Genomic DNA, 72,089 nt, shown 5'->3' on the forward strand with positions numbered 1-72,089 from the left:
GATATTACAGTAATAAACATATAACACATAACAGTTAGTTCCGGACGGTGCCATAATCTGATTGGCTGAGCAGTTATAGAGCAGACGGGGTCTTCAACAGGTGATCCATGGCAGCGTATATAATCTAACCATTATTTTAATTTTAGATTTCAATCTAATTGTTCTGAAAGAAAAAAACATGTTAACGACCAACCAAAGCTATAGTTCACCTCTCTACTAAATGTTACACTGTCGCTCCTTTATTCAAACGTGTTACATACAATTCAAATGTCTCTTATGGTTATTTTAATGGATTTACAATGTAACACATCAGCAGTTATTGTTCAGGACAGATACTTTTTTGCATCACTTTACGAAAGAGCAAAGTCTAAAGTAGCCTAGTGGTTCCTATACTTGGCCACTAGATGTCAGTCGTGTCTTATGTAAAACAACATCAAAGTATTTGATGGAAATAAAATATTTTATTTCTCAGAAATGCTTAATTGATTATTTGTATTATTATTATTCCCTATTATTCCTGATTATTCCCATCATTTTTCATAAAACATCAGTTAAAACATATTGTGACTTTTGCTAACTGGATGGCGTTTCAAATCAAATGTGTGCATATTACAAATGTGAGAACGTGTTAAAGCGGTGACCGTTTGCTCAATCTCACCTATAATAACGGAGAGCAATTCGACACTGCTAGGAAGTGCACTCTCAAGCGAAGGGAGTGGCTTGAGCATTCTCTCTATCTACCTGACTCTGAGAGCTGGACTTTGACTGGGGATCTTAAAGGAAACAAGAAAAGAAAAAGAAAAAAACAACAATAACAACACAACAAGACCACAACTTTGCAAGGTTAGTGAGAAACTTTAATTAACACTGCCTTAACGGCGACGGGCAAAACATCTTACGAGCTGTTGTTTTCCATACTGTCAGGTCAAGTTGTTAATTTAATAGTAACAGACACTCATTAAAATCACAAAACGTGCAATAAATTCCGAAGTGTTGTAATATATGGACATGTTATTAATTCAAATACACAGTTTTACATTACATTTACATGCATTTATATTTAGGCTATGTGTATGTGTGGTGTTTTGGGAGGGCAAGTCTGCGCAGGTACGGTTACGTGCACGCGCATTCCATTGTCTACATGAAGTGCATGCATTCTGGCCACACAACCTGCTGCAATCTAGGAATAGTGCGGTCTGCCTAAACCTAGTGTTTATTTCGTCTTTAGAAGGGTTTATAGTTGTCAGTTTCTTAACTAAGTATTCACCCTTTGATAGGCGTTTACAGCAAGTCAGTACAGTAGCCTACTTCAGTTTTTGGCCTGTTTTGGGTAAGGAGGATTCAGGAAACCACACACAATTATATAATTAAATGCTAAACATAGTGCATATTTTATTATTCCATTAGAGTTGATAGTGAAAATATCAAGACTGTCAGACTTTTAAAATGTTCATTATCAGTGTCAAGTGTAAAATAACAATACCAGAACACAAGAGTGTGTAGCGAAATGTATCATTTAGCCTATAAATTATGTATTTATTCATTCGTTCTTGCTGTCTGCTCTCAGTCAGGGCATGTGCTTCACTATATAAACAAAACATGGAGCTTTATAATTCAGTGACTTATAAAAGTGTAATTGAAAAAAATGTTTGACATAAAACAAACTAAAATCTGTATTTTCTTTATTGTTTTAGAACTTAACATTGAAATACTTTATCCAGGTATTTGAAAATACTGTTTGCACGTAGAACTCCTCCCTTGTGCTAGTTCTGTTGTGTGTGTGTGTGTGTGTGTGTGTGTGTGTGTGTGTGTGTGTGTGTGTGTGTGTGTGTGTGTGTGTGTGCTCTGAGCTAGCGTTAGCTTGTAAAAACTACAGCCTCCAGAGGTCAAATCCCACATACTTGTTATCTGTGTTAGATGAACTATTTCAGAACAACTAGTCAAGTCGTTCTGGTTTCTACACTAATGTTTTATTCTTTTTTTCAACTAACCAGACTTTAAAAACAATGTCCACTTTACTGATGTGACACTGAAACTTTAGCCCTGTGTAAACAAATGATTAGTCACTTAAAATAAAGGCTTAACTGAAACCAAGTAAAGCTGGTACTTTATTTAGCCATTTATGACTCATTTTGCAACAGTAACTACTGCAAGGGATTATAATCTCACACTTAAAGAAACAGAGCACATAAAGGTATTGTCATATGCATGCATTGCACAGGACTGTTTCAGTTGCTTGTGCACAAACACAGGTAGCGTGGCAGTCCTGCTTTGAGCGAGTAAAAAAAAAAAGGTAGCCTTACTTCAAGGAATTCATTGCCTCAGGCAAACAAAACAGCAAGACAGGCCCTAAAAGAGAAAACACAGATGGATACACACGCTCACATACATACAAACATACATTTATAAACCTCCTATAAACTACAAGCTTGCTGTGCCTTTAGATTTTGTCAAACACCCTCTGGTAATCTCAGAACAAATCAATATTGTGTCAGCTCTATATTCCAGAAAATACAATCACATGGGTGTGGGGACAAAGAGATGCGATTATTTGAGCACAGAAACACAACCAGTGTGAGCAAACACAGTGTAAACTTTGGTCTAATGGATTTTTAAGGATGTGGACATATAACATCCATTTTGAATATGCTTTTTTTCAGGTTGTCTAATAACAATGCACAGTATTATATGGCTAGTCTACCATATATCAGTTATCAGCCGATTTTAGAAGAACATTTTGTACCTGTATTTGTTGATATTGTATATTTCATTGTGCATGCTAATTTCCCTTTATTTTACATGTAGATTACATTTTCCATCATTTTGTTGTGGACACAGAAGTGCCTCATCATCCAATGGTTACTTAAATGTAATCTTTAAAAACACTAATAATGTAATAACACTTCTAAATGTAATCTTCAGCAATTCTCAAAATGATATATCCCACTGTAATTATTACAATTCCTGCTGTAAAATGGTAAAAGTGATATAAAAGTATTATATACAATGTCATTAATTGTTAAAGCACACGCCACAAATGATTCATCTAACTATAAACAATGTTCTTGTTTTTCCAAACTGGCCTTACTACCAGATGAGATGATTGTGTAATGGTGTGTGAATATCTTTGAGGACATAACTTGGACATGGCGAGTGATGCAAGCACCCTTTCCTGGAAGGTACCCACACAGGACTGGGATGGGGGCATCAAAAGCCCCGACTTGGGTCCTGTTGGAGATGGTGGCCCTGTGAAGATTATCAAAGTGTGCTTCAGTAGCAGCAGCAACCTCAGCAAAAACTTCAAATTGGTCAAATGTGACAGCTCATGGCAGATCAAGGTATACATACAGTACACTGCTGTTCAAAAGTTTTTTTTTTTTAAATGTTTTTGAAAGAAGTTTCTAAATAGAAATTTAAAATATAAATCTTTTGTTACATTATAAATGTATTTTCTGTCACTTTATCAATTTAATCGATTTAATGCATCCTTGCTGAATGAAAGATTTTTTTTTTTTTTACTGATCCTAAACTTTTTTCTTTTCTTTTTTTCAGAATATATGATTGGCAAAACTAATTCATAGTATTTCTAGTAACACTATTCCAAATGTTGGAATACATTGTCTAAACACTTTGTATTTTGCTTATCCATCAGACTATCATCCAGTCTATTCTGATCAGTGGGCGTTTGGGTCCAAATGTACAGAACGCAGGCTGCTTTGGGCTGAGGCTCAAACACCTCAAATCTGAGGAGCTCCACTGGCTTCACCCAGACCTGACTGTAGGAGAGGTTGAGACACGCTACGAGAGCCATCATGCTGAGGCAGAGTGGAGGTGAGGTACAATGACGCTGGTCAACACTCCCACCCACATCACCAAATAAACTGGCTGTTATTTTAATGTTGCATATATATATATGTGTGTGTGTGTGTGTTTTATTTCAGATATGACCTTAGAATTCGCTACATTCCTGTTGATTTCATGAAGAGGTTAAAAGAAGACAGAACCTTCCTTTTGTATTTCTATCAACAGGTCAGCAAACATCTCCAGATTTGCTTTGTCTCTGTGGTTGTAACTTGTATGTAGTCACCTTTTGTTGCTCAGTCCATGAAAATACTGTTTCTCTTGTGGCAGGTGCGCTGTGACTACATGCAGCATCATGCTAGCAAAGTTAGCGACGGCATGGCACTTCAGCTAGGCTGTTTAGAGATCAGGTAAAGAACAGCAGACTCTGTTAGTCTGTTATCGAGTGCAACTGCAGGGCTTCATGAGCAACAACTGAGAATTTTTTTTTGTTGAACTGTGTTGAATTGGGAGAGGTAATGTCAGAGCATTGAGTGATATATGTGGTTTGTTCTGTCTTTCAGGAGATTTTATAAAGACATGAATGCCAAAGGTCTAGAGAAAAAGACAAATTTTGACTTGCTAGAGTAAGTTTCTATTTTTCATTTGTACAAAAGTCATTTTTAAAAGGTGATTTTGTTTGCTAATATCGTGGCTTTTTTATTTAGAAAAGATGTTGGTCTGGACCTGTTCTTTCCTAAGGGAATTATTGACAGTATGAAGGTTAGATTTGTTTTCTGCTTTTCAAGAGGTGACAATAGTTGATTGAATGGCCATTTCCCAAGTTAATTTTGTCTGTGTTAAATAGTACTAGTAATCATTTCTCCTTAACCAGCTGTTCGGCACAACCTATAATACCAATTGCAAAATGTTTACCGATAAGACATTTAAACTCAGCATAAATTCAGATTGGCAATGTATTTTTGACTGAGTGGATGAAGTGCGGAAAAGTAAACCCTCTCAGGGCGATCAGTAAAATAAAATAAAAATAAAAAAGTGGCAGCTTATGAGAGCTTAACACACTGAAATTCTACATCTAAACTGTACAATTTTGGTTTTAACAGCCTAAGCAACTTCGGAAGCTCATCCAGCAAACGTTTCAGCAGTATGCTACACTAAAAGAGGACGAGTGTATGATCAAGTTCTTTGAGACCTATGGAGAATTCTCCAACTTTGACGAGGAAATATTCCCTTGTGAGCTAGTGGTAAGTTTCCACAAGTTCCCCAATTTAGGTGTTCAAAAAATGTTGGGGATTATGCAAAGAATTGTGGCCATGTTAGAAATTGAACTCAGATTTAATGTACTACTTAATTTACTGAAGTCCTTCTCAATCTACACAGCAAGGCTGGAGTTTAGCAGTGGATTTAGTCATTGGTGTCAAAGGCATTCGTCAACGCACCAAATCAGACTCCACGGTGAGCAACGTCATACTTGGAAAAGCCTACGATCAGTTTATTTTCAGTCTCAGGACAGTTGTCTATGGATGATTAATTCTGCCACACAATAAAAATATATCTTTTTAAAGTTAATTTTGAGTTTTATCTTGACCTTTTTTCATCACAATTGTGAGTTTTGATCTCAGTTCTGACTTTTTAAAAAATCTAAATTGCATATTTATATCCCGCAATTGCTAGTTATATGAAGTAAACTATCGCAGAATTGCAATTGCATCTCGCATTTCTTTTTTCTTCTTCTCAGAATTCTCAGAATTCTGAGTTTACATCTCACAATTCTGTTTTTATGCCCAAATTTTTAGACACCTGACCTGTATGTGACGCATGCAGAAGTAAAAAAGCCAGAATTGCAAGATGTAAACTAAGAATTCTGAGAAAAAAAGTATGAATTGCAAGATGTATAACTTAAAAGTCTGTATTCTACAAAAAAAGTCAACATTGTGATATATAAACTTGCAGTTAGGAGAAAAAAAGTCAGAATTGTCAGATAAAAAGTCGCAATTACCTTTTTAATATTATTCTTTTGTGGTGAAATAAACTTTAGTAGTTGTCAGTGTCCAATGTTTTTTAAAGTTCATTCTCTTTTACTCTCCCCAGGCTGTCTGCCTTGCTGAATTTAAACAGATCCGAAGTATCAAGTATAACGCACAAATTGATGGCAGAACATTGTTACTTATTGATATTGAGGGTGCCAAACAGGTAAGAATGTGCTCACTATGCTCAGTATTAGGTTGTTAAACTTTGTATGCACAATGCCACTCATGTACTAAACTAGCCGTGACGTTTTTTCCATTCATAGCCTCTCTCTGTCAGCGTGGCGTCTCTGGCCATTGCAGAGAACATGGCTGATCTGATCGATGGCTACTGTCGGTTGCTTAACCACACAGACTCATCTTTGATAGCTGGACCAAATAAAAGTAAATCTCAAGGTAAGTCCCAATTAATGTATGTCTGCAAATGTCAATAGTCATTTGGCAAAGTGTCAATTAAAAGAGTTTGTGTTAGGTAGTTTCAGAGGCATTTACCAAGGAGATAAATGACTAATAGTTTTGCAGTTGATCTGAGAATAGAGCTTAGGGCAGCGTTCCTCTGAACGTTTTGAATCATGACTTTTGTGATTAATGTGGGATTGGGTATTGCCATATTTCTCTGTGTTGTAAACTGAGATTTATCTTTGCTATCTTAGGTGTGCAGTTGCGCAACTCTCTTCCTGAAATTCCCTCTGGGTGAGTACATCAACATTCCTCTATCTCTGTTTTGTTCTCCACAGAATTAATATTAATCACTATAACTCTAAAGTGATCTCATATGGAATCATTTACAATAAGTGAAATGGATCTGGACCTGCTGATTAAACGTTGCACATTTTTTAGAGACTTTTTTTTCACTGTCCTCAATGCTGTTCACTCTTTCCCGCTGTTAGGGAGCAGAAAGAAAGCTTCAGAGACAGCAGTGAGTATCAGACCCTCCCATTCAGGAACCCAGCTTGATATTTACTGTATTATTCTAACATCTTCTTGACAATGTGAATAACATCAACTCCATGTTTCAGACTCTGATATATATTGTGAAATCGCAGATGAAAAGCCACCACCACCTGGTATGTAACAGAATTGTTTTTTGTATCACTGTAAAATCATTATTGTTTGTACTGTATTGATGTTCAAGTCCTCTCATAGTTTGTCATGTGTTTCGCAATAGCAAAGGTTGGCCTGTACAGGAAAGATATTATCCTGAAACGTATGCTGGGCGAAGGCTTCTTTGGGGAGGTTCATGAAGGAGTTTATCATAAAAAGGCAAGCAGTACTTCCAGACACTTTAGATGTGTTATGATGCAACAAATACTAAAATGTTTTTTTGTTATTTTTGTGGGTCAAATCTGGATTTTTCCTTTTACATTTAGCATGATATTGATAGATGTCTCACAATAACATCAATACATCTTATCATCAGTGATTTAACTAACATGATTATGAATTTTCTTAATTTAATAATTTTAATTTTCAATAATTGTCGTGGTTAGACTGGGGAGAAGATCAGTGTTGCGGTGAAGACCTGTAAGGAGTGTGCACTTGACGTCAGAGAGAAGTTTGTGGGTGAAGCAGGTATGTGAATGTAAATGTCATGAGATGGGTGTTTCTTCAGCTGTGGGCACTTTTGAACCTGTGGACTTTTAGACAATACATATTTAACTTGTGTATATACAACAAGAGTATCTACATATCAATCACCAGAGAATTCTGTCATTGTCTGTCACAACTATCAACCTCATAGCATATCTCAAATGATACATTGTTTGATAAAAATAGTATTTTAAATATTTTTGGAATTAAATATCAGACTCCTTTGTCTTGCTAAGGCTAATATCATAGCTAGCATTTTATGTATCTTACACACAATTAATAAATATTTTTGCATAATTTTATAAAATTTCAGCTTGATAAGAAATTATGCACAAGGAAAAAAAAAGAAGAAAAAAAAAATATATATTTACCTTGCTTTATTTCCTTGCATTTTTGTTCTACACCAGTTGACACTCATCCAGGGGTCCGGGGGCCCACTAGGGGCCTTCAACAAACTTCCTATGGGGCCTCAAAATGACTTAAAATTATTTAAAATAAGACAAAGAAATATTTGTTTTTGTTTTGATCTGTTTTTTTTTTTATTATTTGAAGAACCACAGATTTTGTTATGTGATATATGAGGAAGCCTAATTTTAAAAGTGAAAAAGTCATGTAAATTAATAAAAAATGATAAAACATGCCATGTAATTAAAAAAAAAAAAAAAATCAATATACATGTTTCTAGTTGTCAAACTTGAAATCTGGTAGAAATAAAAAAAGTCATATAAAAATAGTTTTCACACAAGAGATATTGAAATAATATATAATGGTTTTAATGATGGATTTTCATATTCTCTGGGTCCACCATGACAATTATTAAAAATTCTAATTATATATATATATATATATAAAAAAAAATCATAATCATGTTAGTTAATTCACTGATGATACAGACAATAAACAATAAAGACATGATAAAATGTTAAATAATAATAATAATAAGTAACTGTATTCTTTTTTTGCATTATAACGTCCCACCCATCTAGTTATCATGAAGAACCTTGACCATCCACACATAGTGCGGCTGATTGGTGTCATTGAGGAAGACCCGGTATGGATCGTCATGGAGCTGTGTCAGCACGGAGAGGTAAGCAACAGCTCTGATGCTGGATGATATCACTCTCATTTTTATTATATGTCAAAACACGTCTTTTGGAAAATTGCAGGGCCAATAATGTTGTCACTATGAGGGATTTTTTTGGCAAGGGTGGTAATATATTATATGAGATAGAGGGGTTTACGTAACTTTTAAATTAAATCAATAAAATTCCCTTTCAATCCATAGTGTAATTCCATTTGCCAGGAAGGCAGTGATTGATGTAGCAAACTCAATTAAGTGAATGCCATAGATATGGCTCTATTAACATTTACAGGCTCTGTAAAACTGTCATAAACTGTTTACAAACTCACAGGAAGTTCAGTATTATGTGATTCTTGTCAAGTACAGAATCACTGGCTTGAGAAGTCAAGTAGTGGTAAGGAAACATGGTTACGATTTAATACAGTAACTAAATGCTTTAGAAACCATCATAGGGCCTGAAAAATGCCTTTCAGGGCAGCAGAAAGACTGTATTCCTATATGATGTGTAATGCTCCACTTTAATAAAGTGGAAATTGCCACACTAATCCTTTTCTAAAATACTTTCTTGTGTGCTTACAGCTGGGGAAGTACTTGACAAAAAATCAGCAGAGTCTGACCAGCGTGACTCTGGTTCTCTTCAGCCTACAGATCTGCAAAGCGCTTGTTTACCTACAGGGAATGAACATGGTCCACCGGTGTGACATTCAATTCAGTATTTTTAATTTACTTTGTTCTCCGTGGCTGCATTTATTTGATCAAAAATACAATAATATCAACAATATTGTGAAATATTATTACAATTTAAAATATTTGTTTTAAATTTACTACATACATGTAATTCATTCCTGAGATAGCATAGCTGAATTTTCAGTCTTGTCACATGATCCTTCAGAAATCATTCTAAAATGCTTTTTTTATTATTATTATTATTATCAATGTTGGAAACAATTGTGCTGCTTTATATTTTTTTTTGGAAAACCGTGTAAAATGTTTGAGTAGAAAGATCAGAAGAACAGCATTTATTTGAAATAAATAAACTCAAATTTTACTGACAAAAATACTCAATAAATGCTGGATAATGTGATCGTCAGGTTTTACACAAACTTGTGGAGTTCATGCAGCTCGAGTGCTACTGTCATTAAAGAAAAAGAAACAAACCAAATACTAAGACATTCTGAAATCTATGCATTAATCTTAGATTTTCATTATTGTTGCTGTTTGTCTTATGTGTTTTTGTCATCTGGTTGACAGGGACATAGCTGTACGAAATGTGCTTGTTGCCACTCCTGAGTCTGTGAAGCTGGGTGACTTTGGCCTTTCCAGATACATAGAGGATGAAGAATATTACAAAGGTTACCTCAGCTGTTTTACACACTCATAAAAGTTGTGATTTTTTTAATCATCGCATGATTCATCGTTTCATTCCCTGTTGACACTGCATCTAAACTCCGCTAGTGCCACGTTATATAAATCTTAGAAAATATTCTTAGCTGTGTTGATGTTTATATTTTGTTTAGCAGGCATTGGAAATTTCTCATTACCTTGCATTATGTCTGCAGCATCTGTTACTCGTTTACCGATCAAATGGATGGCTCCTGAATCCATTAACTTCAGACGCTTCACCGCGGCCAGTGATGTGTGGATGTTTGGTGAGTGAATAGAAGAAAATCATCAGATTTTAACACAAGGCCAGTGTACCAACCAATGACACTGTTACAGTAATATAGACAGACAATCGCTTGTAGATTGCCAGTTTAGAAACAAATATTTCTAAAAATCCCTTTCTCTTTATTAGTCATCATAAAGTTCTCGGAGGGCACATCATTATTTTTTATTAATCCAATTTTCTGTTTTGGCATGCTTAACCATCCTCTACTTGAAAACATTATTCAGTGCCCCAGGCCCACTATCAAACTTAATTTAGACAAATTACCATACAATAACTGACTTTCATTTCCTTCACAACAATTTGCCAATTTTTCATTTTAAACTAATTTCCTGGTTTACTAAATAATCATATTGGAATAAAACATATCTGTAATAATTTTTCTGTACTGTATTAGTCTTTGATCAACTGATAGCTTGATAGCTTGAGACGTCAACAGATTTTATTTTATTTCTGACGCCCCTCACTGACACATGGGGTAAATAACACATGACTAGAGAGACAGAGACCCCTCTGTTCGTAGACCTCAGCTGCCATGTTCTGTAAATCATCACCTGTCACTCAGTCTCTCTGATGGATGGCTTCACATAAGAGTGCAGATGCACCATCATCAGTACTGAAGCAGGGGAAAGGTGAACAGATGATCCCAACATTTACTCAAGCTTTGGCCTCACTTTTCAGGAAAGAGGAACTGAAAAAAAAAAAAAAAACTATTCTGAATTAAATGTCTTAAATGTTCAGTTGTATCAATTTATTGCATATTTGCGGAATATAAGTATTCATTTCTTCTGAGAAGAGTAAAATGTGATTCCTCCTCATGTCCATTTTATTCTCTCGTGTTGCTCCCGTCCAGCTGTGTGCGTGTGGGAGATTACGAACCGAGGTAAACAGCCGTTCCACTGGCTGGACAATCGTGATGTGATTAACCAGCTGGAACAGGGCAACAGGCTGCCCAAACCTGAACAGTGCCCTCCTGCCCTGTACTCACTCATGACCCGCTGCTGGAGCTACGACCCCCGCGAGAGACCCACCTTCACTGAATTAGCCTGCAACATCAGGTTTCTTCCCAATAATAATCACTGTTATTGATATAATATCTTGCTTTTTTCTCTCTAAATTATATAAAATGGTTCAGAACATTGCATTAACTGACATTTTATCCATCTTTTTTTAACAGTGATGTCCACCAAATGGAGAAGGAGGCGGAGATGGAGAGAGAGAGAGACAAAGCCCGTAACACCCGGTTCCTGGAGCCCAAGATTAACATTAGTGAACCTCCACCAAAGGTAGCTGTCAGCTTTCATTGGCTTTTTGTTTGCCTTTACACTCAGTTACAGCAGCACATTCCTCTTAACAGTCAGTGTATTTTGTTTACACCTCCAGCCTTCCAGGGTCAATACTAGCCGCTTCGGAAATACCCTTGGAGTCGGCCTACATCTCCAGGTAGTGTGTTCTTTTTGTTTAAATGTCATATATAGGAAATGTATAGTTTTAAGTTTAAAACACTAAGCACTGATTTGTTGTAAATATAGAATATAGAATCAATGAATATTTAATTGAATATATATATACTGTATATGATGTATTACTATAATAATATTGTACATAATAATAATTGTAAATGATTATATTTTATATTTATTTAATTTTATATTAATTTAATGTGTTCTGCTCTTATTTCACTAGCTTAATGAGGCTTTATGTGCCAGTTCACCTGACCTGGCCAGCCCGTGTGATTACCAGTCACCTGTGGACTCAACCAACTTCCTGCCCGTTCCCAAGGCCTCGCCCCGTCGCCTCAGTCTTGGGGTAAAATTAAGCCATGATGTCTATTTTAAATGTATTTTCATTTAATTTCATTATTGTATTTGTTTTTTATTTTTAATAAACAATATAAAAAATAAAATCTAAAAATAATTGTAGACTTTTATTAGAACTTTTATTGTGTGTGTACGGGGTAGGAGGGCGAGTTCAGCTTCGGTCCATCCAGTATGGAAGATGCCCAGAGGCTGTGGCAGGTGGAGAAGGAGCGCATGCAGGATACTATGAAGATGCAGAAAGAGCAGATGGAGGAGGACACCAAATGGTTGAAGAAGGAGGAGAAGCTACTGGTAAGGAGGAAAACATTTTTACCAACCTCTTATGTAATATAGGTCTGTCTTTAATATTTGTTATAATACACATTGCATGGTTCTTTCTAAGGACCCAATGGTTCACGAGGGTGCAGATATTCCTGAGGTGTGTATGTTCTTTAATTTTTAAAACCCATATCACGTTTTATCAATTATACTATATTTTCATTCCAGTTCATAGATCTGAATGATGTACTTTGTAAAAAAATGACTACCACCTGAGTGTAAAATTTGACAACCCCAATAATTATTTTTTTATTAATTATTAGGCACCTGAACCACCACTTAGTTATGGTAAGTCCTCTGCATTCTGGTAAAAAGTCAAGATACGGATGTACATGTATTTATATTTGATGAGAAAACTAATGTAATTCTTGTGCCAGATTAACTTGTTACCTCCTATACTGACTGTTTCCTGTATCCACTTAAAGCTGAACTGCATCATCCTCCTTCGAAACCACCCAGAACTACAGTGCAAGTAAAGACTTGCTTACACTCATGTACAGTATGCATGTTGTATATGTTTAATGTGTAAATAATTGACCCCACTTTCCCAGTACAATGGTAGTAACAATTATTCAGTTTAATGTGTCTTCTGTCTGTCATCCGTCTTTCAGCCTACACCTACAGCAGAGCTGGACCGCTCAGAGGATAATGTGTACCATTGTGTCATGGACGTGGTGAAAGTGGTGGTGCAGCTGAAAAATGACATTAACACACTGCCATCTACTGAATACATCTCTTCTGTCAAAGTGAGATTACCGCCTGGGCGGTATGAGGATATATCAAAGTGACAATATAAAGTGTCTATATAGAGATATTTCTACTTGAGTACTAAAATTTATTGGCACTTATTAGAGTGATAAAGAAATGTGCATGATTGAGAAAATAAAGAACAGGACGTGCATGATGTTAAAAAGAGTTATTAAGTGCAATAAGCTGTGGAAATAAAGAACTAGATGCATTACTCACACTGACTGACAGCCTAATATACCTTGTGCCGTCTGTGTCATTAGTGTTAAAACAACAAAAGACAAAAGAGAAAATTACTCAACAGGAATTTTGTATGTTCTATCTAATAAGAATCAGTTTATATTTAATGCATACAGTGAAAAAAAAATATTTAGGCCTAAATTTAAAATGAATGTATTTGTGTATTAATGTATATAATTCATTTGCAGACTGTCGGACTCTCATTAAGAAATCTGATCAACAGTGTGGATGATATACTACCAACTCTGCATGTTTCCTGTAGAACAGAGGTATCAGACCTGATTTCATGACACTAACAATATAAAGTATAAAAATAAATGTTTGCATTTCCCAAGTGAAATGCCCTCTCTAAGTGTTGCTAAAAGTGAGTTTAATCTTCTCCAATACAGATTAGACTTTAAGAGCACAAAGGTGAACTCAACATTTCTTTGTCTCTGCTCTCAGATCGAAGGCACTCAGAAGTTGTTGAATAAGGACTTGGCCGAGCTCATCAGCAAGATGCGTCTGGCCCAGCAGAACGCCATCACCTCTCTGAAGGAAGAGTGCAAGAAACAGATGCTGACAGCGGCCCACGGTTTGGCCATGGATGCCAAGAACCTGTTAGATTCTGTAGACCAGGCACGGGTGCGCTCGAACCTGGCCAGACCCAAACCTGAGGACGTAGACTCACAGACTGACTAGAGGAGCAGCTCGTGACATGCTCACCCGCAGCTTAAGTACAGGACAGATTGAATCATCTGTTTGCATAAGATTCAGTTCTCAATGTAATAACAGGGCAACACAAACACCAGTATGGGACATGAAACATCCAATAGAAATTCAGGCTACTGTTAATAACAGCTAGCTTGCTGAACCCTCTACATGACCTAACATTGCTCTGGACATCTTGTCTTATTAATTGCATTTTTATGTATTGTAGACCAAAGCTATATAAGAGAATCACATATAAGCAAATGTGCTTTTTATGTTTGCAAACAGCATTAAAATATGTTGTTATTGATAAATGTTGTCTTCCTAAAACACCACAGATCAAAAGTGCAAATATAACCCTTTATATGTGTATCTGTATGAAAGGGGCTATTTGTAGAATTCAGAAACCCTTGTGATTAGCGACACCGGTGGCCGTTAAGTGAACTGCAGCCAGCAACTTAAAAGAACACGCCGACTTTAGCTTATTCACCGTATCCCCCAGAGTTAGATAAGTCCATACATACCCTTTTCATCTCCGTGCGTGTCGTAACTCTGTCTGACGCGCCCACCGCTAGCCTAGCTTAGCACAAAGACTGGAGGTAAACGGCACCAGCTAGCATACTGCTCCCAATAAGTGACAAAATAACGCCTACATTTTCCTATTTATTTTACATGTTGTGATTTGTTTAGTCACAGTGTGTACACATAACAAGGTCACATGAGACACAGCCATCTTCTAACCGTATACATACTGGGAACTATATTCTCAGAAGGCGAAGCACTGCTACTTGGGCGGAGTGTTTTGGGTACTCATCACTACGGTACACCTGTAATAAGTGTTTATATTCTGATTATTTTAGATCGGTCGGGTCGGCACTGCTCCAGAGGAGCCCAGTACGTGTGTGACTCGTCATAGACAGAGAGAAGTAGCTCCTGCTACAATGTTCTTCCACAAGACTCGTGCAGTTTTGTTTATTAACCGCTAGAGCGCCAAAAGTCACGGACTGATGCCACATACCAACAAACCACTTTGTTTCTATATCTTTTTAGTGTGCACTCCTTGATATGAACAGTAATACGATATGAGAAATACCAACCGCAGTGATTTTATTTGTGTAGGCTAACTGATTAAAGTAAGTCACCGTGTATCTTGTCCAGTTGGCACTTTTAATTTGGACAATAATATTCAAGGTTATACAGTACATTCAAATACAAGCTTTCTCATATACAAGCTTATGTCCTCTCAATTTCTGTCCTAAAAAAAACACACAAAAAAAACAGGCGTTTGGTGCCACATTCCTGATGTCAAACATGCATTTTCTTACCCCATGCAGGGGAAATATCCCTGCTAGGATTGGCGTTGTGTCCCCATGCTGGTTCTTCCAGTGGAAGCCCATAAGTTATAAGTCTTTATAAGAAGTGTTTTCTAGATCATGCCTGCGAGCCAGGGCGGGAGAAACAGCCCGATTGTGCCCAGCAAACACACTATGATGAACATCCATAAGAAGATTCTGTCTATTACCATAGCAACATACTTCCAGTCCTCTTTTACCTGTGTGAAGAGATAAGACAAATGAGTGGATTCTTATAGCAGTAACACAACTAGAAAATAAAAGCTGGAGTCAAACTTTGATATTGACTCGACAAATCCTTTCTCGGACGTTTGAAATAGTTAATAGGTCTGTGCCAAGATTGCTAGATCTACTGTAGCTTGAAAGCTATGGGAAAAGTTCATTTATTTTATAAATAAATATTAAAACAAAATAAATTGAAAAATATTTAAATTACAATTTTATATACTACCGTTCAAAAGTTTAGGAGCAGGATGGGGAATGCATCATAATTTATAATGTTACAAGAGATTTCTGTCAAATAAATGCTGTTATTTTTTAACTTTATATTATACTTGATACATCATATCAAAAGATATTATCCTGATGTAAACATGTATCACATTTTCCACAAACATATTAGGCAGCACAACTGTTTTCAACATTGATAATAATATGAAATGTTTATTGAGCAGCAAATCATCATATTAGAATGATCTCTGAAGGATCATGTGACACTGAAAACTGGAGTAGCCTAATGATGCTGAAAATTCAGCCTAAATAATAAAATCTTACCCACCCCAACACTTTTGAACGGTAGCATACAGACCTCGGAAATCTTAAAGAAACTTACACTAAAGTCAGCGTCTTCTGCTCTCAGGTGGTCTGCTATGTAGTGGACCCCCTCCAGAGCTTGCAGGACACTGGGGGACAGGGGAAACCCTGGCTTGTCTGCTATCAGGTTGTCAGGCCGCTTCGTGACAGTAGCTCTTCCACTGGGCTGCCTGGAAGCCATGCCCATCTCCAGTCTAGGGGAGGGGCCGAAATTCTGTAGAGGAGGTGGAATTGAACCAAGAGGGCAGGGCGAAGCAGTTTGGAGTGAAAGTGAGATCGCGGAGGACAGCGTCCCCAGTTCTAAGTCCTTATAACATAAGCGCCTGCGGGACTCCTCCCCAGAGTCCTCCCCTCTAAACCAGCTAGTAGACGCACTGAGGGTTGTGTTTGCCGGTCCAAGCACCCGGGACGTCATTCCTTGGCCCTGCCGCTGCAGGAGGAGGAGTTTCTGCCTGCGACGGCTGTCCGGAGCAGGTCTGCGCATGAACAGCCACCGTGGGATCAAATCCAAGAAGACCGAGTGAACCCAATGGGGCATCTTATGAGTGCTGGGCGAGCGGTGATGGACGTTAAGCACGAAGACGGTGATAACGATGGACAGGGTGACGAAGATCATTGTGAAGAGCAGATATTCGCCGATGAGCGGGATCACGAGCGAGGTGGACGGGATGATTTCTGTGATGAGCAGCAGGAAGACGGTGAGCGAGAGGAGGACTGAGATACACAGTGTGATCTTCTCACCGCAGTCTGACGGGAGGTAGAAAACCAGCACGGTTAGGCAGGAGATGAGCAGGCAGGGAATGATGAGGTTGATGGTGTAGAAGAGCGGGAGACGGCGAATGATGAAGAAGTAGGTGATGTCTGGGTAGATCTCATGGCAGCAGTCATACTTCTTGGTGTTGTAGGTGCCAACAGCATTGATGATGGCCCACTCACCGCTCTCCCAGTAATCTTTCAAGTCCACCGTGTTCTCTGTGGGCTCCAGGTCGATTTTGGCTTTGTCGTAAGTCCACGAGCCGAATTTCATCTTGCAGTTCTGCTGGTCAAAGGGGAAGAAGGTGACATCGATGCTGCATGAGCTCTTGTAGATGGCAGGTGGAACCCAGCGCACTTTACCTGTGTGGAAGAGGTGGGCTTTGGTCATGTGGGTCACCGCAAACTCCCCATCTGCACTGAAAAGGACAACAACATTTATTTCAGCAGTTGCCGCTTTACTGCAGGAAAAGCGGCAAAATGGTTTCATGCATCTACAATTCAGTAGGAGTAATTTGGCAAAATTCAAATTTGCTTTGAAGCAATTAAAACTATGCTTGCAGACACAATGACTATTACAATGGATGTGATGTTTTATTACTATTTTTATTATTATTTTCCAAAACCGTTTTTTTTTTACACTAAATATACACAATTTGGTTATAGGACTTTTAACTGATAAAATAAACGAGATGATAAATAAACGATAAATAAATGATAGTAATAATAGCTGATAGTTTTACACTACACAGTTTGATTATAGGATTTTTATAGACTTTGATTCTTTTTTCTATTTTATTTATATCACATATATAAAATATAAATAACAGGATTAATGATGCTTTAAATAAATAAATCATTTGCAAAACAATATAGTCAAGCTATTTTCTTATTATTTTATAAGCTATGTCATGTCATATCCCTTTCACTTGGAGTTTCCTGACAATGAAATCTTTTTCAGACAGGACAGATTTGTTCCCATATTTTAATAATGATCCAGCAGTGAACAGTGTATGAACTGCCTCTGCATTACCACTTTCAAGCAGTAGGTGGTAGTCTAAACAAACTTGTGAGTTCATTTCTGTTTAAGTGCAACTCTAATGGCATTGTATTACATACAGTGTACCTTATAGATCATGTCACTGCTTATGCGCTTCCGACTCTGCATTTCAAACAGCCTTTTACGCTCTGGCTTGATTTCTTTGCATTTAAAGGGGTGGTTGATTATGAATTCACTTTTCTAACTTTAGTTAGTGTGTAATGTTGCTGTTTGAGCATAAACAACATCTGCAAAGTTTTGACGCTCAACGTTCAAAGCAAAGGGAGATATATCCTTTTAAAGAAATTGCTTTTTAAGGACTACAACAAACGGCTGGAAGGGACTACACGACATTCCTCACGGGTTAGTGACATCACTAACCCTATAATTTACATAAACTCCGCCCCCGGAACACGATTTATAGATTATCATATGCTAATCAATGACTAGAAGATAACTACACATAAGCTACATAAATTCATCAACAAACCATTCAGAAATGTTGTCTACATGTTGTCACTTCTTCTTGAGTCTCTCCATCTTTCTAACTCCGGTTTGAGCATAAAAGGCTAAACGTTTTTGAAATTTTCAGTGCATGTCTGTGTGAGGTAAAAGGACACAAGCTGTTGAAGCTCCGCCCTCTGTGATGGGTGCAGCAGCTCATCTGCATTTAAAGGGACAGACACAAAAACTGTGCGTTTTTGCTCACCCTCAAAAAGTGACAACTTTAACATGTTATATAAAAATATATGTGGGGTATTTTGAGCTAAAACTTCACATACACACTCTGGGGACATCAGAGATTTATTTTACATCTTGTGAAAAGGGCATTATACCACCCCTTTAACTTGTGGGAATTCATGCGAAGTGTTGTTTAGCTTAGATAAATTGTTACTCACTTGTTGTACAAGACTATATCCGGGACCCAGATGAGTTCAGACGGAACCCTGATAGAAGTCACATTGTCAAAGTCTGAAGGCTTCCAGCGTAGTTTATAGTCATTCCACTCCTGAGAGAGAGGCCACAAATATTTAAGAAATTAAAACTAATTCATTACAAAATGTCTACCACCATTATTTGCCAATTCGAGGTTATTGTTATAATCATTTTATTAATTAAGCAACTTTGCTCTTATTTATGGTAAGATAAAAATCTCCGTTCCTCATATTAACTTTCCTGTTGAACATACCTGCTTTAGCCAGACATTTGTTGTCATCATCTGATTCTTCTCGTCCTGTGGAGGAGGAAAAGAAGGAAGGACAGTGGGTATTAGATGAGTCAGGATGCTGGGTTTGCTCCAGCAGAAAGCTTTTGGTTCAGAAAGGTCACAGACACCTTATAAATTTAATCTTCGGATGGACTTGGATACTTCAAGGACCATGTACCCTAATTCATCCAGATTCTAAGGTTTTAGGGCTGTTAATATGGCAATTTACTGTAGGAAGTTGGTGTTACTGTGGCACTTCCTCTATTAAATGAATATTTCATGACATCTGTAAGCAAAACAAACAACAACCGGCATTTTGTTATTTATTGTTATTATAAGTACACTAAGCTTTAAATGCCTTGGGCCAAAACAGACCATTGTTCCCCAATATTGATCAAGGATGCACTTTAAGTGTATATATTTTTTTTAAAGGTTTGAAATGAATGGGAGTCTGAAGTTGTGTAAGCTAATGACAGGGACAGGGACTTCTCAGTTTTTTCTTCAATTTATCTCAATTGCAGTCTGACGAAATAGTAGTTGTATAGTAATAGCATAAAAATAGTAATATGTTTACTACAGTGCCATTCAAAAGTTTGGGGTCAGCATTTATAATAAGATTTCTATTTCACATAAATACGGTTCTTTTGAACTTTATAGTCAAAGAATCCTAAACAAAGTATCAGTTTCCACAAAAAAATATTAAGCATTTATAACATATAAACTGTTTTTAACATTGATAATAATAAGAAATGTTTCTTGAGCAGCAAATCATCATATTAGAATGATTTCTGAAGGATCATGTGACACTGAAAATCCAGCTTTGCCATCACAAGAATAAATTACATTTTAAAATATATAATAAAAAAAAAAAAATATATATTTTAAATTGTAATAATATTTCACAATATTATTGTTTTGACCATGTTCTTGATCAAATAAATGCTCTTACTCTCTTAATAAATATTTTTAAAAATCTTACCGATCACAAGTTTTATACACATTTAGACACGAGCATATACAGTGAGGAAAATAAGTATTTGAACACCCTGCTATTTTGCAAGTTCTCCCACTTAGAAATCATGGAGGGGTCTGAAATTGTCATCGTAGGTGCATGTCCACTGTGAGAGACATAATCTAAAAAAAAATCCAGAAATCACAATGTATGATTTTTTAACTATTTATTTGTATGATACAGCTGCAAATAAGTATTTGAACACCTGAGAAAATCAATGTTAATATTTGGTACAGTAGCCTTTGTTTGCAATTACAGAGGTCAAACGTTTCCTGTAGTTTTTCACCAGGTTTGCACACACTGCAGGAGGGATTTTGGCCCACTCCTCCACACAGATCTTCTCTAGATCAGTCAGGTTTCTGGGCTGTCGCTGAGAAACACGGAGTTTGAGCTCCCTCCAAAGATTCTCTATTGGGTTTAGGTCTGGAGACTGGCTAGGCCACGCCAGAACCTTGATATGCTTCTTACAGAGCCACTCCTTGGTTATCCTGGCTGTGTGCTTCGGGTCATTGTCATGTTGGAAGACCCAGCCTCGACCCATCTTCAATGCTCTAACTGAGGGAAGGAGGTTGTTCCCCAAAATCTCGCAATACATGGCCCTGGTCATCCTCTCCTTAATACAGTGCAGTCGCCCTGTCCCATGTGCAGAAAAACACCCCCAAAGCATGATGCTACCACCCCCATGCTTCACAGTAGGGATGGTGTTCTTGGGATGGTACTCATCATTCTTCTTCCTCCAAACACGTTTAGTGGAATTATGACCAAAAAGTTCTATTTTGGTCTCATCTGACCACATGACTTTCTCCCATGACTCCTCTGGATCATCCAAATGGTCATTGGCAAACTTAAGACGGGCCTTGACATGTGCTGGTTTAAGCAGGGGAACCTTCCGTGCCATGCATGATTTCAAACCATGACGTCTTAGTGTATTACCAACAGTAACCTTGGAAATGGTGGTCCCAGCTCTTTGCAGGTCATTGACCAGCTCCTCCCATGTAGTTCTGGGCTGATTTCTCACCTTTCTTAGGATCATTGAGACCCCACGAGGTGAGATCTTGCATGGAGCCCCAGTCCGAGGGAGATTGACAGTCATGTTTAGCTTCTTCCATTTTCTAATGATTGCTCCAACAGTGGACCTTTTTTTACCAAGCTGCTTGGCAATTTCCCCGTAGTCCTTTCCAGCCTTGTGGAGGTGTACAATTTTGTCTCTAGTGTCTTTGGACAGCTCTTTGGTCTTGGCCATGTTAGTAGTTGGATTCTTACTGATTGTATGGGGTGGACAGGTGTCTTTATGCAGCTAACGACCTCAAACAGGTGCATCTAATTTAGGATAATAAATGGAGTGGAGGTGGACATTTTAAAGGCAGACTAACAGGTCTTTGAGGGTCAGAATTCTAGCTGATAGACAGGTGTTCAAATACTTATTTGCAGCTGTATCATACAAATAAATAGTTAAAAAATCATATATTGTGATTTCTGGATTTTTTTTTTAGATTATGTCTCTCACAGTGGACATGCACCTACGATGACAATTTCAGACCCCTCCATGATTTCCAAGTGGGAGAACTTGCAGGGTGTTCAAATACTTATTTTCCTCACTGTATAGGTTTAACTATAACTGTATGTAAGTCCTATATAATATAGCATAGTTAGTGCAGTTAGAACAATTAGTTGGAAAGGTGTTAACATGTTGAAATCATGATAATTTGGGTGCCACTGACCCACACATACTTTTTATTCCCTCTTTTCAAGAAATAGCCTGTAGTACCTTACCACATCAATCAGCTGGGCGATAGATAAACCGAACTTGACGATGACAACATCAGAGGTGTTTGGTACAGGCCTTGACCACTTGTTGTAGCCATCAAAGAGCTTTTTGAAGAGATCATCTTCAGCATGTGAGTGAGTCCTCTCACAACAAGAAACTGTCAGTGGAAAAGACATTTAAACTTTTAAAAACATTTACAGACATTATTTTAGATTTGTGAAATAAACTGTTTCAAAATAAATTCCAATATATAATAATATATCTTATAAGACTAGTAACATTTTTGATGATCTAATACTGCAACTTTTTAGTGAACAACGACAACAACAAAACACTTGATATGTTTAGACTTGGTATACAGTGAGAATTTCAAATAACTCATATAATCTGTGTTCATGTGACTCCTGGTTAACACACACACAAGCATGAGGCAGTGGAGACAACTCATTTAGTTTTATTGTCCTATCCACAGCTTGTCATCATATAATGTCATGCACATGTAAACTACAAAACATCCCGAGTGGTAGAGAAGCTTAAAGCAGTTTCACACGCTCAGCGTTTTGAAAGTTTTCTTATGATTTGAGAATGGCATGCCAAATCATTAAGCAAGTGTGAATTCAGCAAGCTGGATTCTAAATACTTAATGAAATAATGGGACAGAGAGTCTATTAATTTATCTAGGGTTCACTGTGCGCACTATTTGCATGTTAAATAAGTAAAACATATAGTATTAAAGCAGGGGATTAACTCTCATTCATTTCTCTAATCATTTATAATTACACGCACCATCACTTCTCATCCGTCGACTGGCAGTAATGGATTTGCTCAAAAATGTTTCCAGGCGAATTATTTCACACGCTTAAACTTAAGCAATATCACACTAGCAAGAGTGCTGTGTTTCCGAAAGTCAACGGTACAGTGCCGCAGGTAATCCCAGCTGGAAACACCATGATTTGCCAGTGTAGTATTACCTGAACAATAAAAAGTTAATATTGAGTAACTTACATTTTAGGCAACAATATTACCAGTTACTTTGTCTGTTGTTGATCCAACAATGAAAATACTTCCAAACAAAGAACCCCTGCACACCTCTGAGCAACACAAAACACAGCAGGTGTTTCGTTCCTGAATGAATCAGTGTGTTTTAAGGAATTGGTTGAGTAAATGATTCAATGACCCATTCAAAATATCACACTCTTATCACAGGCCTACTAAGTTACTCTTACTATAGATGTTGCAGAAATATCATGGTTACCACAGTGTCAATCATTGTACCTTCGGGAGTGAGTTGTGTTCCGTATTCATACAGAACAATTATTTAGAGGATTAACTCCTGTATTTTAAGTCAGCATGAAATGGAAGATGCAATAGTCTTTTCTTCCCTATTGTGACGTATATATCCAAGTGAAACGGCTTCTCGAACAAGAAGAAATGTAGGGCGGGACTTGATTTTTGTCATGGAGTATTATTTCTGTAACCGCCAGAGTTACATAGTGATAAAAGTAACGTAGTAAATATATACCTAGCCCTTTTTTTATTTCACTGCAATGAGTCTCTCGTGTTTAAATGCAAAAATGAGTGACGGGCTGTCTGGAATGTGCTAACACGGACAAGCGGAGTGATTCAAACAGTGAAAAGTTTCAGTGCTGCCTGGTACACTGGAACGCTGCTTGAGAACCATAACTATTCACTGTTCTATATGTAAGTGTTCCTTTAGACCTAAAGTACTTAAAAAAAAAAAAAACCTATCTCAAGAACATTGCTTCAAACACCTGATATGTGAAAAAGCCAACAGTTTTTAATGATATGGGCCAGTGTGGCTAACTGAATGAGATTGATTCTCTTCATTTTCCAGGAGGAGATGCCCTGTAACAGAGCGTAGACACCATTAAGCCGGCCAACTCCGGTCTCAAGTCTGAGCTGAGGTCTGAGGAGGCATTAACACAGAACCCTGAGGACAGTGTTTGCAGATAGTATGTGTCAGGCCTGCTATATTTGAGTGCTGTAGCGTGGCTGGAGTTGCTCTCTGAGCGCATTCATTTGCTGTGTGGTGAAGTGAGCTCCCATGGGTCATGCTGGCACAATGAGTCACACTCTGGGCGAATGACAACATGCCATTAACAAGTCAGATTTAGGGTCTGCACCACAGGGTATTAGCACAGTGGGACATGATGTGAAACCCAAGCACAGCCAACGAATACAGTCAGTGGCCTCCAGATAGGAAGGGAAATAATTTCTCACCTCTGGCACATTTCTTGCTTTTTTAAAGCATATTATGGCCAGGCCATGTGGTTCAAAGCTACTCTGAGGCAGGAATTTTATATTTTTAGAAGAAATCATCCTATATCTAAATATATAACCCAAATGATTCATTTATAGCTTAAAATAAAAGAGGTGTTCATTAACCAACCGGCAATATGGTTTAATTGGTAAAAAATATGCAGATGTTTTCTTAAAGAACAATTTCTCAGTCGTCATATTATTATTCCATTTTTTTTAACCATATCCACTAAAATAAAGCACAGATAGATCCTTGGTAACTTTGTATTACTCACCATTGTCATAACAATAAACAAAATGTTGCAAGATTGAGAATCCTTCTTTTACACTGCATTTTTTTTTTTTTTTTTTATCGTCATAACTTTTTGTCCATACATTCCACTTGTTACAATTTTTATCATATCATCTTGATTTTATGAGTTTTCAATGCTTCCACTAATTGTCTTCTAATTGTCTCAATTTTATAATAAAGTTATAAAAAATGTTAAATAGACAATTACACACACACACACACACACACACACACACACACACACACAGTGTACAACGTTTAAATGAGATATTTTTTTCTGAAGTAACAAAAGCCTACTATAGAAATTATAGATTTTTTTTTTTTTTTGTGTGTGTGTGTGTAATGAACATCAGAATCCTATAGCCTCGATCAGAATTCCAGTTTGGAATGGTGACGCCTGCGTCAGTTCTGCAGCCTCTCCAACAGCGCATCTGTTCTCCAGTGTGAGAGTGAGGAGCACAGCAGGTGGACGGGTTCGACTATACAGTCTACAGACTGTAGTAGATCAAAGCCTCGGACCTGAAATTGATTGGCAACCCGCTTCTTCGTGTATCTCCGTTCAACTTTGGAAACTTTCCAAAGCGCGGGGATGTTCTTAAACCAACCCGATGCAAATAGCGGTGGTAAAGTGCATCCAGCTGCAGCTCGAGTGCTCGGGAGGTGTCAGATGCCCGCAGTGATATTCATTCATCAGGAGTCCAGCGGCTGCTGACAGCGAGCGGACACATAAATGAAGAGTGCGAGCGTAAACGCAGAGTGATGAGCAAGCCCAATAAATCTGCCTTGATATAAGCGACATTGGACACTTGGCCGTGGAGAGGACGTTTCATTTTACTGGCAATCGTGCGTGCCATTCTAATGCCTATAGCCTACTACACATCTCTGAATGTGGATGTGAAAGCCAAACAGATACACTGTACCCCTTCGTATACCCCTCACGATGATATGCTGGTCTTAGCTAAGATAACCACCTTAAAAAACAGCTTTTAAAAAAAGCAGCAGAGAAAGCAAATTGATCAGTCACCACTGCACGTTAGTAATGCCTAAAACACACATAAAGCAAACATATATAAACTTTATAGAAAATGTATCTGAAGATGAACTTTTTTGTTTCTTGTCCAGGGTGGCTATTAGCTGGTTTAAGTTGACGGACCAATTTAGACCAGCTACTGATTATAGGCTACCAGATTCAGGGGGTAGGCTAAGTGTTTTGGGCAAATGCCAACTGTTTGACCTGCCAAAAGCAGTTTGGACTGACAGTAAATGACCAGTTATATGAGTCTCTCCATTTCTTAAACAATAGCTATATTTGTGGAAAAATGTGAGAAAAAAACAAACAAAACAAAAACAGAAGTGAAACTTACTTGACTCACATAGGATAGTGAAGAGAAGAGTAATCCGCAGGAAGAACCGCTGCTTCTCAAAGCGCTCCATCATACAGCCAATTCCACGCGACAGTTTCCGTATAATTCAGTTTTTCTCATGGCTTCTGTGTTTTCTGTTGTGTTGTCAAACTCATTCTACATCTGGGGCTGGTGGTTGCTATTTAGGGTGAGATGTTCTCCTCTCACACAAGTTTGCTTTTTCCTTTTCTTTTCCCCCCCCTTTTTTAAAAAAAATGAAAAAATAAAAAATCACGTGTATTTTAAATGCTGGCAGAATTTTCATAAATATGTTTCGATTTAAGTTGCATAAATCCCGTGTTTATCCATATTTCTCCAAACTCGAAGTTTCCTGCTCTTCTACGTGAAAAGGCACGATGATAAGATTAAGTTTTGCGCACCTGTTCAGATGAAGATCAGGAACACAGATTCGGTGCTGCAAAATTATTATTTATTTCCATATGCATCCAAAAATATTGATTTTTATAAGCAGATATATCCCAGAGTAACTCCATCTGTGTCAAAAAATGCATAGATGCACTCATGACCTGGCTCCTGCTGTTTCCAGGGTTTACTCCAGACTGAGCATCTCTCTCTCAGTCCGCCCATCCACTTTCATGTCAGGCAGAAAGGGAGGGAGGGACCTCATCACAAGTTCACGAGCGTGACCCGATTTCAAATTCAATTAGCAACTAATCTAAATGTCATTTTTTTCCCCTCTCTCTTATATAAACAATGAACACACATTTAATGGATACGTGCGCGAACTCGTATAACAAACATCCTGGGCCAATTAAACCTATTGGATTTTAAGTGATTAAAATGTTAATCAATTGAATTGCATCTTATGACCGCTAGAGGTCAGGGTAGCTGAATAAATGCTGAAGGAAAGCGAGAACTCAGGCAGAATTCGGTGCAACTGACACATTTTTTTTTTTTTTTTTCAAGAGACAAGACTCTATTAGAATCTATTCATAATATCATTCATGCTTGCTGATTAAACACACAGGACCGGAATACTGAAAGATTCTATGAGCCGATTATGGAGAGAGGAATATGCTATTGTCAGCACGCACTTAAAGGAGAAGTTCACTTTTAAAATGAAAATTCTGTCATCATATACTCACCCTCATGTTGTTTCAAAGCTGTATGAAATTCTTTCTTATGCTGAACAGAAAGGAAGATAATTAGAAGATTATCAGTAACCAGACAGTTTTTGGGTCCCAATGACTTCCATAGTAGGAAAAAAATATACTATGGAAGTCATTGGGACCCAAAAACTGTCTGGTTACTGATATTCTTCTAAATATCTTCCTTTCTGTTCAGCAGAAGAAAGAAATTCATACAGGTTTGAAACAACATGAGGGTGAGTATATGATGACAGAATTTTCATTTTAAAAGTGAACTTCTCCTTTAAGACGAGGGAATATCCAACAAAACAGTTTTTATTAAAATGCAACAGGATGGAATAGTCCTAGGAGATCGCAGGAATAACATTAGTCAAATAATGAAACTGAATGTCAAAATAAAAGCAAACAGAACGGAACATTACCGTGACAATAGTATTAAAGGGATAGTTCATCCAAAAATAAAAATTCTTCCTTAGCTACTCACCCTCCTGTTGTTCCAAACCAGTAAGACTTTCGTTCATCTTCGGAAAACAAATAAAGATCTTTTTTTGATGAAATCTGAGAGCTTTCTGTCCCTCCATTGACAGTTAACTGACACTTTGACACTTCAAAAAGTTCATAAAAAGATCGTAAAACTCAATATGAATTGAGCATTTTAGTCCAAAATTTTCTGAAGATGCGCGATCGCTTAATGATGAACAGACTGAATTTAGGCTTTTATATTCAAATCTAGCCTAAACATTCATCAATTGTGGTAAAGGAAAGCTCAAACATTTTTGCTTGACAAGAACCAATGAGATTCATTCAAGATTGAGCTTCAAAGAGGTTTGTTCTCGCGTGTCAAGCAGGTTCGGTTGAATATGTTAATCATATAAAGCGATTGCGTCTCTTCAGAAAATTTGGACTAAACTGCTCAATTCATATGGATTAGTTTTTATGATCTCTTTTTGAACCTTTTGAAGCGTCAAAGTGGCATAGTGGCAGTTGCATAGCCTATTGAACCACTCAAAATCATCTTAATTTGTGTTCAGAAGATGAATGAAAGGCTTGTGGGTTTGGAATGAGGGTAATTAATGACAGAATTGTTTAGATTTATACTTTATTTTTTATTTATAGCCTATACATTAATATATTTCAGACATACAAGTAGGCAGTAATACTTCTCATTGCCATTTTTAAATAAATGTTAATATAAGCAGCCTAATTGTTACAATTCTGTAGCCTACTGTAAGTTGTAAGCCGATTGGCTTTTCAGTTTGACTTTTACATTTGTGATATCTGGATTTTATTCTTAATAACACACACAAAGAGCAAATTATATCTGAGGAATTACTTGAAAAAAACTATATTGGCTATAGAAGTTTCCATGACCTTTTACATTTTTTCAGTTTTACAGTACATGACTGTGGGAACCCTGCTATTCTTTGACAAAGCTGAATTTTTGTGAATATCATTTTCAACAATGGCACATCAAGACTGACTAGCATCAATAGTATTTATTTAAGTATAAAACACTCTCTATATAGGATATTTATATATGTCATGACTCATGTCCCTTCACTCAATTCATTCACTCACACAGGCTGCATCTATGACCATACAAATATTACAATACACTCAGAATTGGGTCAAAATATGCATAGAGCAAAAGTGACAACAACTGACTAATACACTGAAAATTAACATTCTTTGGTCGCAAAGATTTCATACTCTTTCTTCATCTGCTTCTTTAGGTTCTGGCTCCAAGCTGCCAAGTCATGTTTTCATTTATTCCTCAGTGACATCACTGTGATATTTTTTTCTCTTTTTCTTTCTCCGCCGTGCTCTCTCTTTCCAATGTATATGAGTTCATGCTTGTTGATTTCCAGACCCTCATACAGTCTTTTCACCATCTGCTCCCTAGCGCCAAGACAGCCAGACCATAGCTGCGGGGTTGTCTGTACTTGGAAAGAGTATATTCTTTTAAGATGTCACCACACTGCCAAGATCATTTTTTCAATTTCCTTGTACACAGAGCCATTATGTTTTCATTATGGCTCACAAATGAACATTGGACAAGAGAGGAAAAATATAGTTTGCGTTTCAGTCCTCTGACAATAATTCTGTTTCACAAAAAAAACAATGTAAGGACGGGAGATAACATATATAGACTGTTTAAAGTGATGACATGGTATCACTGTTATTAAAACACTGTGGATAAATACAGAATTTTTCTATTTTTCCAGGTTGGACGGCTTCCCACCGAGTCATTTAGTTTAGCGTGGCTGTCTCATGTTCTTCCTCAGCTGTGCGATCATCTCCACATGCAGGGCTCTTGAAGAACTCTCCAGTCGAGTGGCGATGTCTGACGCGGTACGCAGCATTTCTTCAAAAGAAAGGGACTCCTCTTTTATTCTTAGATAAAGACATAAAGCAGACACAACATCAGAAATAATCCAAGACAGACAGACAGACAGACAGAGAGAGAGAGAGAGAGAGAGAGAGAGAGAGAGAGAGAGAGGGATGGAGGAGAAGGAGGAAATGAACAGGGGCCTCCTCAGGGCCTCAGTTTAGTTTTTCTTAAACCAGGGGCCTCTGAGGGGCTGAAATTCACATTCCTTCCAACTGTCCAGGCTGGTGATGGAAAACCCAGAATCAAAACAGCATCATTGTGGCTAGTCTGAGGTTCTATGTTTCTATGCAACTCATCACTGTGTTTATAAGCATATATATATATATTTCTTGTTTAGGATCTTTTTTTACAGTTTTACTTGGTTATGTATTTACTATCTTTTGCCTGGAAAGTGTTAATGTATATGCAGACTCTTAAGCTGCAATATTTAGTGAGTGGTCTTGAAATTAACTTTAATTCTTTACACAATTTGAATGATAAATTATTAGAAAGTATTACATTGATCAAAAGTGACTTTAAAGACATAAAATATTTATATTTCATATTGGCCTAAATGCTGTTATTTTGAACTATCTATCCAAGAATCCTGAAAAAAAGTATCAGTTTCCAAAAAAATATTTTGTTTTAAACATTCCTGAGCAGCAAATCAGCATATTAGAATGATTTCTGAAGGATCATGTGACAGTATCAGACAAATTAGTTTAGAGATTTTCATATTGAACATTTTAATACTGGTGCATCCACAAAATCTAAATAAAATAATTCCTAAAATACAATAATAAAAGAATGACCTCTGATCGTCCATCACCATTTCTTATCTGAGAGAACCAAATCACATCATTTTGTCTACCACGTATCAAATATTCCCCCGATTCAGGTTTGTTGCCTTTAAGCATCTTACATTTTTAAAAGCCTTGGAGTTTTGCCTGGAAGATAAGAGGATATGAATGTCTTATTAGGATTCAACTCATCTTACTTCTGAATTCCAGCCGAAGTGTCTAGTGCGTCTCCCTCCAGCTGACTCTCCATCTCCTCCGCTGCTTTTGTCACCACACTCTCACAGCTCACATGATCCTCCCTGATTCCAACAATGTTTTCTTGGATCACCTCCTCATAGCGTTGATCTCCCATTTCTGCTCCAACAAACTGGACCAGATTCTCCATCACTGCCTGGTTCCCATGTTGAATAGCCTTTAGATATGCAACTTCCTCTCTGAAAGCTCGTAACCGTCTAGACATGACTTGGCCGGTGTGGAAGTTGACATAACAGTCGCCGCCTTCCGTCTCTGGCAGGGTTTGAAAAAGTGGCCTGGTTCTGTCTGGCTCATCCCCGGCTGCATGGAAGATTGGAGCAGAGGAGTTGCCAGTGACCACAGGCCCGGAGACGTCACCTGATCCCAACTCTCCATCATCACCACTCTGGCAGTAGACTGGCATCACTAGGAGTGTGAAGAGCAAAGTGCCCAGTGTTGAGTGCAGCCTCATCATGACCCAGAAGAGTCCCGGAATAACCTCTATGACCTGGGACTTGATGGAGTGATGGATGAGAACCCAAGCGATGAGAAATCCGAGGTCCCTCTTGACCCTCTCAAAGCTTTTTCACACAATCACCACTTCTGCAAAGCTCTGACCTCATCTGTGAAGAAATAAACAGAAGCTCAAATCCCTAAAAAGTCTGATTCTTAAGTCTCCTCAAGTGAAAATACACATTACTCTTCAAAAGATTTGAGTGGGTAAATTTTTTAAACGTTTTTATAAAGAAGTCTCTTATGCTCTCTAAGGCTGCATTTAACTGACTACGTACGGTAAAACAGTAATATTGTAAAAGATTTTTACAATTTAAAATCGCTTTTCTATTTTAATATATTTTAACAAGTCATTTGTTCATGTGATGGTGAATTTTCAGCATCACTACTCCAGTCTTCAGTCACATGATCCATCAGAAATCCTTCTAATATGCTGGTTTTTGCATTTTTAAAACTGTGATACTTTTCTTTTTCAGGATTCTTGGATGAATAGAAAGTTCAAAAGAACTGCATTTTTTTCAAACAAAAAAACTACCTGAACATAACAATCTAAAAGTCTTGACTGTCACTTTTAATTAATTTAACGCATTCCTTGCTGAATAAACATTTTAATGAATAAACAGTAGTATATGTGTGTGCAAAAAATGGGTATTATATTGTATATTATAGATATAAAACTGACTAAAAAGAAAAATACACATATCTTCCAATAATTTCCTGTAACTTAGGTTAAAATGTGACAGATAATTGAGAGGTCAGGGGATAACAGAAGTTTATTTATTTGTGAAACTATACTGTCTGCTAATAGCCTACTGTGAAAGTGAAATCAAGCAGTCATTTTTACAGGGTTTTCCGGAGCATGTGGTGGGGGGCTTCCTGCTGGTGTTTGTAGTGAGCACATTCATTTATGTGAGGGCCCTGAGGTGTAGCACATGACCCTCTGAGAAAGGGAGGCTGTTTGTTTAGTCTTGCATGTGCAAGGATGAGTGCTCTCTACTGCTCTCGCTCTCTCATTCTTCGCTCTTTCAAAGAAAAAGTGTGAGTCCCATTTTAGATAATACAATCAGGCTCTTGTTAATACTGATTCTACAATGCGTAGTGGACAGTGGCCACCACTATGTCACCAAAATGTTTTTACAATGGTTTTATAATCTAAAAAAGTTAAATAAATAAATATAATGTGACCGTTGTTTTTTGTGAGTATTTAAAGCAAATACTCACGAAAACAAGCAAAACTGCAGATATTTAAACTTACAAAGACCATATATATATATATATATATATATATATGGGCTATGTTCTCTGAAAACAAGTCTTATTATCAATTTTGCATCTTAAGTATAGCTTAGGATGTTTAGTTTTTTTTGCAGCAAAAATGTAGTGAAGTTATTATAGCTCCTGCTTTCTGATGTAGGGAGGACTCATCACCTCATCCCTCATGTCTCCAGATGTGACTGAACTGAACACACACAATTTCTTTCAGTGTCCTGTCTACTCCAGGGCGTCCCAACACTCCTCTCAACATCTGGAAACATGTGAAATGCGATATCTGTCTTCAAGGGTAGAAAGCAGCTCTTTTCCACAAAGTGAGCACTTTGGCTTCTGCGGTATAGCAAAGTTCAGAAAAAATATGCATGTATATATATATTGCATTAGTGTAGAATATCACATCTGCAGTCGTCTTTTTTCTCCCTGATTTAATCCTAACAATATCCCTATCCCAATCCATAAGTTATTCCTAAAATCAGAGGGAAATGATAGGTGATTAACACAGATGTAGAAGCACCCAACCCTGGTTGTAAGCCGAAATTTAATATAAACTGTAAACTTGTCCCTCAAATCCTATTTGTTTGATTGGAATGTTGTTCCAGGATCAACAACGATGTTGGTGAAATCAGGTTCTGCTGCATTCGGACAAATAATGATTTATTTTTTTTTTTTCATTTTTAGTCATTGGTTACCTATCCTATCAAATCTGTTTGCATCTTTTTTTTTTTTTTTTACATTTAAAATGAACAAAGATACTATCAGTGTTTATCAAGCTCTTTTAGTAAACAAGTATCATCAAGAGCATCTGTGCCTCTCACCTCTCACTTTCAATGCTTCTCACTGAAATGTTTTTGCAGGATTTTTTAACTTAAGTCTTAATGTGTAAAATTTATTGAGATGAGAAATATTAAAACTGTTTTTCATATCTTTGAATGATGCATATTATTCGTAAACCAAATGCAGTCATGTGCAGACATCATTTTTAGATGTACTGATCAACAATGTGCACAAATGCCTTGATTTGATTAGCAGCTCCATTTTTATCACACACAACTCCCCGCACTGCCTATCCAGAGCTTGTATTTTTTTACAACGGAGAAAACAATTAAACATTTTAGACACTTAAATGATACTATTGGAACAATAAAAGCCCATTTAAACAGCACTTTTAACCTTTATGTTTCCTTCAGGAATCTTTAATAGTATCATTGTTTCATTCCAAAAATAAATGCCAAACCAGTTCAAAGCAGAGGAAATGCAGTATATTTTTAATGATAGCAAAGTCTAATGCTCAGTCCAAATAAAAAGGGCACAATTAACCTTTAGTATTAATGCCAAGTGTCTGGAAGTTTTCATGTTCACCCTTGTGCTGAAACTCATCCATCAGAGCAGATGAAACATTTGCAAAATTGCAATATTGGAAGACTATGCAAATAAGCCTCTTTGAATGGAAAGTACAAAAGTTGCTTTTACAGTTTTTGGCTTAATGTAAACTTATGAAATGAAAGAGAATTTTTGTAATTACCCATAACAACCTACACTGTGCCGAAAGCAAAAAGTAAACACACACACAAAAAAAAGTAGAAATAGAGTAACAGGATATATTTAAAACTGGATATATTTACACAAATCACTGAATCATGCAATCAGTTTGTGGTCAGTTTCGCAGAATGCAGAAAAACTGCATAAACTACTGTAGCTCTGCCATATTCATCAAGACATGTCTTGTTTTTCAAGGTAGAAACAAGAATAAAATCAAATTCACAAAGCCAAAAACTGACAGAACTCACCAGAATCTTCTGCCATGTCACAAGTTAGATCCATGTGTCTGGTCAAATGTTCAAAGCTCCATTCTTTACTTTGCCATTCAAAGGCAGAGAAGTGGAGCACATAATCAGCCTGCCTTAAACCTCTTTTCACTTCTTCCAACAAAGTTTGGGAACCTGAAAGTCTGTGCCCCTATTTGGAGACTACTGGAAGGGGAGGGAGTGTTTATAAAAAGGGTGAAACTCAATGATTTCTTTCTTTTGTGGTCAGGAGAGTGAGGGAGAGAGAGAGAGAGAGTGCAGGAAAAGAATATTAGGGGGAGTGTGTGGTAATCTAGTTCACATCTGTGCCCTGATGTCTGATAAAGTACGAGAGTTTCGTAGAAATGGGGAAAAGTCTTTTCATGGCCATGCCGGATTTTCACTCAGCCATTCATTTTAATAGTGATAATGTTGAGATATGAGTGAATGAAAGCTGCTAAAAACACAAAAAGATCTTTCGGCTCTGAACTCCACAATACATTTTCCCCCAACTTCACAAGGGTGAAAACCAGTTATAAAAACTTCACATGAGCTTTTCAAACACAAAGTTTATCCATCATTACCTGTTAAAAGATAAGAACATAAAGCTCTCTTTGCAACAACTGAAGGGATTTAACGCTCACTCGGTCAGCCAATGTCAGTCAGATATATCACCCTGAAATGAAATGCATTTAAATGTACAATCCTATAACAATGACTTTGTTTCAGGTACTCACACATTATTTATGACACATGGTTTGTTTTTTTTATTTTTATTTGTATAAATGTTTTTATATATATGGCTGAACAACTCTATTGTTAGCGATATCTATGGCAATATATACGTCTAGCTCCCCCTCACTAGATGTCCAGCGCGGAGGAGCGAATATAATTTGGGCCTAATGGGTGGAGCTAGAATATTCAACCACACACTATCCCTATCTACAACTCTATCCCTCCACCCCATTAGATGTTCGACTCTGAAGAGGTGGACCAAGTGTGACCCACAAATCCTGAAAAGTGAAGCCAAAGCGTCTCGATTGCCCCCAGGTGGTTGGTCCCAGTATAGATCATAAACCCCGCCCTCCCCATGCAGTCTAATGGGCGATGGAAACTAAACAATCAAATTACACTTCAAAAAACATTTTTTCTAAAGATGTTTGGTAGTTTTAATCACGCTAATGTAAGTTTAAGTGTTCGTTTTTTGAAATACGTTTGGTCTTAGTTAGTCATTTGATGCTATAAAATCAAGAGTGTAACGTCATGATTGACAGTTGTGATTGACAGCTTCTCTGAACAAAGTAGTCTGACTTTTTGGGGGATTTTCGGGAGGAGATTGGAGCTTCAACTTTATTTTCTACATATCCATAACTGTTTATTTCACAATGAGTTGCTCTGCAGTAAACTGCACCAACCGTTTCTGTAGAGTGTGGACTTGATATCGCAGCTCCACTTCACGCTCACTACTGCGCAGACTCGGGTCCCGCATTCACTACTGCGCAGACTCGGGTCCCGCATTCACTACTGCACAGATTCGGGTCCCGCGATCACTACTGCGCAGACTCGGGTCCCGCGATCACTACTGCGCAGACTCGGGTCCCGCGATCACTACTGCGCAGACTCTGGTCCCGCGTTCACTACTGCGCAGACTCGGGTCCCGCGATCACTACTGCACAGACTCGGGTCCCGCGTTCACTACTGCACAGACTCAGGTCCCGCGATCACTACTGCGCAAAATCAGGTCCCAAATCAGCGAAAGATGTCAGCGTCATATTAGGACTTTGGCGGCTTCACTTTTCACCAATGGAAGAGAGTGAAGGGTCGTCGTCCATCTTTTATTACAGCTGGACTATCCCCACACCATCAGACGTCCAGAGAGGTGGAGCAGGACGTCATTTGACTCTGCAGTGAGAACCACTCGATAAATACGGCCTGCCGGCACACACTCACTCATTCATACTTTGCTTCGGAGCCGAGCGGTTGTGGCAGCGATTGCTCATTCCAGTCATCCTTCATCTGAGTGGATTCCTATGGCAGAGAAACAGCGATTTTAATTTCTTTAGAGAGCTTATCCTGTGGAGATCTTTCCTGCTGGTCTGAGGGCGCATCCAGCAGTGATTCGCCTCCTGAGAGAGCTGTGCATGGAGAAGTGCAGCGTTTCACCCCTCAGTGATTCGCCGTGTCAGAGAAGATTTCCTAAAAGGGTGTCTTTTTAATGATGTATTTCTGTCCGTGTGTTTCTGGATGCTCTCGTATCCTGGCTTCATCTGACCGCCATGATCGCTGTCTCACATGCGTTTGTTAATGGTTCATGCTCTCACTGCGAGATGTGCATGTGCATGTTTGCATTGCGGTCATGACTTTCCTTCTTCACAGAGGCACGAGTCCCCTCTGCAGTTACCTTGTCCGCCGCCACTTCTCATAGCAGAGCCGCAGTCTGGTCAACACTTTGGGAGACCTGAGGGTTACAGTGGGAGCTCTTCCGCCGGGTCAGTCCCCACGGACCTGAGACCGCGTCCTGGATATGTGCCCAAAGTTCCCACCACTCCTTTCATGGACCAGGTGGTGAACTTGCAAGCAATGCCCCCTGAGGAGGCAGACCCAGTCCTCGCGTTGCTGCGTCCTTTTTTCCGCATTGAGTGTTTACATGGACCACACGCAGAGCTTCAGAAGCTCAGAGCAGCTCTTTACCCGACCGGTCAGCCCTGGGGTAGATGCCCAAATGCTGTGATTCCCCTTGGGTAATCCCATATAAGTACTGTCCATGATACGGTTTCCCTGTCGGTAAACCCATGTCTTTCCCTGGGTAGTTCTGCTCTGCATTGGCAGTAGCTCCTCCCTGGCTAGGCAGGACCTACTGTAGAGATCTTCCATATGTAATACTGCCCCACGGGTCTGTCCATATGTGTATCCACCACAATCTACTTCCCTTTTGGTAGGGTGTGACCTTCGTAGGACTAGGCATGCTTCCCCAGCGTTAACAACTTATTTTCATGGCTGAAAATGATGGGAATCGAGATCCGAAGCACTTCCACATGAAGTATCACGATAAGAGGAACAGCAGCTACGACTGTCTCCAGAGTAAGCCCTGTCCCTTCCATCCCTTTGGTATGGAGGACTACTCTCCTTGGGCTTACATGGGGCGCTGGGTAGGTTACAACTGTGTGGCCAAAAGGCACGCTACGGCTTGCAAGCATCTGCGTCTCCGACACTCGTAACACAGTTCAGTGGCTATGGCCCTTTCCACAGGGACCCCAATACATCAGCATCGACGTAACGTCTCCGTTCCCTCCTTTAGGGATACGAGGGTTACATCAGTAACCGAGATGTTCACAATATTATTGTCTTTATTGTAATTTTGATCAAATAATTGCAGCCTTTGTGAGCATAAGAGACTTCTTTGAGAAACAAAGGAACAATTTGTCAAACACATGAAAAGGGAAAGTCAAACACGTGAAAGTCTCTTAAAGTAATGTTAATCTCAGACTTATTTCACTCCTAAATTGAAAACCGCAATTTTAAAAAGACATTCAAAATTCCCAAGTGATTGTGTAGTGGCGTTTACTGCCAAAAACAATGATGGACATGCCAAATCTACCTGCAAACATTGTACAGTTCATACAGAGACACAAAAGAACAAGTTTGAAAGTATATTAAAAATAATTGATTTATTTTGATTAACTAGCTCCCTGGGGCAATGCAGGATGGAAACAGGATAGAATCATGTTCCTCTTCTCCTCATGGTTTATATTTTGTCATCACTCTGATTGCAAAGTTGTTCAGGCAGTTTCAGATGGACACTGTTTATTCATTGTGTAAACTTGCCAATGTGCTTTAGATTTTGGATGAGAAATGTAAGTGAATGTCATTAAATACTGTAATGTTCTCAGCACAGAGAATTAAACAATTGAAACCATATTTTATAAACTACATTCTTTTAACACAATTAATGTAGGTCAAAAACAGGACACATGTTAGATGAATGAGAACATGCTTTGTGCCAACCCACACTTAAGACTTTGACTGTAAAGTTTGTTATCTGCACAATTCAGCTGTAGACTGCAGCGATGAAGCAATAACAATGGCTAAAAGTTTAAACTATAGTCATGCTTTACTAAGAAGCAATAAAAATCGCTTGAAAACAACTAAATATAGCACATTTGGCGGATTACAGTTTCTGTATTTTGTGTGTTTAACTGGTGAAGTTCAACCGTCTCTGTTTACTGGTGTAACCTGGAAGGATACAAGAATATACACTTTTTTTTAATCAAGATGAATTATTCAGTGTCTTCCACAATCGTGGACCTCTGGTCATCTTTGGAGAGCAAATAAAAAGTGACATGGTTTTATGAGATGAGGTGAGGTAAGGTAAATTGTATGCCTAAACATTCAATATTCACTGCGAAACTAGCTTTTTAAAATAAATGAATAACAGACCACACACACACACACACACACACACACACACACACACACACACACACACACACACACACACAAAGGTCTGTTTAATTGTTATGGAGCTTACTATTCTGATGTTCTGTATAAGGCAACTGACTTGAATATGTATAATTTAAGTGACCGGATTTTTCTTTTATACAGACATACTCTATTTTATGTTTGTTGGCTTTATTTATGTAGGAGCCAGTCCATCTGCACTCAGTTATCTAAACTCAATTTTAAAACTCCTTGTAAATCAGATTTTATTGAATTTACTTGCCATTTGCCTCAGAGGGGTGCAACTAAGAAGCAGACTACACAAACCAGATGTTTTCCGATTTATAGATCTGTTGTAGGATGCAATTCTTCTAATTGTCATTATGCCTGTATTAAGCCAAATAGATGTAAAAGTAGCTTTGTGATTCTAATTATATCATAAATGTATACATTTCTGATCTTTCTTTAATAAAGAGATCATTTTGACACTCGTTTGGAACAGAAGGGTTTTGGAATTGGCTGAAAGAAAAAAAATAGGTAGATAAAAGGATTTAATTTAGTCAATCTCCAAATTCGATTTGAAAGCCACATATATTTCTGCTGGGATCACTGTTCTCTGTCTGGGAAATAATAGTTTGGACCACTAAGCAGTTGAGCATCCAGTGGAGAGCTATAATTGGGCTGGTGGTCCTGACTGGGCACAGGATGTTTGACTCATCAAATCTTCTCTATCTAGAACCATTTCCTGTGTTTATTTCCTACTGAATTAATTGCGCATGATTTTCGTAGCTAATATTTAAACCATCTCATATCTACTTTCTGTGTGATGTGAAATGTTTCTCACCTGCAGTGTCGTGTTTTGCAGTGGCTGGAATAACTGTGCTGCAAGTAATAAACAATATATAATTAAATAGAAACAAATATTGATGTGAATTAAAATGAATTTAAGAAATAAATTAAAATGTAGAATTGCTATGTACTGTAGATTGTTAAGGGCTAAAAAGAACACACATGAAGTTTTGTCTTACAATGAATGTCTCGTGCAACTTATGCTGTCAGGTGATGGCAACATGTCTCTTAAGTCGCTTATAAATAGACAGTTCACCCCAGAATAGTATACTTCTGCCCTGTTGTGTAAAAAAATCCAGTGGGTCAGCATTGTTAAATGCACACATATGGGTGTCACATCCCCGGCTGTCAAAGTCAAAGGGCGTCCCAGTCAGCATCCTTTCCTCTAATGCTGAGGTCAGTGAACATTAAGGGGGTGGAACATGAGCCAGACAGGATCTATTAAAGTACTGCGTCAGATATGATTCACATTTGCATTATGAAACTGAGACAGGTTGTTTTTTAAAAGTCACATGTTCACTATTCAATTGTCCTTGCGTGCTTGCACTCTAAACAAAGCACTGGTAAATGGTAATTCAAATTCACCAGTGGTAAAGAAAACACTTAACCCAGGGCTGTCAATTCAAATAAAATGTAAATAGTATATGTTAATTGAATTTATTACATAAAATGTTTTGATTAATCGATTGACAATTTGAGTTATGATTAATTAGCCGAAATTAATCACATACTGTATATAAATGTTTGCAAAGAAAAGCTCCCAAAGATAATTCTGTGAAATTACGTTATGGCAGCATGGGTGAAACCATTGAAAAAAGTGCTTTTGTTTTATATCCATTTCACTGAACATAAACCTGCAGTCCACATAAATCCATCCATTTAATTAAATTAACACGTTAAATCGACAGTCCTAAATCAAACAGAGGTTCTCAAAGACAGCTAACAAGCAGCAGAAAATATGACCAAACCAAGCATGTACGTTGATGTGATACACTTTTGAAACCAATTATGCTGCAAACCACCTCACCAAATCCCTTAAAGCAAAGAGTTGGCTGCTTAAATGCAGTGTAAGAACTTCATATCTAATTGCTGGCATGCTAATTGTGTCCCACTTCATTGCGCAGAGTGCTAAAAACTTGCACGGCTCATAAACCACAAGAGATTGAATGGGCTGATTGGCTTCTGTTCATGATTTCATGGCTGCTTCTCTCTATCCATTAAGAATAATTGTATTTATTTATTTCCTTTTCAATCTGTTTTTACGTGACGTTCCTCTTACATCTCACAGCCTAAAGAAGCCCACATTACCACTTCAACCTGCAATTCAGTACAATTGAGAACAAGTGTGTTGTGGGCAAAATTGAATGGGAGCTTGATTGTGCAAACAGTTAGGTAATCCAATCTCATTTTGTAAACACAAATTAATTGCTTTTACCCTTGGCCCCCTCGCAGTTCAGGATCAAAGATGTTTAAAAGAGAAGAAAACCATTTAAAATTCCCAAGTGCTGTTGTAAGTAGTGCTCCAAACTAAATCTTTTACTTGGATCATAATCTTTTGGATCAATAAATGGCAGAGTATCCTAAAGAGCACCGCTGACAGGATACAACGGTGTGTTATTCACATGATGAAACAGCTGCATATGGCAAAAAAAAGAAGTTGAGTATCTCTGCCAAGGAAAAGAAATAAAACTTATTAGCCAGTGATTTATGTCCTCCCTAAATCATTGCAAAAGGAGGAAGATGCTGTGTAACATTTGTAACATGAAATACAGGCTCTTATAAACCACTAAACCGCTTTGCTTCTGTCAGTCTTCTCCTCAAGGACAACTAGTTGCCTTTGGCTAAGCTGTAAAACCTTTTGCTGAGATTGGAAACATTTTATGGTATATTCGATATCCAGGATTGGTCAACGGATTGGCCTAGCTGAACAACTAATATAAACAGTAGAACACAAGAGCAAGAAAAATCACAAATGAGATCTCTTCAATATCTCTCTAATATATCATGTGGATACATTTTATTCAACAGTTAACAATAAAATAAAGGGATACTCCATCCAAAAATGAAAATTCTCTCATACATCCCAGATGTATGACTTACTTTCTTCTGTGGAACACAAACAAAGATTTTTAGAAAAATAATCCATCCTGTGAGTCCATATAAAGCAAGTGGATGGGTCCTTCATAATTGATTCTTCAATAATCCATAAAAACCCTGTGGATCACTTGACTTATTGGTGACTTTTTGACTTATTTTTATTTTATTTTACACTGTTCTGGCCTTGAGCTCTTCCTCTAGATTTATATGAGTATCAATACTTTTGGGAGTATTTTGTGTAGTGTGCAATTTTACATGATGTTATGTTATAGTATTATTAGTATTATATTGTATTAAATTAGTACACTGTATTATATTGTATTAGTACAGTATATTATAGTTATAGTGTTAAAACACTCTTGACATAATATATTACTTGTTTTTTGAGTGTTCAAATTTAGTTTAGTTTAAAAATACTTCACACAATATCGCATACATGAATTACCCGTAGCAGATCTATACAGGCGGAGCTGGGGAAGGTGGAGGGTTTCTTAAGTGCGCTGCACTGCTAAGGCAAATGCTACCCAAGTAGTTGAAGGTTGAGCAGCGAGCTCATTGGCTACTGATACAGCAGGAACCAATCAGCTGTGCCCTATGATGTGATTACGAGCAGGTTGAGTTAAAAGACTTATTAGCCTGCACCATCTAGAGTTTCATGACAGAACATGGTATTTTATTTACAAGGGATCGAAATGGATTCTTGATATTAATTGTGTGTTAAAGTGCCATGGCAACTAGAGAAGCAGCTGCTCAGCCTGAACATAATATCTTCATGGTTTCCTCTCAGCGGATCTACAGTATCATAAAACAGTTTTCTAAGTCAGCAGGCCATGAGAATTCCCAGAATCAGAGACTGTATGGCAAAATTCTCAATTGTGCTGTCTTGTGTCTGCTGTAATAAATACTGGCTTACAGATCTTATGCAAGTCCGCTTCACCTCCGGTGTATTTTGTACTGTGCTGTCACAGCAATTTGGTGCTACAACAGACCTTGTCCTCTACTTTCTATGTTTAGCATTTTGTCTGCACAGTGTCAATAGGGTAAATGTCCAGACAGTCTCCTTGTTCACCTTGGGATGTGTGGTCTGCTCAGCCATTATCAGACCGCACCTGTGCTTAAATTAAAGTGTCATGGGTTCAGAAGAGAACAATGCTGTCTATAGAAGCATCTCACATTACTATGCTTGGATGCTAAACTAGCTGATGGTAGGGATCTGCTCACAGTCAAACAGCTATCGCCATATCACGTTTAATTCAACTGAAAGGATCAAATGGGGACATTATTAAAGGGTTAGTTCGCCCATTTAAGACATGAAGTTGTATGCAATCCTTACCAGCACTATAGTGCATACACACTGACCCACTCTGTGGTCACCTCCCTGGTCAGAGTTCTGGCCGCTGGAAGTTTTTCAAGAAAGTAGTCCCGTTTAGTTTCCGGGGCCTCAAAACTGTGCGTTTTTACATGAAAAAATTATATGCGTTTCAAAGCTTGATTAATTTACATCACAAAAAACACGCCAGACAAAATTCATACCTCAGTTTTTAATCGGCACTATTTTCTTTCCATTTCTATCAATCCGCGCTGCTGTCAACGTCAACAGTGCGCACGTTCCGATCAGCTGTTCCATAGTGTTTACACAATCGAATGACAACGACGTAAAAAGTAGAAAATTAACAATGGTGCGAACTTGTAAATTCCCAGGTTGTGACCACAAGAATGTGCAGGGATCACTGTTCAGATTCCATCGTTTTCCTGTTTCGGATATAGCTAATATGAGACAGCTTTGGCTGGTTGCCATCGGCTACTCTGCGGGAGCTAAAATATCCAGAATCAAGGATTTTCGTGTGTGCAGTGCTCACTTCAGCGAAGACGATTACATCCCCAACCAAGGAGGAAAAAAAAAACAGATTTTAAAGAGTTTTGCTGTACCAGTACCACGGGTAAGCTCTATATTTACTAACTTTATGATCCCATGTCTAAACTGTACAGTAAACAATGTTTAGACTCCAGTGGAAATCACGTGAAAAGAGGTCTAATATAAAAACAGTATATAGGGATATAGGTACAATTTGCTGAGAAAACTATTTGGATGTAATGCAGACAGACCTGTAATGCAGTTGGCCTCCTCGTCAATCGATGGGTTTTGCATCTGTGGCATGAGTTCCCATTCGTGGCAGCAATAGCTTCTGTTGGCATAACTTGACAATTTGAACAAGTGCACCACCATTTGTCGTTCATCCTGGCTCTTGCTACAGCTGTGGGCCCAGCATCAACTTGGACAACTTCATCTCTGTCTTCTCGCTCTCTCTCTTCCCGTTCTATCTCCATCTGCTGAAGTTCGGCATCGGTATACTCCGGTTCATAAAGGTATCCCTTTGGCGTTGTGCTAAAATTACTTTAATCATCATCTGTTCCGTCTGACATTGTGCTAAAATTGGTTTCATCATCAGAAGTTTCGTAGTCAGACATGTTGTCAGCGAGTCGCGCTATCAACAGCTGATCGGAACGTGCGCACTGTTGACGTTGACAGCAGCGCGGATTGATAGAAATGGAAAGAAAATAGTGCCGATTAAAACTGAGGTATGAATTTTGTCTGGTGTGTTTTTTGTGATGTAAATTAATCAAGCTTTGAAACGCATATAATTTTTTGAGGCCCCGGAAACTAACCGGGAATACTTTCTTGAAAAACTTCCAGCGGCCAGAACTCTGACCAGGGAGGTGACCACAGAGTGGGTCAGTGTGTATGCACTATAGTGCTGGTAAGGATTGCATACAACTTCATGTCTTAAATGGGCGAACTAACCCTTTAATCTCCCTAAATATATCTCAGAACTATAGAGCTGCGCTTGATATTTCTATTTCATTTGATTTCATTAAAAGCCATTTTGCAGACTTCCGGTATTAGCCATGAAGGCGTGAGGTCGAAGGAAGAAGGGCTCCCGACCATCATTTTCAAACTAAACTTGTTACACGCCATATAGCGTCAGTCATTGTTGATATACGCGTTTAGAACATCGCTTGGTGAATTATGAGTCACACTAAGCAGAAGCAACCGCACCCCTCAGCCCCACCGACCACGAGAGCTACAGCTAGCATTGCTGGTAAGTTGGCAGCCATTGCCGCTACCTCCAACCTCGAAAAACAGGCCATGACAGAAACTTTTGAATCTGTCTCCATGGACCAGTTGATTTCTGAACTAACTAAACGGCGCATTAGTATCAGGGAAGACATTTCTGACTTGATTCGGGAATCTATCGGTCCTTTACAAAGCTCTGTAAATGCACTGAGAGAGACTGTAGATGGCCTTCAAAGCCGTTTGGCCGCGACAGAATCCCTGGCTGGGGAAAATTTCGAAAAGCTGACAGTGGCCGAAAATACAATAAAAACTTTGCAATCGCAGAGCACATCTCTCCTTGACCGCATTGAAGACTTGGAGAATAGATCGCGAAGGGCTAACCTGAGGATTGTGAACGTTCCGGAAGGGAGCGAAAACGGTCAAGATCCCGTTACGTTCATTGCCGAGATGCTGCTAGAGATGACGGGCACGGAGGTCTTCGACAAGCCACCAGCACTTGAGAGAGCTCATCGTTCACCCGGTCAAAAGCCAGCTGACGGCCGTAAACCACGTCCATTTGTGGTGTGCTTTCACAGGTTCCAAGAAAAGGAGCAATTACTGCGATGGGCAAGGCGACATGAGGCGAAATACAAGGGGAATCCAGTCAGAATCTACCCAGATCTCAGCGCTATTCTGTCAAGGAAACGCGCGTCTTACAATGGCATTAAGCAATCACTCTACCAGAAGAGCGTTCGATTTCAATTGCTCTACACGGCTCGTCTGAGAGTGACTTTTAATGAAGAAACTTTCATATTCAACACACCGGAGGAGGCGAAACAGTTCTACGACCAACGTATCAATCAATTAGGATTTCCTGGATTATTTATTTAATTATTTTTTTACGTTCAATGTCTACCTTTTGACCGAAGGATGACAGATAATTTTTTTTTTTTCTTGATACGGTTGAAAAAGGTATAAGCACTTTAATTTTTTTGTGTTTGTGACTTCGAAAATAGTTTATTGTTCTAAACCTAACTCAAACAAGCTGATGGTTCTGTGACATAGACTGATACTCCACTGAGTTAAGACTTTATTCACAAAAGCGTTTTAACTCACTGAGAATGTTTCATAAGGGCAAAGGTTGGGTGGCTCCCTAGAGGTTGGAATGGTTTTAAGTCAGTTGAGGGATTACTGGGGGTTTGATAATAGGGGCCTGCAATTTGTCTCTGTTCTTGAGGCAAATATAGGAAAAGTTCAGTTTCTTCTGGGTTGGGATGGTAACCGGCAATGTTTTTTTTCCTTTTTTTTCTCTTTCTCTCTCTCTTTACTTGCCTGTCATGCATCGGAGACGTGGTCTTATTCATTATTATTTTACAACCTAACGATTGATTAATGTGTGATTCAAATTCAGGAGGGTCTACCATTCGGATCACTAGCTGGAACGTTAAAGGTATGAATGGGCCAAATAAAAGAGCTTGTATCTTTGCTCATCTTAAGAAATTGAATACTGAAATAGCATTTCTGCAAGAAACGCATTTACATGTAGCAGATCATATGAGACTCAAAAAAACATGGATTGGTCAAGTCTTTCATTCCCACTTCAACAGTAAAGCAAGAGGAACAGCAATTTTAATACATAAGAAAGTACAGTTTTATCCTTCCAAATGTGTTTCAGATCCTCAGGGTCGTTTTGTTATTGTGACAGGTGATTTGTTTCACATCCCTGTTGCCCTGGTATGTGTCTATGCCCCCAATTGGGACAATGTTAATTTCATTTATAAGATTATCTCACTTTTACCCAATTTAAACTCACATCGATTAATTTTTGGCGGGGATCTGAATTGTGTTATTAACCCAATTCTAGATCGTTCGAATCCGAAAACGGTCTAAAATGGTCTAAAAACGGCTCCGGTCTAAAATGTCCCAAGCTCTCTCTACTTTCATGGCACAAACGGGCTGTCTGGATCCGTGGAGATTTTTATTCCCGCAAAAGAAAGAATTCTCTTATTTTTCCCCTGTCCATTCTTCATATTCAAGAATAGATTATTTTTTTTATAGATAAAACAATACTTCCTTTAGTGGAAAATACTCAATATTCAGCAATTATAATATCAGACCACGCACCATTACTTCTTGACCTACGTTTTGTTCAGCATTGTACACAGCGCCCTACTTGGCGATTAAACTCTACCCTGTTGGCAGATAAAAATTTCCACAGACATATATCAGTGGCGATAGATAACTTCTTGCTGACAAATGATTCAGAAATGGTATCACCACTGACTTTATGGGAGACATTTAAAGTTGTCATCAGAGGTGAAATTATATCTTATTCTGTATCCAGTAATAAAAAGAGAAATGCAAAGCTACAACAACTAATTGATTCGATAGAAAAATTAGATCAACAACTCTCTCTATCCCCTTCTGAAGAACTGCTTAAAAAGAGAGTGGAAATTAAAGCACAATATGATCAGATATCAATTGAAAGAACTCAACAAAATCTACTTTGGTCTAAAGGGAATTTTTATGAACATGGGGAAAAAGCAGGCCGTTTATTATCACATCAGATAAAGTGTCAATCAGCTTCCAGGTTAATTCCACAGATTCGCAATGCATCACAACAACTGACAGTGGATCCTAAAGAAATTAATGAAACTTTTAAAACATTGTATTCAAATTTATATACTTCAGAATTTCGTGGGGATATATCAGGCATGTCAGCCTTTTTGAATGACCTGAATATCCAGACTATTAATCCAGATCATAAAGAAAGATTAGAACAACCAATTGAGCTGCAAGAGATTTTAGATTCTATTAATGCAATGCAAAATGGCAAAACCCCTGGCCCCGACGGTTATCCTGTCGAATTTTATAAAGCTTTTGCTCCCAAATTAGCCCCACTTCTCCTGAGAATGTTTGAGAATTCTTTAAACAATACAGAATTGCCACAGTCTCTCACAGAGGCATTTCTTACACTCATTCTGAAGCCTGGAAAAGATCCACTAGAGTGCAATTCCTACAGGCCAATCTCTTTGCTGCATGTCGATGTTAAAATTCTTGCCAAATTGTTGGCCTCTAGAATAGATACTGTTATACCAGAAATAATATCCTCAGATCAGACAGGCTTTATTACGGGTCGCCACTCATTTACCAACTTAAGGAGGCTTCTTGGTATTTTGTATTCTCCTGCATCCAGGGAGGTCCCAGAGGTGGTGGTATCCCTGGATGCGGATGATAGAGTGGAGTGGAGCTATCTATTCGCAGTATTGGAAAAATTTGGTTTTGGCCCAAAATTTATATCCTGGGTCCAATTGCTGTATTCTAACCCTAAAGTATCTGTTATAACAAACAAAATACGTTCACAATTTTTTCCAAAACTAAGGGGTACAAGACAGGGTTGCCCTTTAAGCCCTCTTCTTTTTGCATTAGCGATAGAGCCACTTTCCATTATGCTTAAATCCTTGCAGTCTATACAGGGCATTGATCGAATGGGGATGGAACACTGGGTTTCTTTATATGCGGATGACCTTTTGTTATACATTTCAAATCCAGTTGAAAACGTCCCAAAAATAGTGCGGAAACTATCAATTTTTGGCAGTTTTTCAGGATACAAACTGAACCTTTCTAAAAGTGAATGTTTCCCGATTAACCCTCTTGCTTTACAAATTAATGCTGCATCCCTCCCATTTCGCATTTCTCAATTTGGTTTTAAATATTTGGGAGTTCATATTACTTGTAATTTCTCAGGTTTATATGCAAAAAATTTTTACCACTCATTAGTAAGATTAAGTCTGATCTTCAGAGATGGGATGCATTGCATTTGTCTCTAGCAGGCAGAGTAAATTGTATAAAAATGAATATCTTACCTAGATTCTTATACTTATTTCAGTCACTTCCAGTTTTTCAAAAACATTTTTCCGTTCCGTAAATAAACCCATACTATCATTCTTGTGGGAGGGAAGGAACCCTAGAATTCGTAAGGAGCTCCTTGAAAGGCAAAGGCCCCAGGGAGGCTTAGCTCTTCCTAATTTTATGGGCTACTACTGGGCTGCAAATCTTCAAAAAATTATTTGTTGGTATACTTCCCCTGAGGTTGGTTGGTGTAAGGCGGAGGCAAATACTTCAGTATTTCTACATCGCTTTCTGCTCTAATAACAATGAAGCTACCATTCTCTCCCTCTAAATACTCATCAAGCCCAGTTGTACGTTCTACACTTAGAATATGGTCACAGTTTAGACAAAGGCATAAACTCAGCAACTCTTCTATCCTAAGCCCTCTCTGTAATAACCATTTGTTTCCTGCTGGTAAAATAGATCTCAAGTATGCACAATGGCAGAGGGTAGGCTTGGCCAGGTGTAGTGATTTTTATATAAACAACACATTTGCCAGTTTTAATGACCTCTCAGAGAAATCCCAGTTGTCACAGTCCAACCTATTCCGCTACTTTCAAGTCCGACATTTTGTTCAATCTCAGAGCTCAACTTTTCCTGACTTGCCACCTACTTCGCTATTGGATAAAATTCTACAATCTCCTACTTTTCTTAAAGGTCAAATTGCAGCAATATATAAGATGGTTATGTCCTCAAATTATGTTTTAATTGACAGAATAAGAGGTGAGTGGGTAAAGGACATAGGAAGTGAAATACCGGACAAAATTTGGGATGAGGCTCTTAATAGAGTAAATGGATCAACCTCTTGTGCACGCCTCAGCCTTATACAACTTAAAGTCCTCCATCGTGCCTACTACACAAAATGTAGACTTTCAAAAATGTACCCAAATGTTGATGATTTGTGTGATCGATGTAAAGGTGACAAGGTAGACTTTTTTCATATGTTTTGGGCTTGTGAAAAGTTGAGTGACTATTGGACATTCATATTTAAAACATTAAATGAGGCCTTTAGTTTAGATATAAAACCCAGTGTTGAAGTTGCTATTTTTGGAGTACCAGAACACAGAGTATCACTGACAAATAAAGTAAAAAATGTTATTGCTTTTGCCACCTTATTAGCGAGAAGAAGAATATTATTGGAGTGGAAGTCAACAAGCCCGTCTAAAGCCTCAACGTCTCTTAAAATTAGAGAAAATTAAATATTTAATGAAAGGATCTGTCCAAAATTTGTAAAAGACTTGGCAACCCATGATTACATATTTTGAGAGGATGAAGACTCTCCCACTTATTGATCAATGTTAAATATTAATCACCAATTGGAGTTTTGTTTTATAATTGTGTACGGACCACGAATATGTCAGGTAATTGTATTATTGGCTATGTATTTGTGTATATATATATATTCCTTACTGTTATTATATAGCCTATATATAATTTTGTATTATTGTTTTTTATTATTATTATTTAATTAATTATTATTTTTATTTTTATTTATTTTATTTTTTTAATTGTTGTTATTTGTATTATTATTGTCTTAAACTTTATATAATGTATTGTTAATTATTTTGGCGGAAAGGGTTATAAAGGGGGGAAAAGCTATAACTTAAATTGTATGTAACTTTGTTAATGCTTTGAAAATGATTATAAATAAATGATAAAAAAACAAACATTTTGCACACACACATTTATAACATTTATCATCAAGGTGGCTTTGCTTTGTGCCTGATGTAAGAGCATTTTACATAGATATTTTACATTCGAATTTACATTCCGGACACAACTGGAGCAAACATAGTGAGCCTGCTTTTAGTACAGTAGACAGATCAATCATATAGTTAGACTGAAGGAGAATTCACCCTTGCCCTCACCTGTTTTTGTTATTGTGGAAATGTCTACAAAGAACACAATCTATTGATGATGATAAATTCTGGTCGTTCATGTTAATGAGGAGTGTTTCACTTTGGGAGATTGCTGAGCTAATGCTTCAGTGAGAAGGCATTGTGCGCTGGACACACTCGAGTACATTAGGCTGATTGCCGCTCCTCCGTTTATACTGGACGCTGGCAAAGGCATCAAATGCCGTCCCAAACATGAACGCTGAAAATGTACAACTATGAGTTTGATATTTGTGTCTGCCTTTGACAAACCATGCCATAATGTGTATTTTTGTAGTTTTTCTTGTGATTTTATGACGTTGTGTCTAAAATAGTTGACAGTTGGTGGTGGTGATGGATGACCATGATTTGATTGACACAGCTGGGTTCAATCACTCATTGCTATGCTTTATGGGAACGCCAATGCAGTTAATCCTCTCCAAAGTCATAGCCAATCTGTAACGTTGCTACCTTAAAGTGTTATATAATGCAGTAGATCTCATTTGGTTTTATATTGATTTTCTTTGTATATCCGGAGGTATATAGGATCAACAGATTGTTTGTTCAATTTCCCCCTGAAACCTCTTAACATCAGACATATATGTCACTGCGGATAAGTTTGAAATTTGTCACCATCTTATTGTGTGCTGTGGTAACCTTACAGAGCCCACAGGTTTAAAAAGCTTTAGATGGTTATCTGGCCTTGTCAATCGGAAAGACAGACTACAAACAAGGTTTTATCACGGCACCGTACTTTGTTTAAATCTGTGGCCATTTATTGAGTGGCACTAAGACTGATGGATAGGAGGGATCTTTTATGTTCAGACACACCTTTTTATTGCCAGACAATGAAGTCCAAGATTAATGGGGTAGGCAAGCTGCTGCTCATGAGCATTAGACCGCTACTGTTGGCATCCAGCCCCTAAAAGAGAGGCATCACTTATGCAAACATGGCATCTCGTTTTGTGACGATTGTATGGTCATAAAGTAGGAAAATGTTGTCAGGTAACCTAAAAATTTGCTTTATTTGGTAACATCTAAATTAACTGGTTTTATTCAAATAAAAATTAGGGATGTAGGCTACCAATATTACAGTTCTGGCCAATAATTTGTTTCATTGGTTGAGAACTAATAAATGGCCATTATTAAAATGTATACTATACTGTCTAATTACATTTCAAATCAAACTCAAACTAAAAATGAATTATGTAAAATGCTACGTTTAATAATTTAAGCATCGCAACATTATATATGTGTATGAAAAATGGATATTCATTATACAGTACACACACACATACACTGAATATTTTAATGATACAATAATAATTGTAATGTTGTCAGCTATATTAAAAATGTGCTTTATGTGGTAACTTCTAATTTAGCTGGTGTTTATTCAAGTAAAAAATTTGAGATAATAAAATTATAGCTTATAGTTTCCTTGATTGAAAAATGGCAAATATTCCAATGTATGCTATACTGTCTAAATAAGTATCAAATAAAACACCAACACACTGTTTTGGCTTTTTGCAGTGTGTATGTCCTGACCATGCTTGACAGGCTTCATTGATTGACAGGTTGAGCTGATCTGGGTCAAGGATATGGACCTGAACATGAAATTGAACTTCATGTTGATTTGTAAAGTTATACTGATGTATATTTATCACCAAGCAATCTGTTTTTGATATCTTGACACTATATATGCACACACACTGTGAAGATATAGACAGGCTGCTTTTCAATGCTGTACTGCAGGTGTTGTCATTTGTGTTGCATACTGCCTAATTGCTTCATGCTACATGCTGTTAAAGTGCCATTGATTTCACACATTCAAGCATGCCTTTAATTCATCCTCATCAAGTAAGTGATAGAATGAAGCTGTTTTACTGTCCCTACATGGGAAAATTAATGAGGAATCCAGGATGATTTATTTTGACCAATAAGCTCCCTGATTGCATGTAACATGACTTTTACAACTGCAATAAAGTAATCTTCACCTCTTCCAACAGTGAAAGTCACAATACTCAATGCTCTCTGGTACCTCCATTTTCACTTATTGCATTTTCAAGGGCATTTTCAGAGTTTTCTATAATTTTTACTGTTCATCTTTTAAGTGTCAGTACAGATACAAGGTTTTATAGAATAATCTATCTCAGTTTGTGTCAGAATCAGGGTCGAAATCTTCAACAAAATCTAATGAGTGTGTCATGAAAAGAATAAATCACTTGTAACGAGATGGGTCCTTTACTATAAAAGAATGAAAGTAAATCAGCACCAGCTTAATGCTAGTCATTGTTTAAGGCATTTTTTTTTTTTTTTACTTTCGTGTTTTGTATGTGTTTGCTTACACTGGGGATTCAATTGTTTCTCAGTTCACTCCTGCAGCTCAACAGTTAGAGCTTGATGCTAAGAATCCAGATATAATAATAATTTGTATTATATTATATTATATTATATTATATTATATTATATTATATTATATTATAAACATACAAAAACCTGAAAATGTAACAATTGCATGTTTTTGCCTTTTGCAGTGTACATGTCCTAATGACCATATACAGGCTTCATTGATTGCTTTAACCATAGAAAGACATCAATAGAACAGCTTGTAAAAAATGTCCTGTTCCAAATACTTCAGAGAAGCCATTCAATGTCCAAAATCGAATCAGGGGATTTCGGTCACTACCTAGTCTATTCTTAATTCTGATATTGATTCAAACATTTAAACTGCACATAAGTCAGTTTTATAATAATAAAGTTATAATAACTTTTTAATGATATAATTATATTTCTACCTACATTGTCTATATGATATAACTATATTTCTTGCACCTTTCTAGAGTTAATTTTTCTTTCTAACTATCAAGCTATGAACATTGAATGGCTTCTCAGAGGTAAATGTAACAGGGCATTGTTTACAAGCTGTTTTATTGATGTTCCTCTGTGGTTAAAACACTGATTGAACAATTACATGAGACATGATACATTTCGGTAACTTGTACTGCATATAATACTAGGCTACTGTTGTTTTGTTGTAATTTATGCTATACTTCTTGAAAGGTAAATTAAGTTATTACTTTTAACGATTTTTTCAAGGGGTTTGAAGATATTATTTAAAAGTTAATAAAGACACAGTGTTAAAGCAGTTGGCTTTAATAAGCTTTCCACTAAAAACAATGACTTCTCTGTCTGCGTAATCGGGCTCTACCTAAGGAAAACTCTCTACCATAACGTGAGAAATGGCTCTATTAGGATGTGATTAAGTCCAGATTTAGGTGATTGGGCTGGGTGACAGAGTGAAGAATTGTCCCATTGTTAAAGGGACACAGGGGGTGCGAGGAATCATATTGTCAGGATTTGAGGTGGTTTGATTGCTGACAGGCTCTTGGTGCGATGAAATTCACTCAAGAACTCAGCGGGTGATGACGGACAGGAGGAGTCAACAGGAGACATTGTCTTCTCATCGGAATCGGATTGATGGAATGCTGGAAATTTGTTCTCAAGGACACTTGTTTTTTTTTTTAGTTCTTTAACTGTGATTCAATGTTAATTGCCTAGAAAATACTGCATCTTTGTTAAACTCTTAAAATTAAGTTAACAAAAGGTTGTTGTTTTTTGTAGCGATGCATTTGAAAAGCCATTTTTTGGTTCCCCAAAGAACCTTTCTGTGAACAGAATCCTTTTAAAAGAATAATTATTTTTCTTAGTTTGAAAAATATTTCAATAATTTGAAGAACCTGTTTTTTATTGAAAAGATGCTTTTGTGCAATAGAAAGATTCCATGGATGTTAAAGGTTCTTGAAACCATTTATGCCAATGAAGACCCTTTATTTTTATTTTTAAATATATAGTATATTTAATATCATGTTTTTATATTACAAGATTTTATTTTATATATTTTTTTAATATGTATTGGATGTAAATCTTCAGTTCAGGCACACATTCTCTTTGTAAGCAATTAGACTTTGCTTAGTACTCCGAGATTCTTCTCAAATTAAATCTTAACCTCTGGACATGAATTCATTTGAATAATGAAATTAAAATGCCTTATACTATAGGCCTTTTAGGTCTGCTAAGCTTTTGAAGTCGAGGCTATCATTATAAAAATTCGCAAGTACAATGCAACTCCATATGGCATACAAAAACAGGTCTCTTGAGAACTTGACGATTTAGCTTTGTTTTTTTTACGTGTTTGAATGTTGAGAGAATACTAATGGCAGAAATTACATTCTGGTTCCACATGGTAAAACTTGTATCACTGATTGTGTAGAGATCAAAGCATCTTGGATTAGTTGTCTGTGTATCGTGTAATGTGAGAGTATCTGTATTACATGAGCCTGTTTGGTCATTTTGGCTTTTGCAGGTTCTAAAGTGCCATGATCAAGGAGAAAGATGAAAGGGGACATAAGCCTGTGCTCAAGGCAGTATTCTTTGGATATCTACACTGTGTAACTCTGCCTTCATCACCCCCGGCACCTCATTACCTTGTCAGAGCAATGGATTTTCCATCAAGTGTGCCTCTTCCAATGCCACACCTTTTCACACTCTCTAGCCTAATCACACTTTAAAGCAATAGGGACGCAGGTGGTTTTAAGAAGTCTGGTTTTGACGCGTGCTTCTGATTTGAATAAAATAAACACATTGTCCACTGTCCATTTCTATTTGGCATTGCAAACAACAAAACAAAACAAAACAGAAAAAAAAAAACATATTCCAGAACTTAACTTCAACTTTCTAATAACAAACTAATATTTCATTCAAGACAAAACTCTTACAAGGCACAAGCACAGTCCAGCGCAGCTTAGAGAACATTGTATTTAATTTGTCTATATTTGCTCCAAAACAAAAACGGTTCCAACGCAGAATCAACTGTGTTTCCGAGCAACACACATAGTGGTGTTTCGTTCCTGAATGAATCTGAGTTGAATCAGTGTTGGATGTAACTTCACCGATATTCAACCCGCTTTGTATTGTTATAATGTCGGTAATGTATGTAAATGAACAATGTTTAACTGCAATTACGTTTATTTGTCAGCAAATTTATTTTTTGGGGCTTTTGTGAAAACGAAAGATTATACTTCCGCATTTCCCCACACACGGACAGTCGATTTGGCAGAGGGTTATTAACAAAACAGTTTTTCAGTTTTTGTAAGAGTAGGTTTATCACTGAAAATTGTAGTACTATGTCTACTCTTTGAGTATATGGAAAAAGATTTAACATATATATGGCAACACCTTTTTACCTGTATCCGACAGAGTAGAGTCTGAAAATGGCCGTTTCTTTCAGTTTTTCCCTTCTATTTGGCCAAATGGACAACCAATTTAAAATGTTGACTACAAACACAAAGGTTTTTCAGATTGTCCATCTCAGCGTTTTCTCCATATTTGCCATTCTTTGCAGCATTTTGCCACTACCTACAACTCACTGAATCCTTCCCTGGAAACGTCTCGGTTACATATGGTAACCCTCGTTCCCTGAGGGAGGGAACGGAGACGTACGTCGTGGTGAACGACGAATAGGAATCTCGCTAGAGAGGCCAATCTACTTCGAGTGAAACTAAACGAGCCAATGCATATTGGCGTGCAATCATTTGCATCAGCTGTGCAGCCTCGCAGCGCGGGTATTTAACGAGCAGCTGGTGTGATTGCACTTCAGTTTTTTGCTGAGGAGCCGAGCCGGTGAGCTGGCTGCCCCGGCGGGTCGCAGCAGATGTGGCGACGGGACGTACGTCTCCGTTCCCTCCCTCAGGGAACGAGGGTTACCATATGTAACCGAGACGTTCCCTATCGTACGGTCACTACGACGTACGTCGTGGTGAACGACGAATAGGAATCCCTACCAAAGTGCCACAGCTGCTGCACCCCATCCAGCGCCCTGAGCAAGCCTCAACACCTTCTTGCCTGTAAGGACGATAGGAGAGGGCTTACACCAAGAGTATCCACACTGTTGTTCCGTGATAACCCATACAGTGAGATATTGGATAACACTGGGAAAGCGTGCCCGAACTGAGGGAGGGGAACGCTGCGGGAACCACATTCTTAAGAAGAGTTATGTGGGAAAAGACATATGGACTAACCCAAGGGTTGTACTGCATATGAATAATGGGTGACTTAGCCCAAGGGAAAGACACAGGCTTCCGTTTAGGAGCAGCCGTGGAAGATATACACATATGGGATCCCTGTAGGGTCACACATATGGGACCCAGCCTAGACCCGGTTCTCAAGGATTCAGCGGATAAAGGCCTGGCACCGGACGCTCCGCCACGTCCGGGCCGAGGGTGTTTGGAGGACTCGACAGGTTTTGACTCTGGAGCAATAAGGGTGCACAGTAGGGTGCAGCAAGCCGACAGAGCCGGTACTCACAGTGTTTCTACCCGTTTAGGGTGAAAACACGGGAGGACACGGGCTCTACACGTAGGCTATAGTATCTAGCGAACGTGTTAGGTGTCGCCCAGCCCGCAGCTCTACAGATATCTGTTAGCGAGGAGCCACTTGCCAGCGCCCAAGAGGATGCAACGCCTCTCGTGGAGTGTGCATGCAACCTGAGCGGGCAGGGCACGCCTTGAGCTTCATAAGCCAAGGCGATGGCATCCACTATCCAGTGGGCCATCCTCTGCTTGGAGACAGCCTTTCCCTTCTGCTGGCCTCCGTAACAGACAAAGAGCTGGTCTGAGGTCCTGACGCTTTGGGTTCTGTCCACGTACATACGCAGAGCGCGAACGGGACAGAGCAAAGCCAGGGCTGGGTCTGCCTCCTCCAGGGGCAGCGCTTGCAGGTTCACTACCTGATCTCTAAAGGGAGTGGTAGGAACCTTGGGCACATAGCCAGGCCGGGGTCTCAACACAACATGGTTGTCACCCGGCCCGAACTCTAGGCACGACTCGTCGACCGAAAATGCTTGCAGGTCCCCTACCCTCTTGATCGAGGCCAGTGCAATCAGCAGCAAAGTCTTCAAGGAGAGAAGCTTTAAGTCTGCTGACTGCAAAGGCTCAAAGGGAGCATCCTGAAGTGCTCGGAGCACCAGGGAAAGGTCCCAAGAGGGTATGGAGGGGGGACGAGGAGGATTTAATCGTCTCGCCCCCCTAAGGAACCTGACGACCAGGTCGTGCTTTCCAACTGTTTTGCCATCTATGTGGTCATGATATGCTGAAATAGCAGCAGCATGTACTTTAAGGGTGGAGGGAGACAGCCTTCGCTCCAACCCTTGCTGCAAGAAGGAAAGCACTGACCCTATCGAACATCTTCGGGGGTCCTCTCTGCGGGAGGAACACCACTCGACGAACAGGTTCCACTTCAAGGCGTACGCACGTCTCGTAGACGGCGCTAGCGCAGAAGTGATGGTGTTAAGTACCTCTGGGGGTAAGTCACCTAGAACCTCCGCGTCCCGTCCAGGGACCAGACATGGAGTTTCCAGAGGTCCGGACGCGGGTGCCAAAGGGTGCCCCGTCTCTGAGTCAGAAGATCCTTCCTCAGAGGAATGGGCCAGGGAGGGACTGTCACGAGGAGCATAAGTTCTGGGAACCAAGTCCGGGTGGGCCAATAGGGAGCCACCAGAAGGACCTGCTCCTCGTCCTCCCTGACTTTGCACAGGGTCTGTGCAAGTAGGCTCACTGGGGAAAACGCATATTTGCGGAGGCCCCGGGGCCAGCTGTGTGCCAGTGCATCCGTGCCGAGTGTTCTCTCGGTCAGGGAGTAAAACAACCGGCAGTGGGAGGTCTCTGAGGAGGCAAACAGGTCTACCTGAGCCTCTCCGAACTCTCTCCAGATCAGCTGAACCACCTGGGGGTGGAGTCGCCATTCTCCCGGGAGCACAGCTCGTGATAGCTCGTCGGCCACACGGTTGAGCACACCGGGGACATACATGGCTCGAAGCGACCTCAGATGCTTCTGACTCCAAAGGAGGAGATGGCGGGCGAGTTGCGACATGCGACGGGAGCGTAGACCACCTTGACGGTTGATGTACGCAACGGTCGCAGTGTTGTCCGTACGGACCAGCACGTCTCTGCCCTGTAGCGGCCTTTTCAGGCGGCTCAGAGCGAGACGTACTGCTAGCAACTCGAGGCAGTTGATGTGCCAATGCAGTTGGGGGCCCGTCCACACCCCTGACACTGCATGCCCGTTGTACGTGGCACCCCAGCCCGTGGCAGAGGCATCTGTGAAAACCACAGCATGCCTGGACACCTGTTCCAAGGGGACTCCTGCCCGAAGGAACGAGGGGTCTGACCACGGACTGAAGGTCTGGCGGCACTCCGGAGTGATTGCCACCCGGTGAGTGCCGTGATGCCACGCCCATCTCGGGACTCGGCCGTGAAACCAGTGCTGAAGCGGTCTCATATGGAGCAGGCCGAGCGGAGTTACCGCTGCTGCCGCTGCCATATGCCCCAGGAGCCTCTGAAAGAATTTCAGTGGGACCGCTGTCCTGCCTTAGAACGTGTTCAAGCAGTTCAACACCGACCGAGTGCGCTGCTCTGTGAGGCGTGCTGTCTGAACGACCGAATCCAACTCCATACCGAGAAAAGAGAACCTCTGCACGGGGGCGAGTTTGCTCTTTTCCCAGTCGACCTGAAGGCCCAGCTGGCTGAGGTGCCTGAGCACGAGGTCCCTGTGTTCGCATAACTGATCTCGAGAGTGTGCTAGTATGAGCCAGTCATCAAGATAGTTGAGGATGCGAACGCCCTGTTCTCTCATGGGAACAAGGGCCCCCTCCGTGACTTTCGTGAAGACACGGGGAGACAGGGCCAGCCCGAAGGGCAGGACCTTGTACTGATATGCTCGACCCTCGAACGCAAAGCGCAGAAACGGCCTGTGTCGAGGAAGAATCGAGACATGAAAGTACGTGTCCATCAGGTCGATCGCTGCAAACCAATCTCGGGGACGGATGCATTCGAAAATGCGTTTCTGCGTGAGCATTTTGAACGGTAGCTTGTGAAGGCTCCAATTCAAACTCACTGATCCAAGATCGGTCGTAACCCACCACCTATCTTGGGTACAATGAAGTAGGGACTGTAGTGCCCTGACCTCATATCGGCTGGAGGGACCGGCTCTATCGCGTCCTTCGCCAGTAGGACTGCGATCTCCACGCGCAAGACATGGGCATCGGCTGCTCTCACTGTAGTGGAGTGGATGGCCCGAAACTTGGGGGACGCCGGGCGAACTGAATCGCATAGCCGAGCCTGATGGTCCGAATAAGCCAGCAAGACGGACTGGGGAGCGCTAGCCAGGCTCGCAGAGACCGTACAAGCGGGACCAAAGGGACCGTAGGCTTACCCGGAGTGGGGCAGCGAGGTGGAAGACAGGGCTCGGCTCGGAAGGCTCTCTCTGGGAGGCGGCCCGTAGCGGAGTCTGAGTGTGCTGTGCAACACTTACCTGATTCCACGAGGCAGGAGGTGCAGGAGGCAGCTTGGTTGCATTCTCGAACCGCACACTGTTGCCTGCTGGCGATAGAAGAGGCGGATGAGAGTGGTGAGGATTATGTCCTCCCACTGCTCTCCTGGCCCTCTTCAGACCCAGGGACAGAAGAACTGCTTCTTTTTTTTTTTTTTTTTTTGAGAATTTGGGTACCACTGTCACTCCAGTGGTGGAACACTCAAAAAATTCGTTCCCCGGCCCTCCACCGGAAAAGAGCAGCTCCACCCATCTCCGGGTCACCCATCTCAGGGGTGATTGTTTCACCGACCACTTAAACAGTGGCTGAGACGGGCGGTGTCATCCTCCTGCAGCGGACACAGTAGAGCAGGCTGTGTCGGAGTGTTTTTATTTTTATTTTTATTTATTTATTTTTTGCAGGGGATGACACCCTTGGCGACAAGTAGACTGAGGGGCAGCCCACGAGGCACTCTGGTGGTACGTCGGGGAAGCACTTCAGTCTGCTGCTGACTGCGGAGAACTGCTGGGCCAATTCTCAACAGTGTCGCCGAAAAGGCCACCTTGTGAGATGGGAGCATCGAGAAAGCGTACTTTGACGACGTCTCGCACCTCTGCAAGGACAGCCAGGGGCGCTTCTGGACCACCAAGGTGGACATCGTCTGGCCGAGGGCCTGCGCTGTGACTTGAACACGGTCAGTCGACAAGTGCAGCTCAACTCCGGCTCAGAACTACCCTCGTGCAATAAGAGTGCCTTGGCCTCGCATGCAGGGCAGAGGTGGCTCGCCAGAGGCACAGCCACCCCACCAACGAGGGTAGCGAGAGAGGTGAAAACTTAACAGAATTTGGCACTTTTGGCGTTCCATATTTTGGCACCAATATAGCTCCATACTCCTAAGTTTTCAATGCACATCCGAGAAAGACCCGGGAAAGCATGGCTGTCAGTTCTGAATCTGATTCAGCATAAGCACACACACTATTACAGTGGGAACTCAGCATACCCTCATTTCCAGAACAAACAGGCCCTCTCTCCGATGCAGCAATCGACATCTGCCCTCAGCTGGAGCCCTGAATGAAACGCTAGGTTCCTCCAATTTTGAAGGACCAGCAATCTCATCCAGAAGCTGCACAGCTTGTGATGCGCTAGAGAGGGAGGGGCCCTAGGGGGTTGGTTCCCCGAAGGAGAAGCCCTCAGCTCTCAGATCACCCAAGCCATTTTACTGAAGTAGACCTCTCCTGGTGGCCACCAGGGAGGGCGCTACAACAGAGAATAGACAAGGAGACCGCGCACCTAGAGCGCCGAGCGAGCGCTGGGTTGCCGTGACAACCCGCGCTGCAGCCCGGCAGCTCGACGGCACACGACACGCTGAGGAGCGAGAGATCCGTCGGGTTTTCCCCGCGAACGCTCTCGCTCATGGTCCCCCAGAGTGTCGAGCAGACCTGCAGCTGTGCTTTTACACACAGCAGCGGCTGGCCAACAACAGAGGGGACTCAACTTTCCGGAGAAAGAAGAGTTGACCGGCGTGCCGACGTGGTCATGTTCCCGTGCGAGAACATGAACCACCCACGAACACAGTCTCACATGTTTCCCAGGCATGCGAGACAGTGATCGTGGCCGTCAGTGAGGACAGGAAACGACCGCAACCAGAAACACACGGGTGGAATGTCATCTTTAGAAAGACGCCACTCACACCCATGTAAGCTCTTTCAGGGAAATACTCTCCTAGGTACTGAAGCACGCAGGGGAACGGTCGCAGCGGACACAGACAGGAATATGCAACCTGACGTGCGCTGTCTCTCTTCACGGCGGTCTTACCAGCCATAAGAACGGCTATTCAGCGCTCTTGGCGCACCGTTACCAGCTGTGAAAACAGCTTTTTTGTTTTGCTCAGTCAGAAACACAAAAACAAAAAGAGAGAGAAAAGAAAGTCGACCCCGCTGCTGCGCTGTATCGCCCGCACCAGACACGAGAGATCATCTTGAAGAGCTTGCTCGTTGTTTGATCACTCAGTAGATTAAACAGCATCGAAACGCTCGGCTCCGAAGCAAAAAGCTGAAGTGCAATCACACCAGCTGCTCGTTAAATACCCGCGCTGCGAGGCTGCACAGCTGATGCAAATGATTGCACGCCAATATGCATTGGCTCGTTTAGTTTCACTCGAAGTAGATTGGCCTCTCTAGCGAGATTCCTATTCGTCGTTCACCACGACGTACGTCGTAGTGACCGTACGATAGGGAACCGAAAGTAACTCACTCCCGCTAAACGTTTACTCTTTGAATTCTTGCGCCCGGGAACAATACAAGTTGACAGTTGATTAAAAGTTTGCTAAGAAGCATTTGCTAGTAAAGCAAGGCGATATTTGACTCTGGTAAGCATATCCATAGCAGACTGGTGGGAGTGGCCTTGGACAACAACATGTCCAGTGCATTATCAGTGTTGAAGTTTTTCTACCTTTTGGCAAAAGGCCAAGGTTGACAACAGCCTTTTTTGTATGCTCCCTTTCAAGGGAACTTGCGCTGTCTTGAGAATGGTGCTGTGGGAACGATCTGCATGATTGCATCGTAAAGCACATGTGAAATCAGTCCAATGGAGGGATGGGACGTCAGAGGCAGGTGACGTCATGACCAGAAAACTGTAAAACAAAGCAAATGAATTTGGGATTGCAAATGGATCTAGCAGAGGGGTTAAACATGGGCCTGGCCTTTTCTCTGCCCTCACCTGTTGGATCCAGTGCCTTGTCTCAAGATTTGGAAGTTTCCTGGTTAGGGTTAAAGTTAGGGTTTCCTTGTCATGACGTCAATCACGCAGAGCGTTCCCACAGTGTCATTCTCGCAGTGTCTCATTCCCTTTTCAGGGAACCAAGGTTACAGTCGTAACCGAGAAATTTTCTCCAGTCAGGTAGCACCGATTTCAAATTTGTTTTGCTTTTCTACTGTATACAGCCATGTTTTATTGAAAGCTTATCTTTTTATAAGTAGACATGTAACCCTTTTTTGATGCTACGGGTCAATTTTAACTTAACAAGAGCTTGGGTTCCAAGCTATCCATTGGTAAAAGCAGGTAATGAAGGCATGATAAACATATTGATCACAACATTTACATTTAGCTGACGCTTTTATCCAAAGCGACTTACAATTGCTATATATGTCAGAGGTCGCACGCCTCTGGAGCAACTAGGGGTTAAGTGTCTTGCTCAGGGACACATTGGTGTCTCACAGTGGATTCGAACCCGGGTCTCTCACACCAAAGGCATGTGTCTTATCCATTGCGCCACACCACATCACAAGCTTGAAGAAAATAAATAAAAGGGGACCAAACGTTTTCAAATAACAAAATCTTGTATTTTAGGGTGTACCTAATTTTTTCTAAATGTAGTGTATACCAGTCGACTCTGTCAGCCATATTTTAAGAGTTGGAACATCTTAAAAGAATAAAAGAATAAAAGAAAATAAAATAATAATTTTTTTGGCAGAGATAACCCATGTGAAATAAACTGTTGTTGTACCAATGTAAGTCTCAAAAATTCTTCAGAAACTCCAAATATAATTAATATAGGATCTGGTTCGAAACGCATGTCCAAGTTATCTGAGAAAAAAAAAAAAAAAACTGGAAAATTTTGTTCCAAAAACTTTGTAATTTTGGACACTTAACATAGCAATGAGACAGGCTGGCATCTAAAAATTGACATGTGTCACATAATGGAGACACTTCTATAACACAACAAAATATTTTTTTCAATTTACACTTGGAATAATGAAGCCTATGAAGCACTTTAGACTGAATGAGAATGTCTTGCATTAATGGAACACCTGTGGACAAGTTCAAGACTGCGTTCCCATATTTCAGTAGGAATTTCCACCACAAGCTCCTCTTCCCAGGCAGATTTCATTTTCTCCATAGAAGGAATTTTTACCTGTTCTAAAGCCTTGTATAAGGAGATGGTACTACCATCTCTATGACATCTTTCCAAAAATGCATCCAGATACATAGGAGTAGCAGCAACATAATTAGGAATGTAAGACTTCACAAAGTCTCTGATTGAAGGTACCTAAAGAAATGATTAGAAGGGATATCATATTTCTCACACAGCTGCTGAAAGGAAGCAAATTTTCCATTCACATATAAATCCCCTATATTTCGTAACCCTAAATTTTTCTGAATCTCAAATGCACTGTCTAACATTGAAGAGCAAAAGGAGGGGTTAGCTGAGATAGAGAGCAAAAAACGACATTTGAGTGAATTTAAAATGTGTTTTAACTGTTTCCAAATACGAATAGAGTTCTGAATAACAGGGTTGTGATTATAAAGTGAACGAGCTATACCTGTGGGTGAAACAGTATTGCGTTAATGGAATATGGGAGACATTCCTCCTGTTTCTACACTAGTCAACTCTCCCCTATCATAGTCAAATCTATCCATAAAGTCAGAGCCCTCAGGTTCGTAGCCTAATAGTAATAAAAAAATTAGGTACGGCGAGCCCACCATGTATTTTAGGTTTACATAGGTACATTTAGAAATCCTATGGGCTTTATAATCCCAAACAAAAGGAACCAGTATAGAGTCCAATTCTTTAAAAAGGATTTGGGCAGAAACACAGGAATGTTCTGCACCATGTACAGAAACTGTGGGAGAAATATCATCTTAATTGCATTTACCCTGCCCAGAAGAGAAATATGAAGCGTTCTCCAGAAATTAAACATTGATTTAAGTTTAAACAACAGGGGTAGAAAATTAAACAACTAAATTGGAAAACTTTTTGTCACCTCAATTCCTAGGTATGTGAATTGTTCTGAAGCAAACTTAAAAGGCAAATTTATCAAATTAAAGATATTTGGAATGCTGCTATTAGGCTCAGAAATAAATCAAATTATATCATGTGCATATAACGATAATTTATTATTAGTATTTCTGGTTTTATAGCCTTTAATACCAGCATGGGCTCTAATGGCCTCAGCTAAAGGCTCAATCGCTAATGCAAACAAATGTGGTGACAGAGAGCAACTCTGTCTTGTACCATATGTAAATCAAAACGAGAGGAAATTGTTGAATTGATGAGAATTCTTGCACACGGACTAGAGTACAACAATTTAATCCATGAAATGAAATTTTCTCCAACATTAAACTTCTTCAATACCGCAAAAAGGTAAGGCCACTCAATTTGATCGAATGCCTTCTCCGCACCCAATAAACAGTCTTTGAATGAAAGTAGAAAGAATTATTCACATCATGGATGTGAAAGGCGGCGCACAGCATCAAATTAAAACTGTGACTGAATCTCCAGCCTTCAATGGGCACATGTGTCACAAGCTGGGGTCAAAACCTCCATCTTTTTTTGAAGATGATTGCTGACAAGATATAAAGCTTCTTTATGTCCTGCAGCTATTTTGGTATTTGAGACCATTATCTAACAGCATACGTCCATCTGCCTGGTTTTGTTACAAGGCCGTATTGATAGGAAAGTGAGATATGCTGAAAAATGTTCCTGTGTATATTGAACAAAGGATTAGAGAGACACACTGCTGTGGGATACACAGCTAACCATGACTAAAACCAATTTCATTAACATTCCAATGCATCATTTATAGTATCTATTTTACACAAACATCAATACAAAGTCATCACCCACACACCTCAGGTTAGAGACTCTCCAGTCAGCTTTATTGCTACTCGGATGAAATGTGCATATGCAATGCAGACCTCCCAGGAACATATAATTCACAAATTGAGAAATTAAATTGATGAATGACCAGAACGCAACTTCTAGAGAATGACCAATACTGACACTAAAAAAAGCATTGTAATAATGGAGTTCATGCTAGATGCACTAAAATTGATGCAAGCTATAATACCATGCATGCCATGTGGTTTAATTATTCAATGCAAAAATGTATTCAAGTTGATAAAAAAGTAATTATTTAACAGAAATGGAGAGCGAATATAAATAATAGAATAAAAAAGGGTCTGTGCTGGTGACAGAATATAACCAAATGAGAGCAAAGCCGCGCCTTGAGCAAAGTAAATGGAGAAATGCACGTTTTGTATTAGTTAGCACGTTTGCGCAATGTTGACTGAATGAAAATAAGAAAAGAAAAACGGATTCAATTTAATTATAAATAAGATAACCTTGTGCCTGCAACTGTCCTTCATATTAGTTTCATATCTCATATTTGCAGCCGTGGCTTACTCTGCTGTTTCAATTGTGAACTTGCAATCAATCATAACTTTGCAATTATTTTATTCAACACTGTTTAGAATTTGTTTCTTTCAGTATACTGAAATTACATCTACATACAGTACAATCAGATTGGTTTATGAGAAGGATGCATAAATTGCTTTACTTTGGATTGAGAATAAATGTACACATGATATGAGCAAAACTGATTGTTTTTGAATATTTTACAAACATCTATTTTTGAATATCCACACTTTAAATTTTGTGTCACAGTAAATTCCAACGTATAAATGTGTTCTGTGTTGTGATCTTAAATCAGCCTAATCTGGTTTAATATGGTTTAAGCAGTCTATGATGACCAGGGTGATCGGTTAAAACCAGCAAACCATCTTATGGTTTAATCTGTTTTTCACTCACATTTACATTCACTTAACATGCCTTAATTTTGACTGCATGACTAATTGTCGCTTAATCTAATCTCCATCAGGTTTTCAAATATACTTTGAGGATCCTCAGTAACATTTGTTAACCTTGACACTTATCTGTGCTCTGTACACCCATAGTCCTTTTAGTGCCATGCAGGGTCAATAAACTGTAAGATCCGCTTTGAAGAGATGTATTAAGGGCTTTCTAAAGGTGGTCATGTTATCATCGGAAATAAGAAAGAACTTCATAAATGACCCACCTTGCAAGGTCACCAATCTATCGCAATAGAGAACTGTGGTGAATGCAATAAAGTGGGTTAGAAGCGAGCTTCTTTCATGGCATTTTTTTAAAGTGCAGTTTCTCCTTAGTTTTGATCTATATTCAATGGTGGAGCAAAAATAGTTCAAGTGCAATATTCTGTCGATCATGTAAGTTATTTAAAATTAACTTCTTGTTTATTGAACTGTGTATATAACACCACACTCACGTTCGTTCTGTTGGTCTGAATATGTTTTGTGTGATATTAAGATTTAACATGGCCTTGGCCTGACTGTTTGGTTTCCATCCAAGTTTTATTTACTTAAGTTAATGAAACATTCATTCCTCAAGAGATCCAAATATAAAGTATGATTGAAGACACGCATGCCGCAGAATTCTGGCACCTAAGTCTATATTATTGACATTAAAAAGCTTGTCTTGGATTGATATTTAGAAAATGACCACTCAGTCTCTATACTCAGCTCAAGCTATTTATTGCAAATGGCTGTCACTAGGACTTTTGGTGGAATTGGTTGGCAGCGGAGGAAGGAATCATCCGCTAAAAGAGTAAAGGTGAGATTGAGTGGTTGTAAATCATCTCATAAATCTTTTTTAAGGTAAAAGAAAATAAGATGAGCTGCAAGGGCTGTTTATCAGGCCAAGGTCACATGACACAGCTTTGAGGTGATGTTCCCAATTTATGGCTACTCAATGTCAGTATCACTGCAATGTCTTTAACTGGTCTTGTGTATAAAAGTAAACAGGAACGGTCAGCAATACGTGCGTTTTAAAACTCTCGTCTGTCGGTTGCCTCGCATAATTAATTGTCTTTTCTGGCGGGGCACATGATTAGAAGCACTCCAATGGAAGCAGTTTCTTGTCAGCTGCCTTGACTTGAGGCCGCTCGTGTGTCCTCTGTTTTGACAGGGTCCTGACATCGAAACTGCTGTGATTACAATTAGACATAATTGAGATTTTTAAGTAGATGCAGGGTGCAGCAGTATTGATTAACATGTGTTTCATCTCAAGACACATCGCAGCAGTCCGCGAGACAGATGGTGGCGTGGATTGAATCCACACTGTGCAGTGAAGGATGTTTGAAACATTTCCCTGCTGAGGACACTTTGGCAAAGGTGAAATGTGAGCTGTCAGATACGCAGATGACAGGAGGAAATGGAGTTCATGTAGGTACATTCAGAGAAAGTAATCTTTACATTTTTGTTCTTTTCCTCTCTGCTACTTAACATACTTTTTCAGATAAACAAATTTGTAAGATATTTATTTTCATTCGTGTCTAGAATTTCATTTTGCGAAGTATTTCATGGTGAATTTCTTAGTGATTATTGTCATGGCACATAGAAGGAATATATATAAGCTTTTTTCTTTTTTCGTGATGAGCAATCTTCACACCAATCACACAGTTATAAATCAATTTCAAGTTCTATAAAAGGCTTTGGATGTGGTGCAGTTGGCATTTAAACATTCTCGGCACGACACTCACAAGTACTGTATGGCCAAAATTGATGTCCAGCCTAAGACAGCTGTATCTTCGCTGTTTATTAAAATATTATTAAAAATTAGTTAAAGATTTCGTAAGCATATTTTATAGATGTGCTTGGAGTCAATTGTTTTATTTGCAATAAAAAGGCAATGAAAAATGACAAATTGTGCCCACATAATTTTTGGCCAGGCTGTCATACAAAGAAATTATGAACACATGCAAAAACAAGACACAACCAACAAAATATTAATAATAATCAGTATGTATAATACTGTAATAAAGTAGTCAATAGTCAATGTAGGCCTATGATTTTTCCTGTCAGCTATTTGTTTTTCTATGCATTTTATTTTTTTGCTAAAGCTGTAGGTTTGCCATTTTTGCCAAATTATTTTATCAGATAAATACCTTAACCAAGTTTAGTGTTTTGTTTTTCTTTCAGATTTAAAATATTTAAAAATGAAAAATATTTTCCTCAAATTTTGATTGTTTAATCAAACTTGCAGTCAAACAAATATCCCCTCCGTACATCACTTTTGACCACTACTATTTTATTAGATGGTGAGTTAGAATGAAGTAAGCAGATCATATGAATTCATACAAATTAGCCACCAGTTCGCTGAAACATAGTTACAAATTGCCATGAGATTGAGTTGCAATATGACGGTTTGTCTTTAACTGGGACATACACTGTTTATGTTATGCAACAAGCATTTTTATATTTTATATACAGTTTTTTAAAATACACAAAAAAAAAAATTTGAATTAACCATTCAAACATGCATGAATTGAGGGTGATAAAATTCATAAATATCCCATTTGACCTGGAAATAAATGTAATATAGACTATTTTTTGGCTTTCTTTCCTGTAACCCCTTACAGAAATGTTTCCTGGTTACCACAGATATTTAAAACAATCCAGAAAGATTCTGAATGCGTCTGACATGGTTTGAATTGAAAGGTTTTATGGTAGGCTTAATAACAATAATTGCAGTAGTTTGCCAGAAACTATATGGTTACTATAGTAAAACAGAGCCTATAGAAATAAAACCCCTATATCGGCCTTCTAAATCAAATCTGCATTATCCATTAGGTAATGTGTGGCTAGCTCTAGCAGAAACACTGATGACCTTTTTATCAAGTGAAAGTCATTTGTGACAGTGTGCAATTAGCACAACGATGAACTTGATTAGTGTTTCTGCTAGACAATCAATGATAAGAAGAAAGACGACATCTGTTCTGGGACAGGTTTTATATTGCATACACGCCCACTCTTTGGCGTCCAGAGTAATGTATGACCCAGATCATTTTCCAGGCCAGTAATGTCATCATTGTAAAGCAGTTAAACTTTTCCTCCTGGAGTAAGTGTTCCCTTTCGAGAACGTTCACTTCGTATTGCATAGCTATACGCAGAGGGAAAACTCCTTTTCTCGAGAATATTGAAGCCATTATTTCATTGGCTGTGCTGTGGCAATTGCACGAACCTATGGCGAGGCGCCTGAGACGCACAAACCAATCGGGGCACGTCAGAGCCCCCCAGAATGGGCGTGGCTTATGCCTATATAAGCGGACCATTTCGCCATAGAATCAGATTTAATCTCCTTCAGCGAACACCTTCTTCGCTAACCTTCTTCGGTGAAAGAAGCCTCATATCCTTTCTGCTTACTTCTGTGTGTTCGCCGCTGCGACACACTAGAAGCTAAAAGAGAAATTTCTAACACGGAGTTAATTCAAATGCCGCGCTCCGCCTGTACTTAATGTGCCCTATGCCTGGGATTCTCCCACGCTGAAACTGCACTCAACAAGGGAGGCTGCCTGTACTGCGAGAGGATGCCTATATCCATCCTGCTCTCGTGGCTAGCTCTCCTTTCGGACGGCTCCCCCACCCCTCGTGCTCCCCTGCTTCCTGCCCTCGAGCCACGATGGAAGAAGTGACAGGGCCAAAGGATGCCAGAACGTGCCGACTTGAGCGAGCACACGCCAGCCCAGTCCCCGGCTCTCTCCTCGTGAGACCCCCTCACCGGTGCGGTTTTCACAGACAGATCTTTGCCACTCATCTCAAGTGGCAGGACTCGTCTCGTTCGGCACATCGGAGGAAGAGGGCTCTGACAGGCCACTTAGAGCGTTTCAGAGGGTTCTGGGCCTTATGGCCTCTGCATCACCAACTGCACATGTATCCCCTACAGCGCTGGTTGAAACGCAGAGTGCCGGCTCATGTGTGGCGTTCCGGCTGCTTACGTATCAAGGTGTACCACGGCTGTATCAAAGCCCTGGCCCCTTGGAAGCGCACCGACTGGTACCAGTCCGGTGTAAACATGGGGGTGGTCTTGAGAAGGAAAGTGGTTTCAACAGATGCCTCCAACCTGGGTTGGGGGGCACTGTGCGAGAGCAGGCCAATATTCGGCCTCTGCTCGAGCCAGGAGAAACGCCTACATATCAACTGCCTCAAAATGAGAGCGGTTAATTTAGCCCTGAAAACCTTCCTCCCAAAACTGGCAGGACACCACATCCTGGTCCGCACGGACAACATGTCTGTGGTGTCCTATATAAATCACCAGGGCGGCCTCAGATCGGCCAGCTTGGCCAGACTCCTACTCTGGGCACAGGCCAACCTGCACTCGCTGAGGGTGGTGCACGCACCAGGCATTCTGAACCAGAGCGCGGATATGTCATCCAGAGACAATGTTCCCCCAGGGGAATGGTCTCTCCACCCTCAGACGGTTCACATGATCTGGAACACCTTCGGCAGGGTGGAGGTTGACCTCTTCGCCTCAGAAGACAATGCTCACTGCCCAATATTCTTTTCGAAAAAGAGGGACGTACTGGCCCACAACTGGCCCAGTCGCCCTCTTTATGAGTTCCCTCCAGTCTCGATGCTCCCACAGGTTATCGAGCGGATCAGGAAGAGCAAATGCTCAGTCCTCCTCATAGCCCCCCTCTGAAGATCCAAAGCTTGGTTCCCAGACCTGGCAAAGCTGCTGAAGGCAGCTCCCTCGTCCATACCGCTGAGGAAGGACCTTCTCTCGCAGGCGAACGGGACAATCTGGCACCCCCGCCCAGATCTGTGGGCCCTACATGTATGGCCCCTCAATGGGTACACAGGGACCTTTCAGAAGGAGTCAAAATCACCATGATTGAAGCTAGAGCACCGTCTACCAGACTCCTCTATGCCATCAAATGGTCTGCATTCGCGAGCTGGTGTGCAGCACTAAACGTAGACCCATACATATGTGGAGTACCTCTAGAACTTTCCTTTCTCCAGGACCTGCTGGATGCGGGCAGGACCCCTCCATGCTCAAAGTATATGTGGCGGCCTGGCGACTCCAGAGTTGTGCTCAGACCAAGACACGGCTATATTCCCAAGGTGCTCTCAACTCCGTTCAGAGCCCAGGTGATATCACTATCAGCTCTTCCCCCATCAGCAGACGATAACGACTTGAATCTGCTCTGCCCAGTAAGGGCTTTTAGAATCTATATGGATCGCTCCACCACATTCAGTCGGAACAGCTCTCTGTATGTTTTGGTGGCCGCACTAAAGGTCTGCCGGTCATAAAACATAGACTATCTAGATAGGAGCCTACACCTCCATGGGCCTTCATTGTCCCATAGGCGTTAGAGCACATTCTACAAGAGGCATGGCCTCCTCATGGGCTTGGTCCAGTGGTGTACCAATCAAAGACATCTGTGCGGCGGCAGGCTGGTCCAAGGTTATAATCGTTAACGAAAACTAACGAAAAAACGAAAACTAGGTGGGAAAAAACATTGTCGTTAACTGAAATAAAAATAAAAACGAGGCATTACAAAAAAACGATAACTAACTAAAACTGTAATGTGTGTTTGGCAAAACTAACTAAAATAAAATAAAATTATAGAGTAAATGTCCTTAGTTTTCGTCTTTGTCAAGATCTTTCATTTTTTAACGCTATTTAAAACACGCAGCGTATTCGTTCAGCTGCATTTCCTTTCCCTGCTCTCCCTCCATCTCTGTCATATGCGTCTCTCTCTCTCACACACACACACACACACACACACACACACACACACACACACACACACACACACACACACACACACACACACACAGCCCCTCCCCTCCGTGCAAACCCCGTCTCCATGAGAACGAGTGTTCGTTAGATGTTGAAAGCAAGTTCGCTAAAGGTTGGTATCTCTATCTCGTGAACACCTT

The 72,089-nt window shown here is 39.5% G+C and overlaps 3 protein-coding genes across 4 annotated transcripts; 1 reads left to right on the top strand and 2 right to left on the bottom strand.

Annotated features, from left to right (window-relative positions):
- Positions 1 to 698: 698 nt before the first annotated feature.
- On the top strand, positions 699 to 14,075 carry ptk2bb (protein tyrosine kinase 2 beta, b). The gene is made up of 31 exons (XM_079887848.1): positions 699 to 843; positions 3,095 to 3,338; positions 3,653 to 3,831; positions 3,942 to 4,029; positions 4,132 to 4,211; positions 4,365 to 4,427; positions 4,509 to 4,563; positions 4,905 to 5,045; positions 5,182 to 5,256; positions 5,893 to 5,994; positions 6,095 to 6,224; positions 6,482 to 6,521; positions 6,719 to 6,747; positions 6,848 to 6,895; positions 6,997 to 7,091; positions 7,319 to 7,400; positions 8,405 to 8,505; positions 9,079 to 9,194; positions 9,751 to 9,851; positions 10,059 to 10,148; positions 11,019 to 11,223; positions 11,343 to 11,451; positions 11,549 to 11,608; positions 11,852 to 11,974; positions 12,127 to 12,276; positions 12,368 to 12,403; positions 12,567 to 12,591; positions 12,729 to 12,775; positions 12,915 to 13,049; positions 13,479 to 13,559; positions 13,735 to 14,075. Exons 2-31 carry the CDS (start codon positions 3,147 to 3,149, stop codon positions 13,969 to 13,971), a joined length of 3,015 nt encoding a protein of 1,004 aa, XP_079743974.1. The 5' UTR covers positions 699 to 843; positions 3,095 to 3,146; the 3' UTR covers positions 13,972 to 14,075.
- A 1,057-nt stretch (positions 14,076 to 15,132) lies between these two features.
- Positions 15,133 to 26,458, bottom strand: chrna2b (cholinergic receptor, nicotinic, alpha 2b (neuronal)). Of its 2 annotated transcripts, none has more exons than XM_079887849.1 (6): positions 25,861 to 26,458; positions 21,930 to 22,081; positions 19,127 to 19,171; positions 18,837 to 18,946; positions 16,165 to 17,317; positions 15,133 to 15,532 (listed from the first exon to the last, which is right to left on the bottom strand). In XM_079887849.1, exons 1-6 carry the CDS (start codon positions 25,931 to 25,933, stop codon positions 15,407 to 15,409), a joined length of 1,659 nt encoding a protein of 552 aa, XP_079743975.1. In that variant the 5' UTR covers positions 25,934 to 26,458; the 3' UTR covers positions 15,133 to 15,406. The 2 variants fall into 2 exon arrangements, with proteins under 2 accessions (XP_079743975.1, XP_079743976.1); XM_079887850.1 differs by having other exon boundaries at positions 25,870 to 26,007.
- Positions 26,459 to 27,413: 955 nt separating this feature from the next.
- On the bottom strand, positions 27,414 to 34,170 carry LOC307168889 (uncharacterized protein). Its single transcript, XM_079889194.1, has 3 exons — positions 33,986 to 34,170; positions 30,377 to 31,036; positions 27,414 to 29,402 (listed from the first exon to the last, which is right to left on the bottom strand). The coding sequence occupies exons 2-3, from the start codon at positions 30,886 to 30,888 to the stop codon at positions 29,264 to 29,266; spliced, it is 651 nt and encodes a 216-aa protein (XP_079745320.1). The 5' UTR covers positions 30,889 to 31,036; positions 33,986 to 34,170; the 3' UTR covers positions 27,414 to 29,263.
- Between the last annotated feature and the right edge of the window lie 37,919 nt (positions 34,171 to 72,089).

Source organism: Squalius cephalus (assembly GCF_949319135.1).
Source record: "Squalius cephalus genome assembly, chromosome: 12".
Taxonomy (NCBI): Eukaryota; Metazoa; Chordata; class Actinopteri; order Cypriniformes; family Leuciscidae; genus Squalius; species Squalius cephalus.

Coding starts and splice junctions, on each gene's coding strand:
- chrna2b (XM_079887849.1), bottom strand. CDS start 25,933: ATGATGGAGCGCTTTGAGAAGCAGCGGTTCTTCCTGCGGATTACTCTT. Junction 22,082..25,860: donor CACTATCCTATGTGAGTCAA/GTAAGTTTCACT, acceptor TTCCACTGACAG/TTTCTTGTTGTGAGAGGACT. Junction 19,172..21,929: donor TCGCCCAGCTGATTGATGTG/GTAAGGTACTAC, acceptor CCTCCTCCACAG/GACGAGAAGAATCAGATGAT.
- ptk2bb (XM_079887848.1), top strand. CDS start 3,147: ATGGCGAGTGATGCAAGCACCCTTTCCTGGAAGGTACCCACACAGGAC. Junction 3,339..3,652: donor ACAGCTCATGGCAGATCAAG/GTATACATACAG, acceptor CTTATCCATCAG/ACTATCATCCAGTCTATTCT. Junction 9,852..10,058: donor GGATGAAGAATATTACAAAG/GTTACCTCAGCT, acceptor TTATGTCTGCAG/CATCTGTTACTCGTTTACCG.
- LOC307168889 (XM_079889194.1), bottom strand. CDS start 30,888: ATGATGAGGCTGCACTCAACACTGGGCACTTTGCTCTTCACACTCCTA. Junction 29,403..30,376: donor ACTTCGGCTGGAATTCAGAA/GTAAGATGAGTT, acceptor TCTTTATCTAAG/AATAAAAGAGGAGTCCCTTT.